The sequence below is a fragment of the Pseudophryne corroboree genome, chromosome 12, assembly GCF_028390025.1.
Source record: "Pseudophryne corroboree isolate aPseCor3 chromosome 12, aPseCor3.hap2, whole genome shotgun sequence".
Classification (NCBI taxonomy): domain Eukaryota; kingdom Metazoa; phylum Chordata; class Amphibia; order Anura; family Myobatrachidae; genus Pseudophryne; species Pseudophryne corroboree.
The window spans coordinates 41322705-41394793 of record NC_086455.1 but is presented as its reverse complement, the minus strand read 5'-3'; the positions used below and the strand labels follow the sequence as shown (position 1 = coordinate 41394793).

The 72089-nt window shown below is 44.3% G+C and overlaps 1 protein-coding gene across 1 annotated transcript; it reads right to left on the bottom strand.

Annotated features, from left to right (window-relative positions):
* Positions 1–27083: 27083 nt before the first annotated feature.
* LOC134979917 (uncharacterized) lies at positions 27084–61992 on the bottom strand. The gene is made up of 4 exons (XM_063946533.1): positions 61752–61992; positions 29064–29132; positions 28767–28988; positions 27084–27870 (listed from the first exon to the last, which is right to left on the bottom strand). Exons 1-4 carry the CDS (start codon positions 61990–61992, stop codon positions 27185–27187), a joined length of 1218 nt encoding a protein of 405 aa, XP_063802603.1. The 3' UTR covers positions 27084–27184.
* Positions 61993–72089: the final 10097 nt, after the last annotated feature.

Here is a 72089-nt window from a genome sequence, read left to right as displayed (position 1 = left end):
GAGCCCAGTCTCCCAAACCGGAGAACCAATTTCGCGGGTTCAACCATGACACCCAACCAGTCAGCTCATTACCTACAGCAGCAAGGGTGAGATTGTGTTTTCGACGAAATTCCCACTTCAATTGGAGAATATCATCCATCTTTTGGTCTATGACCTCTACCGGATCCTCGGTGCTATTTGTGATATACGTGCAACACTTTATGCCATACTGTGTTGCCAATGTAACACAATATCCGCCTGTTACTGCTGTAAGATAATTAAGAACCATCCTATGCTGAACTAGTTCTGTTTTGTAAGCTTGAAGTTCTCTTCCAGTGTATCTAAACGTGTCATCATACATTTCAGTGATATTATCTAACAAATTGGCGAGTGCGGAAATGTATCTATAATTCATCACTCCTCGAGCGGTACGAGTGAAATCTAACGCTACCAGAACCTGAATCCCGGTGGATTCATGGATAAGATCAGAGGCCGGATGCTCTAACCTTTCTGATAGTTGTCTTTTAACTCGGTGCTCGTAATGAGTGTGAGTATAAGGAGCTTGGGCACCACGGTGTATGTCCTTCATTTTGTCATGTGTAACAGTCATCACTTCAGGCAATACTTTTCCAATATAACACAATCCTTCAGAGTTTGGGGCAAGCCACTTGTACGCCTTTCTCCCGCATATGAAATATGCGTCATCGGGGAGAACATAAGGGACGGAGAAGGACATGACCATGTTACAAACCTTCCAGGTGAAATCTCCTGACCCTAATTCTTCCAACTGCTTAATGCACGTATCAGTTTGTACGATATGTGCACAGTATCCTGGTGATACCTCTCCAACTCTAGTAATCCTATTTCCTAAGGTATATCGATACCGAAAAGATTTTCCTCTACTGGCTATATGGCGTACGAGCTCTGTATCTGTAGGCATTCTATCTGCTCTGTGTGAAAAGGTCATGGTAAGGTTGCTCCATGACACTTCCCAATTTCCCGGTTTTCTGGGATTGGAGATGTTAAAACATAAGAGGGACCTATCCACATGGTATTGGTGGAGCTTCAAACTAGGAGGGCTGGAGATGTTAAACCTCCGGTCCACCGGTCTCCCACCACTTAGCTCAAGTACCTCCCCTAACGTTAAAGGAAATGGTACTAGCCCTGATTTACTGTGACCCTGAGGTACTTGAGAGCATACCCAACAATCGGTCTTGTTTAACACATTACCCACTAGAGAGTGATAGTCACTCAATGGATGCCGGTCCATATGGATATTAAAACTGGATTGGCATTTCTTTGTTACAGAGCCTACAGATACAACTTTCTTTTTGAACTAACATTCCTTCACAGTTGTTTACAAATAACATGGTTGTTAGATCGTGCTCGGTACTCGCCTTTGCTTGGTGATTGGGTTGCTATTGGAAATTTACACCTCCGTCTCAGTCATCAGGACCTTTCTGGATCCTTTCTCGACCTCACTGGTACTCTCACCGAAACAGACTGCTCTGGTCAACATCATGGTTAACGGGAAAAATCCATATCACAGTCTCTTGGGGCAAGTCCATCTTACAGGAGGAGAAAAGAAGAAATTTGTAAATGGGGTATAAGAAAATCAGTTTGAGGGGGAGAGAACTCGTTACGATAATAAGTTCTCTCGTCTTGTTGTTCTTCTCGTTCTGCTGTCCTCTCAAAGGTGTTGTCTCTCAGTCTTCAAAAACGATCATTCTGGTGATGCAACATTCCTTCCCAACCGACGATCTATCTGTAAGGAGCAAAAATCTGGCATTACCATTGGTCCAACTGAGGGGTGACATAGCATCTTTAAACCATGGAAACATGAGTGAGAAGAGAGAGAAAATAAAAAAAAACAAAAGAGATAGAGAACAATTCATGTGCATATATACATTACATAACTCGACAATAACCATCAATAAGAAAAGAGAAACAAAGCATTTTTAAACATTGTAAGAAAACATTGTTAGCATTAGAAAAACATTGTCAGACTTATTAGGCTGTCATATCTATGTGTCTACTGGTCTCCTTGAGCAGTCCCTCCCCACCAGCACCTGCATTACTCCACTGTCTGTATCTGGCCAGAAATACATTGTGGCGGAGGTCATGCTGGGGTTTGGTAGACTTCTGCAAGGACCAAGTGGGTATGCAATGTGTGAATTCTTACCACTACTAGTCAGAGATGGGGATAGAGAGAGGGAGAGAAAAACATTTTTCACAAATACATTTACAACTTTTCACCTGGTCATTCCTGTGTCTTTAGTGAATGACCTCCCACTTCATTAACCGTTACTTCAGGCTTGCCTCCATTCCTAATAATCACCTTTCCTGCCTATGTGATCCTTGATTATGATGGTGTGTATTGTAATTTTGCTCATTTCTTGGTCTAGGGGGTCTAACTTTATGTGGGTTATTACAGTTGCTAGCACAATGCCCTTCTCTTTTGCACAGATCACAAATCCTTAAGTTCCTCCATGTGCCAATGGCCTGGGGTTTTGGTTGATTTGATGCCTCCTCAAACGCTTGGATGCTCATCACCATCAACCGCTTTCCCTGTACCTACCTGATTCCTTGGATACCATGATTATGTCGTTGTCTAGGGAGTTGATATACCTTCTGTGAATCTTTGATCATACAGTTAGATCTTTCCTAGGATCTGGGTAATCAGACATGATTGATCTCAATTCTGTCCGGGACCAGGGATGGCGCATTGCACTGTCCTTGACGGGAATGGTTCCCTGATCGTCAGTCTTCCCATTGGGGACTGTGATCACCCTGACAGGACTAAACTCAATCACATCACCTTGTTTTGGTCTTACAATATGGGGTACATTTGTTTGTGCGTGATATAAAACATTGTACGTACCTGTGGACACGACCTCACCTGACCCTCCGTTAGGGGGTTTGATTATTGCCTTTACCAATTTGGTCGTGTCCACCTGGATGTCTTGTAGGATGGCTTCTGGAAGAGGTGCCGACATCGTTCTGGGCTCACTTTCTTGTTTGTATTCCTGAGGGAGGTTTGACATGGGGTGCAGCTTGCACAGGTTAATAGTTGTACATTCAACAGTATTACAATAATCATTGTTACATTTATTACACTTATTCTTATAATCTATATTACAGTTGCTAAGAGCGTTTTTATTGTTCACCCTTGTGTCTTTCTCTCCGCAATCAACCCCTCTCCTGATGCCACTGTCTCTCCTCTCAAGATAAGAGTCAGAAAAGTCAATAGACTCTTTTTGTAATTCACTTTCCTGTTGCCATAACTGTAAATATTCATAATGTTTATTTTGTCTCTTCGTTGGTTCAATGAGACTTATCCTCCTCCTTAAATTTTGTAACACTACTGGACTGAAGCTACCTATTCTTGGGAATTTGTCCCTGTCTTGTACAGTCATTCTCTCCCATTCATCACATAAAACCTCTGTGTGACTACCGTATTTTTCACACATTACATATCGTGCCGACCCAACTGGTCGGTTCTCTGAATCAACCCGAACCGAGGTTGATCGCCCCCTACCTGAACAAATGGCCCCCATAATCTGCAGGCGTTGCTTATTCCTCCTTGGATCTTTATCTCAAGGTTTTCAGCGAACCCTTACAAACAAACCAAGATGTCCTTGGGCAGGCCGGCGGTGGTGGTTTATCAAGTACCCCACTTACTTCTCGCCCACGTTGGCCAGTACTGCAATCACTGTAACCAGAGCTGCTGTACCCAACCTAGGGCCCCTGTGAACCTTTATTTACTGGGGCGCGTTCCCCAGCAAGTATCGGTTGTTGGATAGTTCCTGAGTGACCAGCGAACTTCCCTTCCAAAAATAAAAAATTACACAAATCACGTCAGAATGTACAAATAGCGTTTGTGACCACTTTACTCTAATGGTATTAGGTCAGATTACTAACTACTGCACACAATTACGTGCGGTCCAATCGTTCAGTACACGAGCACTACTTGTCATGTACTGAAAGATCAATGGAATCGATGTTTCCGGCCGCGATTCCTTCAGCAAGAGCTTGTATGGCCTATATGGGTTCTGCACCAACACCCCAGGCGTTGTGCCACTGGACTTTTATAGCGGACCTCTTTGTCTATTTTACCTGTTACCTTATGACCTCCTGGTCTTGTTACCTTATGACCTCCTGGTCTTGTTACCTTATGACCTCCTGGTCTTGTTACCTTATGACCTCCTGGTCTTGTTACCTTATGGTCCGCTATACTCTAATGCTCAAATATTATTTAACCAGGGATGCCTCCCTAGCCACCGTATATGTCACTTACACGTATGTCCCTTGACGAGTACCCGGCTTTCCTTTTGGTTCCACCTTAAAGTTATATAAACTTTTGTATACAAAACACACTCACTCAACACATGTACACTTTTGTTTCTATATCTATTTCTGCGCAGAAATTGTCTTTAGGCCAAAAGTGTTACCAATTAGGAGCAGGATCTGTTAAACTAAATTTCAGATTTTCCAAAAATAGATTTGCGTTATTTACCGCTTCGCGTTATCTACCGCTGTGCGTTAATTATCGCCTTTGCGTTACTTCACTTTATCACAACTTGAGCTACGTGGGCGTAACCGGACGCTACGTTGCGTAATGTACGCTGCGTGCGTCTGCCGTTTGGATTGCGTACGCAAGTCTTTTGTTAGGGACACGTGTACGCAAAACAAAGATCCACCGTAACACAATTTCTACCTTTATCAATGTAGATGATCCCTGATCATCTACCGCAATCCACACTGACTGCCTTGTATCTCAGACAAACCGTGTGTTTGTTCTATACTTTAACTATCACCTCTACTATGAAATAACAGCAAATCTCTTTTTAGCACTTTCTATCAACTATAAAATTTGGCAAACAGGAATAGTGATATACGAAAATGAAACAGAAAATGCAGATATATGTATGCGTGCGTGTATACGCAAGACAGAAGAGAAATAAAACAGTTTTAAAAGACACAAGCGTTTTGTTCTTACTTCTGGTTCCCGGATTCCTTCAGCACTCTTTATCTAAGCGAAGCAGACGCTTATCCCGTCAGCACTGTGAGACAACCTCCCACCCTTTGCTGGAGGGATAATGTCTGCTGATCTACCTAGTGCAGATATGAGAAGGATAGGACGAGTCCCCAATTGACAATGCTAAATTCCTTTGTCGTATAACAACCCTTTATGAAGCTAAGAACACTGTACGCTGTTTGCTTAAGAAGTACCGTAATGGTACGCTATTGGCGTAGCGATCGCTCAGCCGTAGGCGAGACGCTCAAGCGTCACGTTCGCTCACGGCCCAGTGATCACAGGACACGTTATTGGCTATGACTAGAGTAATGATTCGCTATGGCGTAGCGGACGCTCGAGACCACGAGGAGATCACCAGCGGCGCAGACGCTCACAACGCTATACCTTAATGTTTAAACCTTATACCAAAGAAATACAAAGAATACCTTAATGTGAGTACAGGGTGTAAGTGCAACCTTGTGTAACCTGACTAACTACAAAGCTGCTTGAGCGTCACCGACGCTCAAGTGAACACTTAACACTATAGAAAACACACAGATACTGGTTTAGGTTCCAAAGCCTATTAACTGTATTATATCTAATATACTTGTAAAAGGGGATAACAGTACAAATGATACACTACAATATAACAGAGACTTCCTAACCACAGAACTAAAATACAAAAAGACAATACTACTCTGACCTAAATGCAATACAATACAATGCTATAATACTATGAGAGATATAAGAGAAAAGAGGAGAGAGAGAGATAGAGAGAGAGAGATAGAGAGAGAGAGAGAGAGATTGGCTCACAGAAAGACAATGATTACGGAGAGAAACTTACGCACAAAGGGTATGATCGCCTGCGCCTCGATATCCAGCTCCCGGCTATCAGCAGATAACCGTTGATGAGAGAGTGAGAGCTGGATGTGGTCGGCCTGCCTATTTATGCCCCACACACAATGCAATCTCATGGTCCTACAATCCCATTGTCCATTGGCCGAAGGAATTCGGCCCTGCATCACAACAAAAGGTCATAGGGTGATTCATACAGGTGGGCTGTGACGATTTCCAACAGCTCAGGTGGGTGGGAAACTGGGTTTCCCGCCGCATACCTGAGTATGTGTAAATAATAGAAATGGACATAAACTTCTTATGTCCATAACTATTCGCACGAGCGATTAATACGCTCCAAACCAACACCGGAATATTGCTAATTAAATACTCTTCCGATGGGTACCAGACACTGCTGTATGATTCCTGTTAGACCCTTCGTACGATATAAAGAGGGATTCCTCAGCTCTGGGACATTGTATTTTAACCAAACTTTCAGAATCTATCAAAGGGACCATGATCTATAAACTACATTAATTGTGAACATTTGTAACGAATGAGTCGCACGCTACGACTACATAAACTCTACCGTAAATACGCATACCGCGCCTGCGAGTGCACGCTATTGCGGGTATGCGCCTCCACGGGAGAGCGTACGCACGCGCAGCGCGGACCAGTGTGCGGTGCAAATATGGCAACGTGCATTGAGACATTTTTCTGACTTTGACAGTAGACTCGCTGTCGCTGCTTCCCGCTGTCCACCGCGCTTGATCACTGACTTCCTCCCCTCATCCTCCGTGTTGCGGTTGCTTGGTTATGCCGCTAATTTCCGGGTTCCCAGGTCACGTGACTGTGTTGTTCTATTTTCCTTCGTAGTGAGCGCTCTACACATCAGTTATTGTATTTAGACGAATCAGTTGTATCCCCAACATGTTTCAGCCTCTGTTAGGCCTTCCTCTGCCAAGTAAATAGCTAGCTTTCCAAGTTCCACCTCTGTGTTATACTGTCAGCAAGCTGAGACGAGACCTCTGCTGCAATCGTTATTATTGTCTTTAATACTCGGGATGGGCATTATGAATACCTTGTAATGCCTTTTGGTCTTTGTAATGCTCCTGCAGTTTTCCAAAGCTATGTAACAAACTTTTTCCAGATCTTCTCTACAAGTGTTTAATAGTGTACTTGGATGATATCTTAATATTCTCCAAGGATCTGAAGTCTCACCGTCTCCAAGGTAAAGAGGTACTGACTGTGTGAGGAAAACTCAGCTATATTGTAAGTTGGTGAAGTGTACATTTGAAGTATCTATACCGTTCCTTGGTTATATAATTTCCGGATCAGAGCTACGTATGGATCCTGTTAAGGTACAAGCTATCCGAGACTGGTCCACTCCTACGACTCTTAAGGGGATTCAGCGATTCCTTGGCTTTGCCAATTTTTATAGGAAATTGTGTACCAGGGCTTCTGATCCAAATCCTGACATTTGCTCAGAGTAGGTGAAGTGAAATTCACGGTTAAATTATCGATGACAAATTATTGCTGCTAATTGAATAGGGGTCTTTCACGATTTGCAGTAAAATCGCAGTTTTTCGTGCAAAAATGGGTTATCGCAGCTAATTGAATGCTCCCCTATGTGTAATTAGAAATCTGCAAATACACATAGAAATATTCAAATAAAAATACTCCCGTGGCGGGCAAAATTATACCCAACAGTAATTTTCATTTTTAAAGTGAGAATTATAATTAAAGATTAAAATACTGATACAGGCAATCAAAATCCCATTATTTTTCTTTCATAGCCTTTCAAAGTATATTTTAAGGTTCAATTTAAACAAAAAATGGACATGATAACTCATCTATAGAATTAACCGAAGTTAGGATCAGGTGAAAAGAGGGCTGTTGTTCTAATAAAAGCTGCTACTATAAAAACAGGGTTAGTCAAACCTGTGTAAACTGAAAACCACAGACAAAATGCTAAATAGCAGCGCTTGACATAAACAACCAATAAAATTGTTATTAAACAAGGTTGTAACACATGGGGATGGATGGATTGAAAGGTAAAAAAACATTAATTTAAAAAACACATAAAATGTATTTTAACTATACATAAAAACATTCAGAGTCACCAATATGAACTGCTTAGATGCTAGTGTCCGGTCCTTAATTAGCATGGATTGCAGATGGGTGTGAAAATTGAAGTAAAAATACGGCTGATGGCACAGTCCAGATGTAACGTTACCACACAAAAATGCCCGCTGGAGGTGAAGGTACCCTGAGTGAAATCCCTGAATAGGGTGATGATTGCGGGGTCCTGAGTCCTCACTAGAATGCAGTATCCTCAATGCAGAGCAGCGGTAGCAAGTCCGTTCACCAGATTATTTTCTCCTCTGCACAATCGTATTTGAAGTCCAATAAAGGTCCGGGCACATGGAGAGCAGTTTCCAATAAAGAATGGGTGATCTGAAATGGCACTTGACGCGTTTCGCTGCAGATCCTGCAGCATTTTCACATAGAAATATACAAATAAAAATATTCCCGTGGCGGGCAAAACTATACCCAACAGAGAATTATAATTAAAGATTAAAATACTGATACAGGCAATCAAAATCCTATTATTTTTCTTTCATAGCCTTTCAAAGTATATATTAAGGTTCAATTTAAACAAAAAAGGGACATGATAACTCATCTGCCTGAGGTTGATAATGCTAATTGAACCCACTTTTTTTGCAGCAAAAAATTATTAAGTATGACATAAAGGAATGTATAATGAACTCTCGGAGTAAAACAAGATTGCTAAAACAATTGTTTCCAGAATCTCCATATTTCAATTGACAAAGGGTCAAAATGTCAAAGTGATACGTGGATCAGGCACTGAGATATGATTTTTTCCCCAGATACACCTCAGAAAAAAACGGAGCATCAGGAGCGGCATTTCCCAGCAATTTTTCAAAACTTTGACCCCCTATATCTCAAAAACTACAAGGCCGAGAGCAGAAAATATTGACATGGTTTAGTAGCTCTGTGGTAGTATCAAGTGTACAAAGTATCATGAAAATCTGAGTTGGTGGGTGTCATGCCTGGGTGACTGGCGTAGAATGACTCAGAGAGGGATCCGCCAGATCCTTTTCCATATGCCCCCAATGGCCCATGTGCAGACTGATGGCCATGCATGCCCGGTATGCTCGTTGTCCAAATTCGGAAAAAGAGTGATAGCATAAGCTGTGACTGTTCCCAGCTCTTCATCAGGATGGGCTCTTATCAAACCCTGTGTGTTCGAATTTAGCTTTTTACTAATTTTGCGTGGAAATTAAAATTTTCTCATCACAAATTTAGTTAGTATTACAGTCGGGATGTGATAAATCATTGTTAGATTTCCCCCTTGAAATGTCTATTTACTATTGTATTATTCGTAGATGTAATTGACAGTACCCTGTATAATTTATTTTTATTAACAGTTGCTTATATTTTATACTGTAGCACACCAAATTCTGTTGCGCTTTACAATTGGATAATGTATTTATACTAGATATGGACGCGGACCGTGTTTTGGTTTTGTTTGTTATTCAGCATTGTGTTTTGGTAAAAACGCCCTCAAGTGTTTTGGTTCAGATTTGGTTTTTGGTGTGGTTAAAATCGATAGTCATTGTTAAAAATCGATAAAAACAGCTAAAATTATGACATTTTTGCTACCCAATACCCTAAACTTTGGATTTAACATCCAAATTCCCAACCGCGGAATGATCTGTACCGGGACTTGGTTCAGATCGGATCTCCTCTAGTGATCCAGACCGGTCTTTGGTTTGGTTCGGATCCACAAAATTCACATGGATTCGGATTTCTGGAGAACCAAACCGCACCCCTCTTATTTATACATATACATCTAAATGTATAAAAATATGTGCGTATTATTGGAGCTATGAACTGTAAAGTAAAGAATTACCCTGATATGAAAGCTACAGTATATGAATCACTGTATAAAGATTGAAAATTAGAAACAGAGATACTATAGACTTTAATGCGCCATTTATATTTGCGAAAGCAGTGCATAACACTGGATGTGCAAACACTTTATATAAATGTTAAATAAAATACACTGCTCAAAAAAATAAAGGAAACACTTAAACAACACAATGTAACTCCAAGTCAATCACACTTCTGTGAAATCAAACTGTCCTCTTAGGAAGCAACACTGATTGACAATCAATTTCACATGCTATTGTGCAAATGGAATAGACAACAGGTGGGAATTATAGGCAATTAGCAAGACACTCCCAATAAAGGAGTTGTTCTGCAGGTGGTGACCACAGACCACTTCTCAGCTCCTATGCTTTCTGGCTGATGTTTTGGTCACTTTTGAAAGCTGGCGGTGCTTTCACTCTAGTGGTAGCATGAGACGGAGTCTACAACCCACACAAGTGGCTCAGGTAGTGCAGCTCATCCAGGATGGCACATCAATGCGAGCTGTGGCAAGAATGTTTGCTGTGTCTGTCAGCGTAGTGTCCAGAGCATGGAGGCGCTACCAGGAGACAGGCCAGTACATCAGGAGACGTGGAGGAGGCCGTAGGAGAGCAACAATCCAGCTGCAGGATCGCTACCTCCGCCTTTGTGCAAGGAGGAACAGGAGGAGCACTGCCAGAGCCCTGCAAAATTACCTGAATCCAATTTAGCACATCTGGGACATCATGTCTTGCTCCATCCACCAATGCCACGTTGCACCACAGACTGTCCAGGAGTTGGCGGATGCTTTAGTCCAGGTCTGGGAGGAGATCCCTCAGGAGACTATCCGCCACCTCATCAGGAGCATGCCCAGGCATTGTAGGGAGGTCATACAGGCACGTGGATGCCACACACACTACTGAGCCTCATTTTGACTTGTTTTAAGGACATTACATCAAAGTTGGATCATCCTGTAGTGTGTTTTTCCACTTTAATTTTGAGTGTGACTCCAAATCCAGACCTCCATGGGTTAATAAATTTGCTTTCCATTGATAATTTTTGTGTGATTTTGTTGTCAGCACATTCAGCTATGTAAAGAACAAAGAATATTTCATTCATTCAGATCTAGGATGTGTTATTTTAGTGTTCCCTTTATTTTTTTGAGCAGTGTATATGATTGACTCCCCTGAAATAAATTCAGCACTGAGCAGCTGTACAGTATATGTTGGCTCTGAAAGAGTCCCAAATAAGTAAACAAGGTGCCACGCCCAGCACTGTCCTCCCATAGCTCCATCATGGTTGAACTCCCCTCAAAGGAGTCTTTAACAGATCACTGGGTCCCAATTCCAACCCTTAAGTATCTTCAACAGGTCATGTGTTGAGCATTTCTGTCTGTGGAAGCAGATGGGATAATTACTGATCCAACAAAGTAGAGTAACTCACTTGTGCATGATTAAAGACATCCACAAAACATGACCTGCTTTGGGTTTAGGCCTGGAGTTGAGAATCCGTGCAATAGATGGCAGTTCAAATAAAAATTAACAAACTTAGAAGTTATAACACAAGTGAAGTATTAAACTCACTAACGGTTATCACAATTATGCCCCTTAAGGCTATACAACATACTTATCTAAAAAAAAAAACCTACACACTTGACAACAGGAAATGCCTGAAATATTAGTTAACTCTTAGTACACATAATTAAATTGAAATTACATTTTCATTGAAGTTAAACATTGGTGCTCCAATATTGGCCACACCCAACTGGCTGGTTCCAAATTCCTGGTCAGGATAATAATCCTTTATCACTGACGGAGGTGAGTGCATCCAACTAAGGAATAACATCTCAACTAACCAACTGTTATCACAGCAAAACATCAACATCAAAAAAGTAGAGGGAGGGAGGGTTCCAGTAGGCAAGGGGAAGACATACTGCCAGTGATCAATTATATAATCCCCTAAACACTCCACTAACTGTGATAGACTGACAGATTACTACCTCGTCAAACATTTCACATATAAAAGAGATACCACTAACAACTTAGAGGGGCCCGCTCTAACAACCTTGCGGTTTAATTTTGCTCTGGCTAATTCAGCCCTGTGTCTAATCTCTGACATTTTGCCATTTTCTTGCATTTACCTCAGAAACAGGTGAGAAGAACAAGGTTTAAGAGAATTTTTAAACTGAGGGAATTGACATTGTGCATGTTAATGTGTCTTCTATGAGTCACATTAATGATGTTTATTATGTAGGCACAATAATTGTAATGTTCTCCTTATGACCACAATCTGCTCCCATCTGTCCCTTATAGATACCTCAAATGTTCCAGGTTCCTCCCAAAAATAATGTGCAAGTCACAGTTCAACTCATCCGTTCTTGAAGGCCATGTCTTGTGGCCTTCTCCTTGTACTGTCAGCATTCATTGCAGAAGACCACGCCCCTGACCATGCCCCGTGGTCAATGGTGGTATAAAGGAGGCAGAACCACCAACCCCAGGGTGTGATGCCATCATGAAGGGAGTTTGGTCACTGTCGCCAGTAATTGCAGCATTGTCCTGAGAGTCTTCAGGAAGGGGGCTGCAGAGACTGCAGGGTGTTTGCCTGGAGCATCTACAAGATGCTGCAGCAGAGGTCCTGGTTGCAGGGTGAGGCCGCTGCTAGCCAAATGCAGGGACTTTGGGGCACCGCTAGACAGAGAGTTCCAGTAAACATTCCCAGACCACAGTAGAAGTATAAGATGCTTCAAAAGGAAAATCATTTATTATTGTGCTCGAATTGAATAATAATAAAAAATGTGTTAATGCTTGGATAAAAAATAAACATTGTGGTAAAATACCATATGGCGTGTGTTTACAACACAAATAACACAAAAATCTAGGAGGGTTAAACCTAAACAACCCTGGGGCCTAGGTAAGAACTGTCACTCACTGCGGAAGCGTCAGCTTTACCTCACACTGTTTTGTTCTTTAACGGAACATCTGGAAACCTCAGTCCTTGACAGGTTGGTCTCTCCAACGGTTGAGAACTGTTGATTTTGGACATAGCGTTCAAGTCATTTGCCAAGATCACTGGAGAAAAAGCCTGGACGATACTGAAGGATATTGTTTCACAGTATCTCCAGTGTTCCACATCTGGTTTCAATAGAAGTGCTCAGAGTAAGGGGGAGGGAGATGGAAACTCTCCCTGGACTCCATTTCCTGATTTTAGCATCAAACTCATGAGCAGCAGATTAGTCTGTAGCTGATCATTTTCACCAATTTGCATCTCATACTGAGAAAATGCAGTATTTACTATGCTGGAGGACAACAGAGAAAATAATACAGACTTATTAACTGCTGTGTTCTATTAGTCTTTGATCAAACCCTAAAGCGAACCTGAAAATCCATTATTCTCCTAAAAAATCGGATTAATACCCTCTCCCTGTATTGCTGTTTGGCAGTGACTAGTTTATAATTTACAGATCTGAGTGCTTACTGTTAGAGATGTGCAGTTCAGCTTTTAAAAAAATCCAAACCCACCCGAATTTAGGGGCTCCGAGTCGAACCGAGTCTCAGTTCGGATCTGTTGCGATTCCAAGTCGAACTAAGTCCAGGCTTTGGATCTTCCCATAGTGTTGGATCTTGGATTGCAAATCTGAAGTTTGTGTTGTGGATTGCATTATGGAAATTTTCCAGTGCCATTTCGGTTGGCAAAAATGACTGGAAATAAATGTTATTGATGTTAATAATACTATTGGAATCAAAATCAGGCCCAAATTACATGATTTTTTAATTAAAAAAAATGAAATCCAAATCAGATTCAAAACATTTGAGGGTAGCTTTGCCAAAACCAAAACATGAGGCTCCACACACATTTCTACATACTGTATGCTGCATTCAGAACACTTACCCCCAAATGCACCAATACTACCAGACTGACCTGCCCGGAGTATATACCACATTCCACCTCATTTGTATGCAGAGCTTGGTAAATTCTGCAGTTAAGCCCCCCTTTATATGGTGGCTGATTTTACAATAAAAAAAATAGGGGATTGGGGGGCGTGGCCTGACCTGCATCCTGAGTAGATGTGCCCTGCATGAGCTCCTGCCGGCCCTGCATTTAAAGTGCATATATCTCCGGCTTTCCCCTCTGATTTTTCCCCCTGACGAGTATTCATCGCGTCCGGGACCCGGGGAGACTGGAGAGGTGCCCCCTGGCACTGTTTTAAAGCTGAGGCCTACGCTTCGTCCCGAAGCCGGGACCTCGAGTTTGGGGCCTACCCGGGCGCGGGCTCCGGGACCGGAACGCGGCTGCACCGGGACCCCTGGCGGCTCCCCCATACCTCCAAATCGGCTCACTCAAGGCCCCTCTCCTGCCCCAGACCATCGGGGACGGCGGTGAGGATCAGGCTCCCGCTCCCTGCCCTCCAGAGCCGCGGCTGCGGCCTCCTTGTTCCCGCACCCATCCCGGTGGCGGCCATCTTGCTACACCCGGCCCGCCGGTCAACTGCACCCCCCCGCCCCCACGGGCCTGACCTGCTCCCCCTGAGACCTCCTGCCACATAAATACCCCCTCCGTGGGAAAACGAGGGGTCTGCTGCCCTTTTTGAAGCCCCCGGGAGTTGAGGCCTACACCAGCACCGGGATCCGGGGCCTAAATTAGCTGCACAAACCCGCCTGCTGAGCCCTGCCAGTGTGGAGGCCTGTTAATAGCCACTTATCCCCCTTGCAGCTGTGGATGGACTGGCTCCTTCTCTGTGCTCCCTCCTCATACTCCTCGACCCTGCACAGTACCGTGGGAATATCCCAGGAGGGGTGAGTGTTTGCCCAGGGGGGCACTGTCTGCCCGACCCCTGTGACGCTGCGCTGCTGGCTGTTGTCTGGGTACCTGGCTCCCCCTCTCCCTTGCTCGCTGGAGACCTGCCCCTTGGGCACTGCTGGAGGGTGATGACCGGATGCCGGGCCTCTGGTGATGCCGTTCTTCTGATGTAGTCCAGACCGTTTACACACCACCACCTGTGACCTCTATGCTTACCTAACCTTTCACCATATATTCTCCGGGATCCATCGCTTCAGAATGCCGCCGAAAAAGGTTAAAGAGGTGCTCCCTCCTAGAGTATCTTTTCCGTCTCAGAAAGCGTCTCCTGCCCCCTCTACTGCACGGAAGTCCCCTATAGCCACCTCTGCGACAGACCCTCCCTGCAGTCCTGCTTCTGTCCCGGGGTTTGACCCGGAATTCGACGCCCCTCTCACGGTCAAAACTCTGTATCAGGCTCTATCAGCGTTTAAAACAGAGCTGACTCAAGATCTCACAGCGGCTGTCCGAGAGGTTAAGACGGAATTGCATGCTATAGGGGAACGCACAGATCATCTGGAACGGAAAGTCGAGGAATTGGTCTCATCTCACAACGACCTCATAGCGGCTCGTGATCAAAAGCAGAATGACCTGGAGGCGTTTAAACTCAAGATTGCGGATATCGAGGACAGATCTCGGCGCAATAATATCAAGATCCGAGGCATTCCCGACTCCGTGCAAAATTCTGAGCTTGAAGATTATGCCACCGCGTTATTTAGGAAGCTTTTGCCCAGGGCTGACCCCAGGGAGCTGCTTATAGACAGGATCCATAGACTACCTAAACCACGCTCGGTTACCCCCTCGCTCCCGCGAGACACGCTCATGAGAGTGCACTTCTTCACGACGAAAGAACGCATCCTAAAGGTGGCAAGAGACTCTGATTCTGGCTTTGACTTTGGCTAAAAGACGATCGTTTATCCCTGTTACTCTGGCGCTTCGTGATCAAGAGATCACTTATCGATGGGGTTTTCCGGTAAAGCTCATCATCTCGTATGAAAATAAATCCTACACAGTTGCCTCATTGGAAGCTGGAGTCAAGCTGCTATCGGAGTGGGATATCCCTGTCACGGTGCCGCCTGGATCCAAGAAACAGTCAACCCTTCAATCGGAGTGGCTCGTCGCCTGAAGTTGTCACTGTAAACTTGGATTTTGAATATGGACGTTACGCTGTACCGTTCTAACGGATGGGTCTAAGCTATTCGTCTTGACGCGGTCACGTGAGTCACCCTGTTAGTAGTTGTACTGCTGGAGTCCCGGCTCCGTGCTCATGGTTTAGTTCATTAGTTCATGCGTATATGTTCTCTGTTGTCTTTACATGGTTGGTAGGCATATTTGTATCTGTACATGTCTCTTTTTTTTTTTCTCCTCATCTAGGTTCATAGGTGGTGGTGGCGTTAGGCCACATGTTCCCCCCCCCCCCCCCCGTTAATGTACTACTGCATTTTTTTGCTTTCCTTGCAGTAGTTATACCGACCCAATGCACGGGTCGTTTTGGTTTGTTCTTACCCTTTCTTCCCCCGTTATTCCCTCCCTCCCCCCCTCTCGCAACACTCTAACTAACTGTATGAGACAAAACCACTTCTTATATGTATACCGAAATATCTCACCACTCATGGCGTGCTTTAGACCGTCTCGATGCTCCAGGTTCTGTCCATGAACGTTAAGGGGTTAAATTCCCCTAATAAGCGAAGGTTAGCATTGGACTATTTTGCTAGGCACAAGGCAGATGTTATTGCGCTGCAGGAGACGCACTTTTCGTCCTTAGCGCCCCCTACGTTTAAAGACCACAGGTTCCCTATCGGTTATTTTGCAAATGGACCTTTTAAGAGGAATGGTGTAGCTATATTGTTTAAAAACTCTGTCTCCTTCACTTTACACTCCCAGGTTGCCGATAAAAATGGCCGCTATCTTATCTTGAGTGGCCTTTTAAATGACAAACCGGTTACCTTGGTTTCAGCTTATGCCCCTAACTCAAACCAAGTGGCCTTTTTACGTAAACTATGTTTAGTTATCCAGAGGAACCGTACAGGCTCGCTCCTACTCATGGGGGACTTCAATCTGGTCCTTGACCCTAGGTTGGACAGGTCTCCCAGGCCCTCCCCTTCCCCATTAGCCTCCTCTAACGCCCCATGCTTAGCCTTCCGCAATCTCCTGGCTGAATTTGACCTCTACGATATTTGGCGAGTGCAAAACTCTACGGGCCGTGAGTACACATACTATTCTCCCGTTCACAACTCCTATTCCCGCATTGATTTTTTGTTTTCTGATAAATGGACCCTCCAATTTACTAGATCCGCGGATATCCTTCCAATAACCTGGTCAGATCACGCCCCGCTGTTTCTTAAATGGGATCTTAATAGTCAGCATGCCCCGCCCCGACCTTGGAGACTCTCCCCTCACTTACTGGCCAACCCCGTATCTAAAAAAATTATAGTAGACAGCATCATGTCCTACTTGGAATTTAATTCTCCTTCGGACACGTCCACTCTGAACTTCTGGTGCGCGCTGAAAGCCGTTGCTAGAGGGGCGGCGATACAGGCAGGAGCCCACCTTAAGAAACTACATCAACAACGCTTGAATGATTTGGAGCGTAAATTAAAGGAACTGGAGGAGAAGAACCAAGCTCGACCCTCGAGATCCCTCCAGAAAGAGTTAGCTGATATTAGGTCCCAGCTTCAGACATTGCTTATGGTGCGTACCCAGGCCTCATTAAATAGGATGCGTCAGAAATTTTACCTGGCGGGGAATAGACCGGGAAAATTGCTTGCTCGTAAGCTTAGAGCGCAACAAGCTAGGAATAGAATTAAGCTTATTATGTCCCCAACAGGCGCCAAAATATCTAACCCTTTGGAGATATCAAATCAGTTTGCTGACTTCTATTCCCAACTTTATAATCTCTAGACTGATCCTTCTACCCCTCAGCCCACTCTCCCCTCTATCAACTCCTTCCTCGCTGATTTGAAACTTCCTTCCATTACTGACGACCAATTAGAAGTGCTGAATGCAGGGGGCCCACCACGGACACGTTAAGGGCGATTAAATCCCTCCCTAAAGATAAAGCGAAAGGTCCAGATGGCTTTATTAATGATTTTTATGTTTCACTCCAGGACCTCCTGGCTCCATCCCTGGTAACAGTTTATAATGAAATCACTTCTCAGGGCACTCTCCCAACGGAGATGCTGGAGGCTCGCATTGTCACGATCCCCAAACCAGGTAAGGACTTGACTTCTTGCCAGAACTACCGCCCCATCGCGCTATTAAACGGAGACATTAAAATATATGCTAAATTAATAGCTTACCGACTGAACACCCTCCTTCCCTCCTTGATACACCCCGATCAGGTCGGATTTATCCCTGGTCGACAAGCGTCTGATAATACTCGTAGGGTATTTAACCTCGTAGACTCCATAGCCCGTGAACAGGGCCTCCTCCTGTTATCCTTAGATGCGGAGAAGGCTTTCGACCGCATAAACTGGACCTACATACGGGAAGTATTATTGAAATTTGGCTTCCGCGACCGTATCCTGTCATCCATACTAGCCCTGTATAGCTCACCCTCGGCCCGGGTCTTTAGTAATGGTTTTCTGTCTTCCCCCTTCCCAATTTACAATGGCACGCGTCAGGGCTGCCCCCTCTCCCATCTCATTTTTGTCCTGGCGATTGAACCTTTGGCAGCTAAGATTCGGGCGGACCCACAGTTTCCAGGACTCCAACTCGGCACCGTCCCCCATAAACTATGTTTATTTGCAGATGATGTTCTTTTATTTGTAACCGACCCCTGCACCTCACTCCCTCATTTACACGATATTTTAGATAGGTACTCTGCAGCGTCCTATTACAAATTAAACACAACTTAAACTGACGCCCTGCCTATTAATCTCACTCATTTCATGGCCCCTTTGCGTACTAAATACCCCTACAATTGGCAAACAACCTCGATAAAGTATTTGGGTTTCCATATCCTCCCATCCTCCTCTTCTGTATTTGATGTTAACCTCCTCCCTTTACTGACTGCGCTACAATTGTCCACCAAATCGTGGCTCAATTATGAGATATCATGGCTGGAACGCCTGGCCGCCTTTAAAATGTTGTTGCTTCCCAAATTAATGTTTCTGTTTCGCACAATCCCCTTTGTCTTCCCCAAGAAATATTTAGATAAGGCTACTACTATCCTCACCAATTATGTCTGGTCTTTGCGACCGCCTAAATTGTCCCGCGCCAGGATGTCATTACCTAGGAGAGTTGGTGGCCTCGACATGCCTAACCTTTCTCTATACCAAGAAGCTTGCCTCTTGGCTCAGATTAAAGCTCTTACAAGCGATGCCCATTCGGAGTGGACGTGTTTGGAGGGACTAACCTGCCCCAGGTTCCCCTTGAGGGATCTTTTTTGGCTACCTAAATCTATGCGACCTTCGGATCTACGCCTTCTCCCCTCAACCCGAGCCACTTTACAGGTCTGGGATAAACTGACCATCGGCTCATCTTCTCCCTTTCATACCTTGCCTCGAATTTCCCTTCGCACAGTAACCGCCCTAATCCCTAATCTTAATTTGACAGGTTGGCGTTCTAGGGGGATCGGTCTACTGGGAGACCTGTTCAACGGGCCTGTGCTTAGCTCTTTCTCTACCATCCAAGAACGCTTTGCTTTACCTGAATCTGAGAGGCTCAGATACTATCAAACACAACATTGGTGGAACAGCCTCCACCTTACCCCCTCCCCATTGCACCCTACTGTGTCTCAGGTCCTGGGTCGTCTTTCTAAGGATGCTTCTGCAGGTGAGATCTCCTTTTGGTACAAGACACTACTAGCATTAGTTCCCGTTCTTAAAACTAGAGCCCAAATCAGGTGGGAGGTGGATATTGGCTGTACCCTTACCGAACCCCAATGGCAACACATTTTTATGTCATCCTTTACTATGTCTAAATGCCTAAATCATTCTGAGATGCACATCAAGTTATTGCATAGGTTATATCTCACACCCGATAGGTTGCACACGATTTGGCCTGCATGCTCGAAGTTTTGCTGGCGTCTCTGCGGCGAGGTGGGCCATCTTTTTCATATTTTTTGGACCTGCCCCTCTATTAAGTTGTACTGGGTCAAGGTGTTTGGGCTGATTAATAAAGTACTTGGACTCACTCTGTCCCCCACCCCATTCATTGCTTTACTAAATGTCTACGCGCGCACCGTAGGTGCTAATTTACATATTTGCCTTGCAGCCCGTGCGGCCTTAGCTCAGAATTGGAAACAATCCATACCCCCCCCCCCTTAATGAAAGTCATACATAAAATTCAGAAGCAATTCTTGATGGAGACTGAGTATATGCCTTGCTCCCTTTCTGCCAAGTCCCCTCTAGTGCACTGGAAGCCTTGGCTGCTTTTTACCACGGAGGGTGAGGGAGCCAACTTAGTACGGCGATCCTCCTCCCCGGACATTCACCCTCACACCCTTCCCCTAGATGGAGACACCTCCTATTCCTGAGCCTGGGGCGGCTCGGTGCTCTTGGTTGCAATTTGCATTATTGTGGACTCAGTGTTTCTTTTTCTTTTATTAAGTACCCCTCACTACATTACATCCATTGTACTCCTTCTGATACACATGTTTGATCGATTTTGAAATGTATGTATAAGTATACAAATTGTCTCTCCTATGTATTTACTGCTCCCCCTTCCCCCCCTCCCCTTTTCTTCTTTCTGTACCCATATTTTGCATAACAAAAAATCTGAATAAAAATTATTGATGTTAAAAAAAATAAAAAAAATAGGGGATTGCAGCAGATAGCCCAGGCTTCCAGTGCAGTTCTCCTGTGTCTTAGCGATGGGTTAAGCGTAGATGGTAGCGACCACAATTCGGCGGCAATGTGGGGAGTCTACACGTTGTATCGCTGGGAAACTGAGCAAAGCCACAATTGGCTTGTTATTAAATTGGCTTTGAAAAATATATTCTGCTGCCACCAGTAGCACAGCAAAAAATCATTTGCCGCTATTTGATAAATACACCACTTAGATATTAAACTACTGTACACACTCGTGTACAGGGAAAGTTATCATTTTTAATTAACATAATTAGTGATGTAATTAATCAATCCCCTACTACACCAGGTATATATAGGTGATATGTCTTACTCTCACATTACCCCTTGATGAAGTCCAGCTTCAGCGTTGGGTGATACCTGAGTTAACCCTTCTTCTCAAGTTAAGCAATTTTTGCACCTTTTTTTATTATTTATATACCTTTTTTTTATCTTGTTGCTTCTTATGTATTGTAAATGCTGATTAACATACAGGACAGAAAAAGCAATACCTTTTACACTGAAATTCGAGCAGCTGTGGCTGCTGGATGTAATCTTTAACCTATGTACTTTTTACACAGTTAGCGTACAAAGGTCCGTACCGTGTGCGCACTTTGCGTACACACGCCGCGACGGATGTACAAAGTACACGCAGTGCATACACACACACACCGACACACTGAGAGCGCAATGCAGCTACACGTGTGTCTGAAATACACTTTAAACCTTAGCAGGGAGGAGACACGACACCAATTGTATTTAAGATGTTGGGATCCAACCCACCAACATATAATTGCTGAAAGGGGGTTACAACAGATATACAATTACAATAAGAGAAAAGAGGCTACAATACAATGGTACATACGTTTGGTTTCGCCAGCGCCACATGGTCCGGTGCTCAGATCAATCAAGCAAGATGACCTTCAGAGAGAGAGAGTGACCGCCTAGGCAGATCTGGCTTTTATACAGTTGGTAAAAACACAATACAATGGAAACTGTAACCTCTTCATCCATAGGTCAAAGGGCTGGTCATTTACAGTACAGGAGGGGTCATAGGTTGGTTTGAATAGGTGGGCGATGTCTGTTCCAGGTGTGCTTGCAGTCGGTCTCCACTGGGTTCCCGCCAAATATCAGAGTACAGTAAATACAGTATAACAGTAATATTCTGTTCCTGCGCATAATTATGCGCAGGAGCGTGCTATCTTCTGCAAACTGTTACCGGAATGTTGCCCTTAAAATACCCTACAGCTGGATACCAAACACCACCTCATAACCTAATGCTGTCCCCTCATATCCTGTAAAGGTGAATCCCTTTGTTGTTGTACCATTTAAACAAGTATAAATTGCTGGTGTGGTGCATGTGGGCTATGTGTTCATTGTGCACTATGTGGATTAAATATGTGATATGTCTTTGTGGCTTTTCCATGTGAGTACAAATGCTACCGTAATTACTCATACTACGCGCTAATATGCAGGACCGCGTGAGCGGTCATACACAACTTGCGGATATGTGCATGCACGGCAGAACAAGTACGCGCACGGAGGCCATCTGTGTGGAGTTTGTACATGATGTGTGTACTGTAATATTTTCCGACTTCGATAGTATCATATGATTATAGTTCCTTGCTTCCTGAAAAAGCCGCCTTGTAGTGCGGGGAAATGCGTCGAAGATACAAGGTTCTGCAAAACCTCCTACATCCCACAACATTATCTGCATTCCTATCGGCACCAACAGTCTCTGCTGAATGATCATTGGACACCCCGGTACAGTCGCAGCACTTTCACTCCGGCTACAGCAGCGGATCTCGGGCGCCAGCAGCTCGATCCCACTGGTCCGGCTTCATCCAGCCTAATTGTTCATCCAACGGTGTGTATAGTGGTGTGGGCTCCGACAATTACAACGGACAGAGACATCAGCCCAGTCGGAAGCCCCTGCATGCCACGGCTGTGAGCTCCCTGGGATAGAGTTTGGGGATGTACCATCTGCACATCATTTGGAGACATCTACGTCCAGCCGGTAAGCCACGGCATTGACTTTTGCCGTGGGCGGATTCCGGTACAATCTCGGACCTCTCCCGGTACAGTCTTCATCTATTGCTACCCACATTGGAGCTTGTCATACATACACTGGGAAGCCGCAGCCGCAGCACACAGCTGTATGCGGATCACAGTGCCCAAGTCCATTTATCACAGGACATTGTCCATATATTCCTGGACATTTCATCATTAATATCATTCTTATTCAGCAGACAGCGTACCGGAGTCCTGTGAACTAATTATTTTTCACCTATAACACGGGACACCCTACAGGTACCAATTCATGGTTACCATTTTTTAAATGTCTGGTCAGGCTATATGATCATTGATAGCCCTTTCCAACCTGGATATTATTCAGCTGGTAACACAGCATTATTATTATTCATTGATAACAATTAAGTTTTATGCAGATCGTTGTGAATACATATGAAAAAACAACACCAGTTAGCAAAAAAATTGGTCCATAAAACCTATGGTGTGCTGGTGGGGTTTTTTCAATTGTTGCTGATTATTTTACAAATTTCTATATACTCTATCTAATATATTGTTTAACCCCCGGGAGGTTTTGTGTATTTATATGTGAATAAATTGCATTTTATCTTTATCATTGGTTACATATGTATTATTAAGCGCCAATTGGGATTATTTGCATCTTTTATCATATGATCATAGACATGGTTTTTGGCTCTGTATAATTTTAGTGCTGCATGTTTTGTGAATTAAAAATTTTGTATAAATTTTTTTTTATAAAACACGTTGGGGTATATTTACTAAGCTCCCGATTTTGACCGAGATGCCGTTTTTTCATCAAAGTGTCATCTCGGTCAATCTCGGTCATTTACTAAACACTAATCACGGCAGTGATGAGGTCATTCGTATTTTTTGTGAAGTTCATGTAAAAAATTACGAATGAATACACCATCGGTCAAATTACGCCTGTTTAGAGACGAATCTCGGTCATTTACTAACCATTCGTAATTGTATTTGCTGCCGTGAAAATGCTATTGCGGCCGCATAAAATTACGAGTCGCATTTTTTTGCTAAAAAAAAACGCGCCAGCCTTTGAAAATCGCGTTTACATGTGAACTTAATTATCCATTACTCCCACCTGATTTTTTGGGCCTATAAAAGTGTTTCAGGCACATTCTGAACTACTCTCACTCTGAAATGGCTGCTGTGGTGTGTGGCAATGGTTTTTTGTTGGCTGTGGGATACGTTAGACTGCTCCATGAGGCTTCCAGGAATCAGGACCAGGTAAGTGAACATGGCCAACAGGTTGTCCAGGTACCGCGGAGGCTGCGCCAGCCTCGTTTATTTAGAGGGCGTTTAAACTTAAATGCATTGTCCGATGATAGGGTCATACAGATGTTCCGCCTAAATAGAAACAACATTTTCCACCTGTATGACCTTGTCAAACTGGGCATAGACCCTGAGACAGCACGCTCTCGCTCTGTCTCAGGCCTACACAAACTCCTGGCTGTGTTACACTTTATGGCTACTGGGAGCTTCCAGGCTGTGGCAGGCGACGTCATTGGGATCTCACAGCCCACCTTTTCAAGATATTTGATGCAGGTGAGTCTAAAAATACCTATGCGGTTATGGCTAAGTGTTGCTTGTGTAAGTTGAAACACCACAGTATTGTAGAGAATACCTAACATGACACTCACCTTAGCTTCTTTAATGTCCACTCAGGTTTTGGATGTGTTGGAGCCACACATTAAAGCCTCAATCTGCTTCCCTACTGAGGAGTCGGAGTGGAGTGCTGTCAGGGTAGCTTTCTATGAGCTTGCAGGCATGCCCAATGTGCTTGGGGCCATAGATTGCACACACGTTCAGCTGAGATCACCTAAGGGCCGCCAGTATATCTATACTAATAGGCATCTTGATCAATCAACTAATGTCCAGGTGGTCTGTGATGCAAAATTAAAAATTATGAGTGTTGTTGCAGGTTACCCTGGTGCCTGCCATGACTCCTTCATCCTCAGTCAGTCATCGCTCTTCGATAAATTTGAGGAGGGACAAATGCCTGATGGCTGGCTGTTGGGTATGTTGAAAATGTTATGTGTGTATGTCTTTTAACCACAGGCTAGATTTTGGAGGAGGTGTTTGAATAATCTAACATATGTCCTAATGTTGACTATATCTGTTTTTCAGGTGATGGGGGTTACGGCTGCTACTCTTGGCTCCTTACTCCATTGTCCCAACCTGATTCTCCTGCTGAACACAGTTATAATCATGCACATAAGGCTACGCGGAATGTGATAGAAAGATGTTTTGGGGTGCTGAAGTCACGTTTTCGGTGTCTTGATAAATCTGCTGGCCTTTTGTTGTATAGTCCCTCAAAGGTGACTAGGATTGTGTTCTGCTGCTGTTTTCTCCATAATCTGTGTTTAAGTCAAGATCTTGCACATGGTGAGGGAGAAATCAGTCAGCAAGCAGAGGAGTTAGAACCATCTGGTGACAGTGTGAGTACAAATGTAGGGAGGCAGGTACGGCAACAAGTGATCCTGCGTTTTTTTTCTGGTAAGTTTTATTAGGCTGTAATTATCCTTCACTAAACACTTTGCTCTACTTTCTAGTGTGTGTTTTGTTACTTACTGTTTGTTGTTTATAGTGGTGTGTCCATTGTGCTTAGTTGATGCTAAAAAAACATTTACAGTCATTACCCTTGAAAAACATAACTCCATACATACATACCAGCTTCATACATTTTGGAGACGGACACAGGAATGTGTTTTGTATTCTAATTATTTTATTTTTGGGTTCAAAAAGTTTACATTTATTTTTTTCTCGTGTGTGTGCTTAATGTATCCTCAATTCATATATTTTCAGACAACTAGGTTGTCTAGACCATCCACTAAGACCTTATTTTTTTTAAGTAAAGCACCTTGAGCAATTGAAGACGTAACATAACATTGATTGTTGGGGAAAACATGTAAACTCCAAACAAACTAACATCATCCAAAGTCGACTGTGTATATTCTTGCTTATGTGTTTTGTTTCAAAATTTAATCACCAGATAACTGAGGTGATCTGGGCTCATCACTCAGCGAACTCGCCAGTAGTGCCAGTGGTGGCTGGGGTGACACTGCCGATAGCCTTCGCCTGGGTGGGGATGATGGAGGTGCTGAATCAGAGCCAAGACGCCGGCTCTTAGTTGGCCTCCTGGGTAAGTGGGCCGAGACCTGTGATGGCCGCCTTACACGAGGTCGGCTTCCAGAAGCAGAACCTAGGTGCCAAATTTGTAAATAATATTTTGTACTTCTATGTGTTTACAGAATATGTGACTACAGTGAAGACTTACCTGCAATACCGGCATCATCATGACTGGTCTGAGGCCTGTCTGGCCGGCTGGTCTGTGTGACTGTGTAAAAAGTCACACCAACATTATTACCCTGTTTTTTTTTAAAGTACCCAGTGAAAACCATTAATGTACTGTAAGCATATATTTTGTTTGGTTGCCACAACAAAATTAAGCTTAAGAGCTTCTATATTTGTGATTTAGAGTTGAATATCAAAATGTACTTCATGTGGCACACAATAAATTTATAAGCTGAACAATTTGTGACTCACATATTGCAGAGATTCAGTCCTTTCCAGTTTAAAAATAGTGTAAAGTTTTTAATTTTGGGAAGCTTTTTTTGTGTAAATTTAAAAAAAAGCTGTTTGTTTTTTAAAAACAAACACACATGTTCCAGCATTAACGGCAATAATATTTTTTTTTGTTTATTTTTTTTGATGAAAAAAAACACTGCACATGTTTATTTCAAACAAATACTGCAAGGAGAAAAATCAAACCAAAAAAACAGTGTCCCGACCACGAACTGAAAGGGGAACCATGTTTGCCCATGGGTCACCTTTACCCGAATGCCAGAAACCCACTTAGAGTTATGCCTAAGTGGGTTTCTTCAGCCAATCAGGTAGTGCCACGTTGTAGCACTCTCCTGATCAGCTGTGTGCTCCTGTCCTCACTGACAGGCAGCACACGGCACTGTTACAATGTTGCGCCTATGCGCTACCTTGTAACCAATGATGGTAACTTTCTTCCCTGCGGTGGACCTAAAGTGACGTCACCGCAGAGCAGAATGTTCACCGCATTGGTTAAAATGTAGCGCATATGCGCTACATTGTAACAGTGCCGTGTGCTGCCTGTCAGTGAGGACAGGACCACACAGCTGATCAGGAGAGTGCTACAACGTGGCACTCCATGATCCCTTAACATGTGTTGGCAATTGTTCATTACTCACACCTGACGTTTGGTACTTTTAAAAGGGGAGACAACACATTTCTACACACTCTAAATCTGAAATGGCTGCTACTGTGTGTGGGTCTGCTGTATTGTTTGCTGTAGGATACTTGTCACTGCTTCCTGATGCTACAATAAAACCAAGGCAGGAAAAACAACTGGGTCTGCAGGTTGTATATGTTCCGAGTAGGCTGGCCATGCTTTTTAGTTTATATTGTCCAATGTAACTGCAAAAAACTTGATGTTGACCATGTTATACAGATGGTCACACTAAATGTTCTAAGTGTTTTTCCACGGTATGATTTGGGCAAACGGACCCTACACCCTGACACAGCACACTCTCGCCCTGTCACAATATTCATCTTGGACTATACATTACTGATTTTTGTGTTTGTGTGTTGCAAATTAACCAATACACATATTTTGATTAGATAATTTATTGAAAAATACTGAACAATATATTCAGAACACATATATTTTACTTGCAACTGGCCAGCATATGATGTGCAGTACAGATTATCTTTTCTTTTTTTGGGTGCTGGGTGCAGAGGCTTGTGGTTGTTCGTGGGTGCGGCTTCGACTTGATCGTCGAACTGGTGATTGTACTGGTGTTTGGCTAGGGGTTGTTGTGCTTGAGCTTGTGGCCACATGTTGTTGTGCCATTGCACTAAAATTTTGGCTCAAAATATTTAAACTGGCCGTTAGCTGGGTATAAGCAGCTGTATTGTTGGCAAGGGTTCGCGACAAATTGTCATTTATGACTTGATTATGCTGGATAATCTGTATGAGGGTTTGGTGTTGGCGCAGTTGCTCATCCATGATGCGCTGATGGGTTGCCTGCATTTGAGAATTGTCTGCCCTCATCTGCTCCATTGTGTTTGCTATCCGCCCTACCTGCACGATGAGTCTGGCAGAGTTGCGGCTAACTTTAGGCAAATGATGGGGCAAACTAGACAGGTGTTGTGTTTGGGTGTTGAGACACGCAGAGTGGTGTGCCTGTTGTGCGGCCCAACTTGACCAAAACTCAGGCGGAATTTGGCTTGTCCCTGGTGTTGAGGTCATTTGTTGAGTCTGAGAAGCTTGCGGTTGGACTGGATTGTCCTCAGTCATGTTTGCCTGTGTTTGGTCGATGGGCTGCAGGTGTAGAGTATACGTCTCCTGGCCATGGGACTGCTGGCCCTCGTCACTCATGATGGCCGGATCTGTATGGGGTGGGACACAGGAAATATTTTAGACATATGTAGCATTGGTCTTACAATATTTGTCATGCAACATGCATTACTTCATAATATACATTTAAAAGCTAAATGGTTAACTTCTTAAACGTTACTATGTTGGTTACCTCTTAGTGAATTGATGTGGCTATAAACAGATACTACTAATTTGTGAATTTATGGAGACAATTGTATGTTTCACATTCTAAATTATTGTATACACTCCATGTACTCTTTTTTTATGTCTCAAAGTTAGTTTAAACAACATTCTGAAGGTTCCTTTGGCACAACACAAAAAAATATAACCATGTTTGCCACATTAGAATCAGACATTGGGCATGTCAGTCAGTGGATTTAGTAAAGAAGTACACTAAGATTGTGGTCAAAAAATGACAACTTAACCAGGTTATTTAATGTTGGATTTTGCCGTATGTATTGATTTGGTTTGTTTGGAATTATTTTGATCAAATTTAGTTTCACATTTTTTTGGAAGTTTTGAGTGTTGTTGAGCATATTTTTCAAAATAAATTTGTGTTTCAGGACACTGTAATTTCACACATATCATCATAACAATACGCTAACAGCATCTGCTTGCAGTCGATTATTAAAGCAAAGTTGCTTACAATTTTTTTTCAATTTTTAACAAAACTAACACTGGGGCAGATGTCAATACCTGGAGAAGGTATAAGTCATTTCTAAAGCAGTGATAGGTTCAAGGTGATAATGACACAAGGCAAGCATGTCCAAAATGTGGAGTCTAAAATTACTTTTAATTTTTGTACTGCTGCCTTTATCATCTTCGACCTAACAGTGTTTTGTCAGTTCCTTATGCCTTCACCTTGTTTTTACTCAAACAAAATAAAAACATTACAAACATTACTCACCAGACAACTGTGGGGAATGTGGATCTACACTTAGGGGGCTTGCCAAAAGTGCCAGTGGTGGCACCGCAGCCACTGCAGAGATGCGCCTTTGGGGGGGTGATGCTGGTGCAGGAGCAGCAGCAGCAGTAGGAGCCTGGATACGGGGCCTCTTGGGTGGCCTTGTAGCCACAGTAAGGCTGGCCTGTGATTGTGGCCTTTGTGTGCGTGGAGCAGACGAAGAACCTGTGTGATAGTATTGACATTACATTTCTTGTGTTTTATGTTAATGGCTAAGATGTGGGTACAGAAATAACTTACCTGCATTACCACCATCATCAGCTCTAGGCAGGGTTGGCTGTGGCCTGGATGTGCTGCTTCTCTGGCGTACTGTACAAATAAGAATAATGGCGATATGAACATAATTAGACTACTTAAAACACATATGTCGTAGCTTTTCAAAAACACAATATTGCATGATTTTAAAAACTGTTTTTAAATTTTGATAAAAAATTACAAACACAAATAGTTGGTTTTGTTAAATATATAATCTTAAATTTTACAACCTACAAAAACCGCACAAAACAAGGCAAATTGTTTGTGTTTCCAGAAAAAGCACAACAAATATTTGAGTCTAATTAGTACAAAAACATAACTAACACACACAATACACCAAGCAACCACAACCTGTGTCTGACAATATGTAGTGCAACTACACTTCCCAGCATGTCCACCAACACATTTGACATTCCCTAAGTTTAAACATTATAACAGGCATGATGGGACTTGTAGTTGGACAACAGATGGAAAAACACAGGGTGGATTGGCCTGCACTACATCACCAACCCATTTGTGGACCAACACACAGGAAACATTTTACAACAAAAGTACAAAGCACAGATGTGAAAAATTATAAATATAAAATAAACTCACCATCCGCACTTGGCCGGTCCGAATCTTGGACATGAAGTGCAGAAACCACCTCTGGCGGAATCAGCGGACGTATTGGCTCCTCCCAATCTTTATAAGACGCTCGGAAGGGGGGTCCTCCCCCGGTTTGCCAAGCAGATTTTGCCTCCTTAGCCATCTTGGCCTTCACACGGCGTTTTATGTCATAGAAACGTTTCCTACAGGTGTCCTCGGTCCGCCTCACCACACCCTCACTGTTCACAGCAGCAATAACCTTCCCCCACAGGACACTCTTCCTGCGGGTCGACACCTTTGATGCATCTGAACCAAACAACTGGCGCTGATGCTTCATCAGCTCCCGCACCAGAGCCATGTTTTCTGCGTAACTAAACTTTACATTGCGGCCCGTCCTTGTACTGGTGCGTGGCTGCGGAGCCACAACACCATCACTATCAGTATCACTAGAAAACGCAGCCGCAACCTCACCCTCCTCCTCACTAACCTCCTCCCTCTCACTCACCTCCTCCCTCTCACTCACCTCCTCCACCTCACTCACCTCCTCCCTCTCACTCACCTCCTCCACCACACTCACCTCTGACTGTGACATAATCTTAAGACAACACAAAAAACACAGAGAAAAAAAAACAAATAACACACTCCTCCACTACCACTACACACCACACACACGCAAACAAACACTCACTCACTCACTCACTCACTCACTCACTCACTCACTCACAAACAAGGACTATAGACGAAAAGAAAAGACAAAATACAAAAAAGTTAACAGACTTTTAAATAACAGAACAACAAGTATGACAAAACAACTTACACACACAGTACAGCACTCACCAATCACAAAACTCCGCCTCCAAACCACAAAAAACTCCACAGAAATCTCCAACACCAACAACACCTTCCTCTCTCCTCTCCACTAGCTAAACCCACGAGGTGCGGTCGGTTTGGGGCGTATTTATAGTCAAGTACACAGACACTCCTCCACCACGAATACAACCAATCACGGACAAGTGACAAAAACGAAACTTAGGAAAAAAACGCGGCAGTAATGGAAAAACACTGCCGTAACAGACATGTGACGCATTCGTAAAAAAACACATTAAACTCGGCCGCAAAATAACAAAATCGGCCGCATTATACACCAGAAAACCACGAATGACATCGACATCGGACAACACCAAAAATACGAATACGACAGCTTAGTAAATCCATCGTAATCAATTCAAAAAGTTGCAGGTTTACACTGTCGATGTCATTCGTGAATGAACTTTAACCATTTTTCGGAAAATACGAATGTTAGTAAATGTACCCCGTTGAGTCTTCCGATATCAACATGACACCAGTGATCACTTAAACACCTGATCCATATCTCTAATTACTGTACACACTCTGAAGTGTTTTACAATCAGAATTGTACACTGCCCTAGTGGTTCTTACATTATTTTTCCTACAGATACACGATTTTACTGTAAGGCCATTTAATGGTGCCACCACAACATGATGGGGTTGTTGAACTAGTGTTTAGAGTGAAGAATGGGAGAAACCGAAGGCACTGAAAAACAATTAGACACATTGGATGGATGTCCTTATACAACAGCTTACAAAAGCTTGGAATAATACCCTGGTATACATAAGTACCCTTGCACACCCACTTCAACATCATCAGCAGAAGTACTGATACAGTATATAAGAAATAATAAGTATATGTGAAAAGGGCAATCTCTGGATTCTGCCATCCGAGCTTTGCATATAGACTTTGTAAAGCAACCACCTACTGGAGCCATGTACAGAAATGTGCTATATTAGTTATATAATCTTGTGATACACCCACGTCCATACGCTTTGTGGCTAAAATCATAAATTTGCCTACAGATTAGGGGTACGATTATGGTAAGCCCTTGATAAATCAGATATATTGTACATAATGTGTAGTAATAGCAGGTCAGGGACCCATCTGATGATCTTCACCTTGACGTGGCGGATGGGCATTTTTTGGCAATTATACTCCACGGGGTAAATTTACTAAGATGGAAGTTCTATTTGAGATGGGATGTTGCCCATAGCAAACAATCAAATTCCAGGTATTATCTTCTAGAAGGTGCTAGATAATGAGAAGTAGAATCTGATTGGTTGCTATGGGCAACATCCGATCTTAAATAAAACTCCCATTTTAGTAAATTTACCCTCAGGTTATTGTGGAATTTATCATAATTGTTTTGGCTGTCAGTATTCATAGGGGTATGTTTATCACAACCCACAATTTTAATGCAGATGTGATAAATATTTTACATGTAAATTTGCAAAGTTAAAATGAACGTTGTCACGCAAATTTACTAAAAAGCTCTTGCCAGGAGATGGGCTCTGAGCTGGCCAAGAGCTGGAAGCAGTGTGATAATGTACAGCTATCACACTGCTCCCTGGTTCAGGTCCCCGGCAGCCAATGTGCATCCGTTGGCCGCCGCATGCATCACTGAGTGCTGATGGAGAGGGAGCCAGAGGCTTCCTCTCCAGAAGCATTTGCAATATAGTAGCCTATAGGTTACTATAGGGTAATGCCATCTGGAGAAGTGTCGTTATCCTACCAGATAACGCTTCTCATTCCAGAGCTTGGTAAGTGTGACAGCTTCACAAACCGCGGCTGCTGTTGGAAACAGAGACCAGTGGTGGATTTCCCACTAGGCACGTGAGGAATGTGCCTAGGGGTGGCACTTGCTGGGGGCGGCACACCACGCTGATGAGGTCAGGTGATTGTTTTTTTCCCCGTCATTCTGACTTTTTTATTTTGTTTTGCAAATGACGGAGTGGGACAATAGGCAGCAAATTGAAGTCCAGGAGGTGATAGGAGGGTGAGGTTGGGGCTACATTGGCGTTCGAGGCATCCAGACTGTTCCTGAAATGAAAGGGGAAATTATGTTATGGTGGGGGGGCATTGGCCAATAATGACCCCTAAATCCACCCAAGGGAGAGACCACAGCCGATAACGGAGATATCTGCTATGATCTAGCCATAATACATTTGGGGGAACCTTAATATTATTTGATAAATAGGCCCCTAATGCTTACAGTGTATTTACTCTTATATATAACTCTGCATAGCCTATAGTTTGGAGTGGAGATTGAAATGTATTGCCTGTATTTGCGTACCGTGGTTCCCAGAACATGCACAATGTGAAAACACAAGGGGGGTAAATCATATCTGATCGCAGCAGCAAATTTGTTAGCTAATGGGCAAAACCATGTGCACTGCAGGTGTGGCAGATATAACATGTGCAGAGAGAGTTAGATTTGGTGGGTTATTTTGTTTCTGTGCAGGGTAAATACTGTCTGCTTTATTTTTACACTGCAATTTAGATTCCAGTTTGAACACACCCCACCTAAATCTAACTCTCTCTGCACATGTTACATCTCCCCCCCCCCCCCGCACTGCACATGGGCCCTCATTCCGAGTTTTTCGCTCGTTAACTGGTTTTAGCAGCATTGCACACGTTAAGCCGCCGCCTACTGGGAGTGAATCTTAGCTTAGCAAAATTGCGAACGAAAGATTCTCTAAATTGCGATTAGAAATTTCTTTGCAGTTTCTGAGTAGCTCGAGACTTACTCTGCCACTGCGATCAGTTCAGTCAGTTTCGTTCCTGGTTTGACGTCACAAACACACCCAGCGTTCGCCCAGACACTCCCCCGTTTCTCCAGCCACTCCCGCGTTTTTCCCAGAAACGGCAGCGTTTTTTCACACACTCCCATAAAACGGCCAGTTTCTGCACAGAAACACCCACTTCCTGTCAATCACATTACGATCACCAGAACGAACAAAAAAACCTCGTAATGCCGTGAGTAAAATACCACACTTTTTAGCAAATTTACTTGGCGCAGTCGCAGTGCGGAAAATCGCTGCGATGCGAAGAAAATTACAGAGCGAACAACTCGGAATGACCACCATGGTTTTGCCCATTAGCTAACAAATTTGCTGCTGCGATCAGATCTGAATTAGGGGCCCAAGATGCGTTCCTCAAGCAGCCGTACAGTCAACTCCGTTTCACCCTCACACGATATAAAAAATACCTTGAAATAAAATGAGTTTCTAAATTCCCCCCCCCATTTATGGTAATAAAATGAGTTGAATACCTGCCTGCACTGACCACAGTCATATATTAGGGAATAGCCTAACTGGTAACATTCCTAATAAATAACAGAAGACTGTGATTATATGTGAAAGAAGCAGGGTAAGAGAGAACAGGGGTGATTAGGGATTATTATTTGGGTATAATGTTATCCCGCCAAGAATCTCTGCTGTGGCACACTGACATCTGTTTAGGTAATTGTGCAGAATAATCCAAGCGTCATTTTGGAAATCCCGTACTTACTATATACATCTCCAATCTCCTACTAATATGACTTAAATCTCACCCACTGGACCTTTCACATGTTTTGAGCTCACAGTGATCTGCAAAATGTAAGTTACAACACAGAGCTCAGTAATAACAGTTAATCGTTTGTACATGGGAGCATTTGAGCTGGTTTCGTTTTAATGATTATGTTTTAATGCACAAAACAGCTGCTTCGGAAAGGTCACGCTACTTGTTTAGAGTTAAGGGTACAAACACACAACTTTAATGCACAATTATACATATTGGTGGTCATTCCGAGTTGATCGCTCGCTAGCAGTTTTTAGCAGCCGTGCAAACGCTTTGCAGCCTCCCACTGGGAGTGTGTTTTAGCTTAGCAGAAGTACGAACGAAAGGATCGCAGAGCGGCTACAAAGTTTTTTTGTGCAGTTTTAGAGTAGCTCAAAACCTACTCAGCGCTTGCGATCACTTCAGACTGTTCAGTTCCTGCTTTGACGTCACTAAAACGCCCTGCGTTCACCCAGCCACGCCTGCGTTTTTTCGAACACTCCCTGAAAACGGTCAGTTGCCACCCAGAAACGCCCTCTTCCTGTCAATCACTCTGCGGCCAGCAGTGCGACTGAAAAGCTTCGCTAGACCCTGTGTGAAACGACATAGTTCGTTGTAATAGTACATCGCGCATGCGCATTGCGCCGCATGCGCAGAAGTGCCGTTTTTTGCCTCATCGCTGCACAGCGACCGAATGCAGCTAGCGAACAATTCGGAATGACCACCATTATACACTATGTCAGGGTGAAGATCTTCCACATGTGAAGAAAGGGTTAACGTCTGTGGCTCAGGAAAGAATCACACCCTTTCTTCAGTGAGATAAGGTATATTGGCCCCGATTCAGATCTGATTGCTGCTGTGCACGATCGTACAGAGGCTGATTATGGAATGACTGTGCATGCAAATGCACCGCAATGCGCAGGCGCGACACCAATTGGCGAAAGGATGGTGCGAAAATTTTGATCGCAAAGCGTTCGCAAGGTGATTGACAGGAAGGAGACGTTTGTGGGGGGGAGGGGGGGCGGTAACTGGCCGTTTTCTGGGAGTGTCAGGAAAAACTCAGGCGTTCCCAAACGTTTTCAGGGTGTGTGTGTGACATCAGCTCCGACCTCGGTCAGCCTGTTTGTATCGCACTGTAGAAGAAGCAGAGTTCATCAGCAATAATCGTAGAAGAAGCTGAGGGCATCAGCAATAATCGTAGAGGAAGCTGAGGGCATCAGCAATAATTGTAGAAGCTGAGGGCATCAGCAATAATCATAGAGGAAGCTGAGGGCATCAGCAAGAATTGTAGAAGCTGAGGGCATCAGCAATAATCATAGAGGAAGCTGAGGGCATCAGCAATGCAAACAGTTCACTGAAGGCTGGGTGGAACCAGCACAATAATTGTAGAAGAAGCTGAGGGCATCAACAATGCAGGTAGTTCACTGAAGGCTGGGTGGAACCAGCACAATAATTGTAGAAGAAGCTGAGGACATCAGCAATGCAGACAGTTCACTGAAGGCTGGGTGGCACCAGCACAATAATTGTAGAAGAAGCTGAGGGCATCAGCAATAACTGTAGAAGAAGCTGAGCGCATGAGCAATAATTGTAGAGGAAGTTGAGGACATCAGCAATGCAGATTTCCATACGCTGAGCAAACTGTGGCAGCACAGTGTGGATTCCAAACGCTGTGTCATGCAGTGTCAGCACTACTAATGCCGCTAGGGAAATAGGACAGTCCCTCTGAATCACTGGAGGACTTCCAGTGAATCTGGAGATGCCAGGATGTAGTGGCAGCGATGGCCCTTTAAATCATCCAGGGAGTCAGAGAGTGCGAGAGATGACAACTGCACTGAGTCTATTACCAGCAGGAGATTCTGGAGCTCACTCCAGGCTGAGAGTCATCAAAGCACTGACAGCTTGCTAGTGCTGAGACCTGGAACTTATACCCAGTGCTTACAGCTGAGTGGATGAGTGGCTCACATGATGCGAAAGTGAATCCAGATTGGCTCCTGGAAAATCAGCTGACTGGAGACTGTCATGATGACGTCCATAGCTGGTTTTGGAGGGAACTCCGGCGTGGTGTGTGCATAGACAGACAGTAATGGCCACAGGTCCTGAGAGCAAAGGGAGGTGTATCTGGGGACCATTGGACTTGTGGATGCTGGCACGGAAGTATAGGACAGCATGAAGAATCCTCAATGATTGCTGTGTAAGCACAGCATGCAGAGACTTGCTGAGTTCAGTATTCACACAAAAGGTTAATCAATACAGATGCAGCTCGCTAGCAGAGAGTGAACTCAGCACACAGGGAATTCATGGTACTGGTGAATAGTGTATGTTCCCCACTCACCCTCACTGCTCTCTACTCCTACCCTCCTTTACTGCGCTCTTCACCGACCGTCCCTTACTATTCCCTACACTCACCCTCACTGCTCCCTAAATTAAACATGGATTTTGGAATAAACAATAATTTATTGTTCTTTAATGTAATAGTTAAATTCTAATCCCCTCCTTTACCCCCTCTGCCTAAGTCTGATCTAGCAGCAGGACTAGTGCTTTTTATTGTCCGTAATACTGAGTGGCATATTCTAAGGAGTACTTCTGTGTGGCATACTGTGTATAAGGAGTACTGCTGGGTGGCATACTGTGTATAAGGGTGGCATACTGTGCATATAGGGTACTACTGTGGCATACTGAGTAGCACGTGTACTATTGTTTGGTGTACTGTGTATAAGGCTACTATTGTGGCATTAAATGTATAAGGGGTATAACTGTGGCATAACGTGAATAAGTGGCAGTACTGTGTGATGTAATGTGAATAAGGGTCACAAATGTGTGGCCTGACCAAGCCCCATTACATGTAAGACCCGCCCTTTTTGGATGCGCACTGTCCCTATTTAAAATACTAGGGAATAGAGAGGCTGACCCTGGACCCCAATGACTGATTGCATTGCCCGTCAGAGAATAATGGGATGCAATGTGTGGAGCTGTTTCAGTAGAGTCCAATGAGTGAAAACCAATAGGTAGTGAGGGTCATGTATATAGTGAGTCGATAGACCACGGATGCAGACCACGGGTGGATTTCAGTTAGCTGCTATAGATTACTGCAGGCCAATTGATCCCCCAGGGTTATTCAATTAGCCCCAAAACCAGGAGAAATCAGGGATTTTTTTTCACCTGCCTTAGATTTTCATGGATTCTGTGCATTAACGCCTGTTAACCCAGATTAAATCCTGTTAACAAGCTACTTTAACAGCCATTAAAGAGGCTATCAGGGGAAATTGGAAGTGCAATTGAATAGCCTTGGATGATAAAGCACGAGACTACCTTCTGATTTCAACCGCGGTGATTTACCATGGGTAATTGTATTTTCCCCCATGTGCTCAAGAAGTTTGAAGGCATTGACGAAGTTAGAGGCAAAGGAGTAGATCAGTGAGGCATAAATGGTCCATAAATTTAGTTTATAAGTTGATTTAGAACAGATGTGATTAGTGCATTGATGCAAAATATAGGATAATGTAAAATAAAGGAGGGAGAAGTTCAAGGTTTTAGTAAGGTGAAGAACAGGTACCAGGAAGAGAAGAATACTAGACAAATGGATGGACTCCAGGAAGAGAAAAATACTAGACAAATGGATGGACTCCAGAGGACTCTCTGGTGGGCAGGTGGAGGAAAGGAGAACGGAGACTTCATTCTCCGTTACAGTAAGAATTACATAGAGCATAAGATGGGGACCGTGGGAAGAAGATTGGAAATGCCACATTGCTTAGTGTCTATGTGTTCCTTAAAGGTCTTGTGCTGTGCAAACTGTGGCAAGTGTCCTCACCGTTGGCTTAACAGAGGAATGAATAGGTGTTAATTGGAGATCTGGGGTTAGTGGGTAAAAAGGATAAGAGGTGTGAGATAGGATCGATAAGCCATGGCTTTAGGTGTGAATAATAATTTTGTAGTGTGAAACAAAATCTGTATTAGAGCAAGGTTACCTTCAGCAGCATCCAGCTGTGTGCAAACACTTTATACATAGAGATTTGTTTGGTACGGCAGAGTTGTAGTGGATGGCAGAATGAATTGGTATCTGCAGGAGTTACATGCTTGAGATCAGATGTATGAGTCTGGCTGTAGTGTGACATAGCCAGATGAGGACACAAAGAGAACAAAGCTCTGAATAAAACTTATTATACAATAGCCTTCTTTTTTTCTCTAGTTTCCTTCTATAGGATAGTTTAAGGAACAAGAGATGAAAGAGATGGATTAAAAGATGACATGATAATAAGATGACATTCTTTATGTGTGGGTGAGTCCATTATTAAAGGCTGACATAGAAGGTTAAATAGGAAAATTGAGACAGTAGAGAAAGACGGGCACAGCCACACAGAGAGCGTCTACCTGAGAAACAGATGTGACGCGCTAAGATGATAGTAGATGACTGCATCATGGGGGTCATTCCGAGTTGTTCGCTCTGTACATTTCTTCGCATCGCAGCGATTTTCCGCTTAGTGCGCATGCGCAATGTCCGCACTGCGACTGCGCCAAGTAAATTTGCTATGCAGTTAGGTATTTTACTCACGGCTTTTTCTTCGTTCTGGTGATCGGAGTGTGATTGACAGGAAGTGGGTGTTTCTGGGCAAAAACTGGCCGTTTTATGGGCGTGTGGGAAAAAACGCTACCGTTTCTGGGAAAAACGCGGGAGTGGCTGGAGAAACGGAGGAGTGTCTGGGCGAACGCTGGGTGTGTTTGTGACGTCAAACCAGGAACGACAAGCACTGAACTGATCGCAGATGCCGAGTAAGTCTCGAGCTACTCAGAAACTGCACAGAGATGTCTTTTCGCAATATTGCGAATCTTTCGTTCGCAATTTTAAGAAGCTAAGATTCACTCCCAGTAGGCGGCGGCTTAGCGTGTGCAATGCTGCTAAAAGCAGCTTGCGAGCGAACAACTCGGAATGAGGGCCCATGTACTGAAAAGGCTGGAAGATTATGAGATGCCACTGTGGTATTTTCACCATTGGTTTCTTTCTAACACCCAACATGGCAAAGAAAATCCAAAATGACCATAAAAAGAGTTCTCTCTTAAAAGTGCAAGAAATTAAACTGTAAATAAAAGCATGTTTTTCTTTGCTAAACTACACCAACACTTTGTGGTTACAGTTTTGTATTAAGTTACGGCATCAGATTAGGTGTACTTGTATTTAAAACCCAAGACTAGAATACATCTTTTCCATAAGGTGGAACAATAGCAAGTAAAAAGTTGGAAAATGGGCCAGTAGTTACTGTGCCTTGCTGCATACTGTACCTGAAGGTCTCCTGTAAATCACACTACTGCATTTATATGGATTGGCTTGGTACATATTTGTCTTCCCGATGCCTTCTAAGTATGTTTTCTGCAATTTTGGATTATTATTGCAGTTTCATCATCCATACAGAATTATAATGTCTGGAAAAATATTACTGTAGTCTGAAGAGGGGATGCCTATTTTTGAAACTGTATTTTCTCTGCATGTAAGAGCCATGATTTAGCGCAGTGGTTCTCAAACTCGGTCCTCAGGACCCCACACAGTGCATGTTTTGCAGGTAACCCAGCAGGTGCACAGGTGTATTAATTACTCACTGACACATTTTAAAAGGTCCACAGGTGGAGCCAACTATTTCATGTGTGATTTTGTGAGCAGACCTGCAAAACATGCACCATCTGGGGTCCTGAGGACCGAGTCTGAGAACCTGTGATTTAGAGTAATGAGTGTATTGTCGATAGATTACAAGTGATCAACAGGCAAATCACCTACTAAGGTGCACAGCAATTTGAAAGTAGGGACTAACAAATTAGAGTGTTAGCTCACTAGGACAAGGCTCGCTGGCCTGATTCAGATGTATTTGGAGGGTGCATCGCAGCTGCTGTTTCTTCCAAGGAAGCGATGCACAGATACAGTATGGTAATGCAGCAGGAGGCATCTGGTATCAGTAGATGCCTCCTGCATGCATTAGTGATCCAGTGCCAACATCAGGTCACCTGCGACACCATCGGCCAGCTGCGTGCAAGCCGGCCGCCACAGCTCCTACAAATAGGCCAGGAAATCGCCATCTGAAGATTTCTTGGGAAGCGGAGGCCATCGCCTCTCCCAAATGTCTGCAGACTGTCATTCAACTGATGTCTGCCGCTGTTCTGCCACCGACGTCGCAGGACCTGTACGGCACATGCGCAAAGCACTGAACATCGGTACTTTACAACATGGGTAGCAAGTTTGCTGGGATCTATTGCTTAGAAATACCCCTCCCTTTCAATTGAGCATCTGCCACACTATATATATCTGAATCAGACCCCCTGATTCACTAAGCTAATTGAGCTTCTGCCACACTATATATATCTGAATCAGACCCCTGATTCACTAAGCTAATTGAGCATCTGCCACACTATATATATCTGAATCAGACCCCCTGATTCACTAAGCTAATTGAGCATCTGCCACACTATATATATCTGAATCAGACCCCCTGATTCACTAAGCTAATTGAGCATCTGCCACACTATATATATCTGAATCAGACCCCCTGATTCACTAAGCTAATTGAGCATCTGCCACACTATATATATCTGAATCACACCCCCTGATTCACTAAGCTAATTGAGCATCTGCCACACTATATATATCTGAATCAGACCCCTGATTCACTAAGCTAATTGAGCATCTGCCACACTATATATATCTGAATCAGACCCCTGATTCACTAAGCTAATTGAGCATCTGCCACACTATATACATCTGAATCAGACCCCCTGATTCACTAAGCTAATTGAGCATCTGCCACACTATATATATCTGAATCACACCCCCTGATTCACTAAGCTAATTGAGCATCTGCCACACTATATATATCTGAATCAGACCCCTGATTCACTAAGCTAATTGAGCATCTGCCACACTATATATATCTGAATCAGACCCCTGATTCACTAAGCTAATTGAGCATCTGCCACACTATATACATCTGAATCAGACCCCCTGATTCACTAAGCTAATTGAGCATCTGCCACACTATATATATCTGAATCAGACCCCTGATTCACTAAGCTAATTGAGCATCTGTCACACTATATATATCTGAATCACACCCCCTGATTCACTAAGCTAATTGAGCATCTGCCACACTATATATATCTGAATCAGACCCCCTGATTCACTAAGCTAATTGAGCATCTGCCACACTATATATATCTGAATCAGACCCCTGATTCACTAAGCTAATTGAGCATCTGCCACACTATATATATCTGAATCAGACCCCTGATTCACTAAGCTAATTGAGCATCTGCCACACTATATATATCTGAATCAGACCCCTGATTGTGCCGTTTAGTGGAGTGTCTCTGCTCCAGTGTTTTTACCCCTCCTATAAATTCTTTCCCGTTACATTCATAATCAACAATAATGCATACCTTCCTTTCAGAGTTTTGGAATTGTCCAGAATAAACAAATGCAGCTCCAAATTAATTGTAAAACCTTATATCACTAAAGTGATTTTTTATTATTATTATTATTATTATTATTATTATTATTATTGTTATTAGTATTACTACTACTACTATGTTATACTTTTATATTGAGTACTGTAACTCAGAGAGCAATATAATAAAAATATCTATTGCTTTCATTATAAGATACCCTTAGGTTATCCAGGCTGAATGGCAGATGCAACAATTAATTGATTGGCAGGTGACAACTGAGGTGTTGAAACGTATACTCAGTTGGTATCTATGTAGAGTGAGTATTCCAATTGAGGGGATATAATTAGATCAGTAAGATTGCAAGTATAGTGAATAAGGTGTCTCTAGGACAGAGCCTACGGCACACAAGAAAGACAGGTCAACAGAAGCAATATAAGGGTCAGCACAGTCACTAATGCTCCATTTAGAGAGAATGGAGAATCATGAGAATATATAACGGAGGGCTTTGAAGGGCTAGAGAGTGATCCCCAGTGCAAACAGCAGCAGAAAGATGTGTCCTCTCAGTTTAGTTTTAGCAGCTTTAGTAAATATAAAGTATGTGAACCATATCTCATTTTAAACAGTTAATATAGAATTTGACGGCAGATAAGAACTACTTGGCCAATCTAGTCTGCCTTTTTATATATACTTTAGGTGATCTCAACCCTTTTTGATCGTTTGTTCTTTGTAAGGATAATAATATGCCTATCTCAAGCATGTTTAAATCTCTCTACTGTCATAGTACTGTATGGTTATAGCTCGTCACTAATAACACCAGGACAGCCAGGCTTCTAGTACAGCATAGCTACTATAGCTTGGATGCACGTCGCTTAGTACCGGGGGAGCTGCTGGGAGTTGTAGTCTAGCTCTGTGATTTGCACTCTGCAAGTAGCAGAAATGTGTATCCGTTGGAAACTACAATTCCTGACAGCCTGCAGAACTTCTCTGTGTGGCATTCCCAGGAATGGCAGAGTCTAAGAGGGTCCATCCTAGGAAGGAGGCTGGGAGCAATAAAAAACACTGAGAAGGAGCCCGGGACAAGGAGGCATCTTGTAAGGGGCTGGATGTACTAATGTACATCGCTGCCCATCGCCGCCCTGCGCCACGATGCTGATCGCATATGTACTAACATATGTGATCAGCATTGCGGAGGACAGCTCTTCCGATAAGAGCTGTCCTCCGCGATGCGCAGTGGCAGCCTGACTTCCGGGATTCGGCCCCAGAAGTCAGTCTGCGCATGCGCGGGGTGACGGGAGGGCGGCCGCAGGGCATGCTGGGAGGGATCCAATCGGATCCCTCACACAGCGCCGCGGAGAGAAGCCCATACCACCGCGGCACTGTCCTGCCGGCCGGGGGTTAGTACATCCGGAAAATGCGGTAAACAAGGAGTTTACCACATTTTCCGCTTAGTACATCCCGCCCAAGGTCATTTTACTGGTGCTGAGCGGTGTGTGCTGTCAGGTGTTTCTTGAGGTGGGGGAGGGGGGGGGGGGGAGAGGAGTGCTGTGAGGTGATTAAAGAAGTGGGAGCTCAATGAGGTGATTATTGAAAGGGGGTTGCCTGTGATTACTGAAGTGGGGTGCTGTTGGGTGAGTATTGAAGGGGAGGAGTGCTTTGAGAGGTAGACATTAAAATGGACTGGAGTGGAGGGGAAGGGGGTGTGGGGGTGCTGTAGCCAGACTTGCCCACAGACCCTCACCCCTTCTCCACCACATTATGCAATAGATAACGCCTATCACTATATAGCAATGCCCTATAAATTGTAAACTTGAGAGCAGGGCCTTCCTACCTCTGTGTCCTTCTGTTATTACTCAGTTTTGTTCTATCCCTGTTGTTTCCAATTGTAAACTGCAATGGAATTTGCTGTGCTATATAAGAAACTGTTAATAAATAAATATATCTGCCCTGCAAACCCTCTCACCATGCTAAATACCTGACCTGTCCCCGCAGACGTAGGCTGGTGGGAAGGGGATCACTGTATGTCCCATTTGGGCCTCGAGTTTTTTACAAGGGCATCAAGACCAATTGGACCTTGTAGGGTATCCCTATTGTTGCTGGTTGTGAAGGTGCACCCATAACAGTTCAAGCTTCAGGGCCTAAAATTTGTAGGTCCACCACTGCTGGCACTCCACTGGTGCAGGTCACACACAAAGAAAAGGCATTTTCCCAATTGACCAAGCCCTAGATTAGCAGTTGTAGAGGATTAGATAGTGCTCACTGTAGGAATTTTTTGGGACAGGTGTGCTGAACACAGAGGATTACATATCTGTACACACCAAAGCAGAGCCGAAATTACATATTTTGGTGCCCTCTGTACATAAATATCCATAATTGAAGCAGAAGGATTCAATTATGGTGTAGTCTCACTGGGAAGGGGCGTGAGCACACAATAATACCCCCCAATTCAAATTATGCCACATGGTAGTGCCCCTTAGTCACATTACACCACACTGTAGTGCCCCTTGTTTACATTACATCACACAGTAATACCCCTGATTCACATTATGTGACAGTAGTGCCCTTTAATCCTATTATGCCACACAGTAGTGGCACATATTCAAGTTGCACCACACAATAGAGCCTATTGACATTATGCCACTTAGTAGAGCCTATTCACATTATGGCACACAGTAGTACCCCTTATACACATTATGCCACACAGTAGTTAGTGCTGTTATAACACATTATTAGACCACACAAAGTACTGCCCCTTACACATTATGCCACACAGTAATGCCCCTTACACATTATGCAACACACAGTTATGCCCCTACAAATGATGCCACACAATAATGCCCTTTACAAATGTTGAAACCTAGTAGTAGTGCCCCTTATAACACATTATGCAACACAATGGTAGTGCCCCTTACACATTATGCCACACAGTGATGCTTCTTATAACATTGTGCCACACAGTAGTGCCCCTTTTACATTATGACTCCCGCACCCCCACAGCATCTCCTCTCCCCCTGTGTCCCTCCGGCAGCCTCTTACCTCCTGAACAGTTGTGGCATTCCCGATTGGCTGGTGGTCTTGGAGCTCCAATTGGCTTGTGAACAACACCAGATTCGATATTATGGTGGCACTATCTCTTCATGGGTGCCCACCGGTGCACCACCTGTAATCAACTGGCAGCCTTGGTGGCCCTGGTTGGACCTACCCATCTGGCAATCAGCCATTTTGGTATTTGTCAGAACTGCCAGATGGCCAGTCTAGCCCTGGGATTCTATTATCACACAGAATTGACCCTTAGTGCATACTTTCAGCTAGTAGTTGACTCCAATGTTGCCACACAGCAAGACGTCAATTACAAATATTCAATTTTAGTTGGCAGACCTAACATCAGGGCTCTGGAATAGCCAAATAACTCAGTGCCCCATGACATAATTTGTCAATGTCACTAGTGTATAGGCCACACAATCTTGGGAGATGTCTTGTTTATACTGTTTGTAATTCCCTTAGTGTAAACATGATTTAACTGAACACAAATGTATACTGTAAGCTTACCATCTATGGGAAGTCTTTCAAAATAAGCTTCAGTAACTGTTTTGAAGTAAAATATTTATTTTTAAATAACACGTTCTCTAAATTTTATATATTCCTAAAATATGTTTTTTCTCCGAAAAGTAAACTCAGCAAAATGTTTTTAATCTCCCCAGTTATCTAGCCCCCACACTATATAAGCCCGTTTCATCAAAATTATCTTCTGGTTAAAAGGACATCTTATCAATAGACCATTAGATATTGAGAAAGACTCTATCGTATGATAATGATCAATGGTTATCTGAGGAATATAGTCTTTGAACACTAAAAAAAGCAATCTATTATGTGAAGTCTACTAGTGACTTACACACAAGGCTTTGTACTCCAAATCAGTGGATAGTTAGCTGCCTGTTTCTCGTCATGTTCCACCAAGGCACTGGCGTGAGTATTTAAAACCAATGTAATCTTACCACAAGTTTATGTAAGTGTTTGCTATGTACTTTACTGTGATGTTTTATGTGTTGGTTTTGTATGTTTAAGAAAAGGCCAAATTTGGTTTTCCTCCTACATGTGTGTAATATTTGTCTGTCATTGTCGGGCATTGTTTACAAGATCCCAAACTTGTGTCAGGTTACTGCCTTTCCAATTTCATCCTTTAAATGGAAGAGCTAAACAAACCGCTGCGCCTGTTGCTAATTAATTTTGGGTGGCTCAGAAGCTTTTGGGAAGATTGCTGTTTTCAGTAGTTCAGCTATTAATGCATTTTAAATGACTCTCTTTCATCTCGCAGTCCTTTCACTATTGCTTATTTTCCTGCTCTATGCTTAACCCTTTGAGTACCAAAGACAGGAACCATAGAGGAAAAAAAAATAGGACTGATCAAAGGGGAAGTTAATAATAATAATAATAATAATTTTATTTATATAGCGCTCTTTCTCCAACAGGACTCAAGGCGCTTTACAGACATCAAAAACAATGCACATGATACAGAGGATTTGAGTAATACAACAATAGACAAGCAACACAGACATAAAAGAAAACCTTAAGCACACAGAAAGCATAATGCAGGATTGGTGTAGGCATTTTGGGTAATAACTTCCAAGGGTTGTGTATACCACCCTCACAGGTACCAAGTGCAGCAGCCATCTTGGGCGCTCAGCGTAGGATTACCCAGGGTGGAATAGTCTACCCCTAGAAGAGATGACAAAAAATGGGGGTGATTTCAGAGTCCTACAGTTTAGAGTAGGGTTCCAACAAAACCACAAGGTCCATGTATTTTTCATCCCATCCACAAGTGTACCATATGGGGCCGCCATGTTGGGCGCACTTTGAAGGTTACACTGTGGGAGGTGAGCCATACAAGGGCCAAGTTCATATATGGGAAAACTGATGCTTATGTAGTAGTATGATGTACCCTGCATGTAGGGCACAATGGCAGGGTGTGCAATCAGTGGAGGTTAACATTACAGGAAAAACACATGGTGGGGTGGAAGCGAGCTATTGAAGGAAAAAAAAAGTTGTAGCAATTACAATTTTTTCTTTTCCTTGGAAGCAGACATACAGCGGAACAGTATTCTGTGCCTGTTTGTACACTTTTTAGACTAAACTCGTCAACAATTTTCTGGCAGATAATGAATGAATGACCCATTTAGCACACCAGAGGTCTAGTGCCTTACTATAGCAATTTGGTTTCTATACGCATCACTTAAAGTGGCTAATTATTCCTATCTTAATGCATATTTGGCTGTAGGGGTGTAGTGTGTCATCCCGACCGCCGGCATGCCGGTATCTGGGCGAGCGCAAAATCTCTCTCCAAAGCTTGATACATCTTCCCCTAAGCGGTCTATTTACTAAGCATCGATGGAGATAAAGTGGGTGAAGATAAAGTCCCAACCACCCAGCTCCTGTTTTTTTTTTCAAACAGAGCCTGTGAGCTGGTTGGCTGGCACTTTATCTCTGTCCACTTTATTTCCATCCAAGGGTTAGTAAATAGACCCCTCAGTGTTTTGCACTTTTTTCTTGTTTGGTTTGCATTGTTTCCGCTTCTGTACTTTGCTAGGCACTGTGGACCCTATTTGGCACCTTATAAATAAAGGATAACAATGATTATAATATTGGGCAAGGGTTCAAAAACACAAGTACCCTGACAGGAAGAACTTACACTTTAAGCTTGTAGAAAGTATTGTGTTAATGTGACAACACACAGTAAACAGTGGCACATACATTCATTGGGAAAAGTACTTTAATGAACTTTAACCAACATTGGGGGTCATTCCGAGTTGATGGCTCGCTAGCAATTTTTAGCAGCCGTGCAAACGCTATGCTGCCGCCCACTGGGAGTGTATTTTAGCTTAGCAGAAGTGCGAACGAATGGATCGCAGAGCGGCTACAAAGTTTTTTTGTGCGGTTTCAGGGTAGCTCAAAACCTACTCAGCGCTTGCGATCACTTCAGACTGTTCAGTTCCTGTTTTGACGTCACAAACCCGCCCAGCATTCGCCCAGCCAGGCCTGTGTTTTTGCTGGCACGCCTGCGTTTTTCCAAACACTCCCTGAAAACCCAGAAACGCCCACTTCATGTCAATCACACTGCGGCCACCAGTGCGACTGAAATGCTTCCCTAGACCCTGTGCAAAACCACATTGTTTTTTGTGCTCGTACGACGCGCATGCGCCGCATACGCATGCACAGAACAGACGTTTTTTAGCCTGATCGCTGCGCTGCGAACAACTGCAGCTAGCGATCAACTCGGAATGACCACCCTTGAGTCCAGCTGTCTGAGTATATTTAACTTGCACCTGGAACCTTGCGTCTTTTCTTTTCAATTATAGTAACTGTAAGGTGGAGAATACCTGGGATAAAAGATGAAACCCCTTGTGAAAAGAACTAATAAGGTCAACTACTAAACAATAGGTGCAGGTGGGAGTGGAGAGGATTAGCAATGAAACGTAACCTTGGTGTATCTACTTTCATTGACTACACACAGAGGCTATGATGTGTTACAGGTGTTTCATGGTGGTGTAAATGTGAAGTGGTTCTGCAGCTTCAGGTGAGGCTGGAGAGCAGCAGACAGACACAAGAGGTGTGAGAATGTATTTTTGTATTGCTAGGAGATTGTTGTATTAAATAATGAATTGTTCTTCACAATGATGAATGACGCAAACCGCTTAAATCTTTTCCGTCTGTACATTATCCTGTATCTTAAGTGTAAGCTTGTTTCTTGTTTGTAGACAGTGGTAGAATAATACTAGTCTCCATTTATTTATTGTTGGGGTTTTTCTTTTTTTCATTTTGTTTAAGCAAATATCTCAATATTTAAATGTGAAATAATGGAATAATGTAAAATAAATGTTTATATATGTATGTTAAAATAGTTTTTATTAATAAATGAACAATTACATTTTTTAGATAATGGATCCCGGCTAAATGTATTAGTCTGTGAGTTGTGGCAAGTGCTGAGATTTTGGCAATGTAGCTGCAAGACATAGGGGGATATGTACTAAGCCTTGGAGACTGTTAAAGTGAATGGAGACGGATGGTTAGCAGTAATGCCTCACAGCACTGAGGTCCTGGGTTCAATTCCCACCACGGCCATAACTGTGTGGAGTTTGTATATTCTCCCCGTGCTTGCGTGGGTTTCCTCCAGGTACTCCGGTTTCCTCCCACAATTCAAAAATATACTGGTGGGTTTACTGGCTCCCAAGAAAAAAATGAAGCCTAGTGTGTGCGTGTACATGTGCTTAAGGCAGAATAGTTGGGCCAAGTGGTTCTTATCTGCCATCAAATTCTCTGTTTCTGTGAGACAAACTACCAGCCAATCAGCTCCTTTGGCTATTATATCTGACTCTACATCTGTAAATCTTAGACTTTGTTTCTGGAATGACATCACAAGATGATAATCTAAGCATTTTACCAAACTGTTTCTGAAGACTAAAAATACAGAATTTGTTCTGTAACACAAGGGTCACGATGTAGAGTTTTGCTCCACCCACAGTACACATGACACTTCCCCAAAAACGAATTCATGCTCTCATCGTTTCCAGGTTAGACCACTGTAACCTTCTCCTTTGTGGCCTCCCACCAGTGGTGTATCTATAATTGGCGTAGGGTGTGCCTACACTGCACCCATATATTATACTCTCCTCTCCGGAGTTGTGCATCAGCGCTGCACAAATCACAGGGAAAATGGCACTGAGGCCATTTTCCTGGAGACTTGCACATGCACAATAGAGTCTCCTCACCTGCGCCAGCTGCAAGAGAGGAGGAGGCCCAAACGGAACTGTACATGAGCCCATTCCTCTGTTAAGCCCTGTCTGTCAATCACTTTGCAAATAAATCATTACTGCTAGTGGCTTCACTAAGGTACCATGGTGCATGTTCAGTGTGACCGTGATGCATATCAGGGCCGAAACCAGAATTTTTGTCACCCGGGGCAAGAGAGTAATTTTGCGCACCCCCTTCCCCCATCTTTAACACACATCTTCTCCCTGTGTCTTTCCCAATCTAAATTCACCAATTGACCATCCTAATCTCTGTCTCCTTCCTGTGTCTTCCCCCATCTCCCCAGTGTCTCTATAACCTTACCCCCCCTAACTGCTCTGTGTCACCCCAATCCCAGCCCACCATCTACTTCCTGTGCTTATCCCCCAATCTCGGGCCTCTTCAACCATTTCCCACCTGTGTCTCCCCAACCTCAGCCCCGGTTCTCTGTTCTCACCCAGTTAGACAGGTGGTGGTGGTGGAGGTGGGGTGGCGGTGATGTAGACCGACGTGCTCTCCAGCTCATCATCCATCCTACATTTATTCTGAGCCACTAGACTGGTGATAGCTGGTGGAAACACTCACCTAGGTCCTGGTGACACTGCGGTGCACCTCTCAGCCTATCCATGCATGGCCCAATGGTGTATCAGTTGGTTGTGACTGCATACACACAAAGTGGACGTCACAGCCCACGCACACTTGTATACCATGAAAAGGCTGTTACAAGCATTAGCATAAAGTCTCAGGCGTAAGTACATCAAAGTACGCTAAACTGGTCGCAGCAATAAGCCCCATAGTGTTTTGAAATATAGACCAGGTAACAAAAAGACCTTTGGAAGATCTAACAAGGGTCTCACCCTCTCTGGTATTATGACAGCGCATCACACTCTTTATATTCATTATTTTCCTCATGTGCCAAATGTCTATGGTGAAGTTAACACTCAAGTCTTTTATTTTAGCTGACATGAAGTTTAATTATCTGTGCATCTTGATGGAAAACATTTCAAATCCAAAATGGCAACTTTAATTGGCAATTCATTTTACTTCCAAGAACAAAATCCCTATACTGCATGCATGGCTGGTGCCTGACTGGAGGGGCAGACTGTTACTAAGAGTATTCCAGCAGTAGAGAATTTCAATTCTGAAAACAGATATAATATATACATTATATTCTTAAGGGCTGTATGGAGATCCCTAAAATTGGAACCATAGTACAATTTAGTTTTTGCATATTTCATACAATGTTACCATATCTATTTTTGAAATGTTATTATATGATATCAGCCATAGAATATATACGAATATGTAAATACGTAATATAGAAGAATATATCTATGGTACATCACAGTAAATGCCACATCTTGCTTACTCTAGCAAGAAAAATGAAACACAATTGACATCGAGTTTATGTAAATTCCAAGAGAACATGTTTTGTTCATGAATACTTTATAGCTTATTTTCTTTTTAAATTATCCTTATGCAGCTGCTACATGTATTCTAATCTATAGCACTTGTCTGAGCAAGATAATAATTTCCTCTTAAATTATTAAATTATAAAAATTTTCCTTTGGAAATCTGTTGTCAAAAATAAAAAAAATTGTAAAAAAACAAACAAACAAACAAACTGTTTTTTGTTTTAACAATTCAAATATTCTTCCACATCATTTAAATTTTCAATTGGGCGGCTCGCTATGCGTCAGGTGTCCCCACAAGAGCTGCTCCACTGCAGCAGATCATTAACAGTGTAATTCCCAGAACTTGTAGTTATAAGTTGCTGCAATGCCACACAACAATAAGACCGCCGGGGACATAACGTTCTGATCTGGGGTTAGGTAACTTTCTGGCACTGGAGACATTTTTTGAATCCTTGTTTTAAAAAGAACAGCATTCCAGTGTTTGCAGCATTCTGCTGAAAAATAACCCTGTATCTGGGGTATAAATAGACTCGTATATACATAGCAACATTTTATAAGGGGGAACCATATACACATAAAAAGGATAATTTCTGTCCTCAAATTTACTGAAGTTCCCTCTACTGATCAGCAACTCTTCTTCTCCTTCTCCTTCTCCTCCTCCTCCTCCTTTATTTATATGGCGCCACAAGGGTTCCGCAGCCATTGGGTATCAGGTTATACTCTTAAGCGGGATGTACTAAAGCAAAAATGCGGTAAAACCCCCGAAAACGGGGGTTTTACCGCATTTTCATATTTACTAAGACCCTACCGCAGCGTTTTCGGCGTCCAGGGTTTCGCCATCTCTGGATGGCGAAACCCTATAGAAGCCTATGGGCTTCTTTTCGCCGACCGCCGCAACCCGCCGACACCGTCGACCCCCGCCGCAGACGCCGACCCCCCTTCCCCCTGGCTTACCTTCCTCCAGGCTGCCCTGGACCCGGAAGGTAGTGTCCTCCTCCCCCTAGCAACGCAGCCGGACGTCCTTCCGGCTGCAGGGGGGAGGAGGAGGTGCCGGGGGCAGCCTGCTGCTGCTTCCCGGCATCTAGCCAGTGTGGGGACCCCGGGGAGGTGACGGAGACCCCCCGCAGACCACCTAACAGGTATCGCGGGGGGCCTCCGTCACCGCATCGCGATGTTGATCGCATATGTTAGTACATATGCGATCAACATCGCTGCGGTAACCGGCGAGGGGCGGCGATGTATGTTAATACATCCCGCCCAAAGAATCACAGGCTTCCTTTTAGTAACTATGATAGTAGCCACGATCTCATCACTAGAGGGAGCTTCAGTAAATCAAAGAAGATGAGAAATTGCATCCGAACATCTGCTGCATGGGGCTTTTACAAGGTAGACAGGCTCGATAGCAGCTATATACACTACACTACAAAAAGATGCATATGTGCATAAAAATTAAATGTAAATTAATACCAAAAAAATAAAAAACGAGATTTGCATTTATGTCCAACTCTGTATGAGGTCCTATATATCTTTGGGGCACATTTCTTAGCTTTTTTTTTTTTTGACGGAAAAAACATCTGTTTTCAAATGAATAGGCTACTGCAAAAATTAAGTATTCCCTGTAGGTATTACATGTATGATATTTGCTGCAGACCCTTTATTTATGTTTCTATGGGGGCTGCTACTGTAAATTGGGAAATGCACCAGGTTCCGAAATGCAAAACTTTCCAGATATCTCTGCATCTTTTTCAGGGGGAGGGATCCCATCTTCCCCCCTCTTCAATAACGGCCACTTGCACAGTCTGGAGCGGATGGGCCAGATGTTATGAAGTCCAAGTTGGCCGGAGGTGCGGGTTCCCAGACGAACTCAGACTTTGTTTTAAAGGGGCAATCACGTTCAAGGCAAAAGCCATGCTTTGTAAATGATTGCCGCTTTAAACAATGTCTCTAAGACATTTTAAATGCATTCCGCCAATAATTAAATTCTGGTGCAATGTGCGGTGATAGGAAATTATAATGATATAAAATGCAGATAAAGACAAATATGCCTTTCTATGCAAATACGTATGTTCTACCTATACCATGAGGCTAAATAAATAACATATTCTAAAAAGCTTTTCATTACAAAATAAATATTATCTCATGTAAAATATATTTTTTCACAATACAATCTATAAAGACAGAAGAAAATGGAGGTACAGTATTCTTTCATGCAGCATGTATGTCCCTTCCTGGGAGCAGGGCAATTCTTATGTTTCTTTGTTCTGTTATCTCCCAGCCACGTAGGGCTGATCTGAATGTTAAGCGGCTGCTCTGTAATGTGTGATTTGCCAGAGACCGTCCTCTGCATTGAAGCATGATGCACTGAGTACAAATCATTAATAAAGACTGATTTATACAAGAGTACAAGCACAAACTGGGATGATGCTCACATTTGCGCTGAGCCATCTATATTTTCAATTACATCATCTCCATACAAATTAGTCAATTAAAAATAGATGTGTTGAGCAGATTAAATGTCTTGGACTTTCTGAGTCATACCTCTCTCCAGGCCAACAATTCTAATCACATACCGCTAACTTACTGTCAGTATTACATGAAAAAGGACACAAATCCCTGAGTATAATAAACCACAGCGTTTTTATTTCCAAATGACTGAAATTATATTTATATTATCTTGAAGAGTTGCTATAAATGGGGTTTTCCCCAAAAGGAAGTCCTCTGCCTTGAGACTTTCTGGAGTGGCCACAGAGGAATGCGGTCAAAACCTTTAGTCAGAAGACAGTGGGATCCCGATGGTCAGAATCCAGACATATCCTGGAGGTAAGTACAAGGGTTAGGGTTAGGCACTAGGGGGAGGGATAGGGTTAGGCTGCCGGGGGAGGGATGTTAGGCTGCAGGAGGAGGAGGTTAGGCTGAGGGGTGGGGGATGTTAGGGTTAGGCTATGGGAGGGGTTAGGGCTAAACACAAGAGGGTCAGGGCTGCTGGAGGGGTTGGTTAGGGTTAGGACAAGGCCGGTTTTTGCCCTTGTGGCGCCCCGGGCAAAAAATATAGGGGCGTGGCTTCATATGGAGGTGTGGTCAGTTACGCCCCCATTTTTCCCCCTTGAAGCGCCGCTGAAAGAAAAAAAAAAAGAAAAATTTATACTTACGATCCCCGCTCCTGATTCCAGGCTGCTGCAGACCTCTACAGACCTCTGCCGGCGCCGCTCTTCTCCTCTCCTCTGATCTATGGGAGAGACGTCAGTCATGACGTCTCTCCCATAGCACAGCATAGACACTAGAGGTCAATTATGACCCCTAGCGTCTGTGCCACAATGCTGTGCGGTGCGCGATGACGTCATTGTGCACACTGCACAGCAAAGGTCCTCTCCACAAAGGGAAACTAGACACGTAGCGTCTGGTTCCCTTCGCAGCGGGGGACCAGTGGGGGGCACAGCGGGGGGCACTGTGGCGGATCTTGCCATGGTGCGGCGTCCTCCGGATGGCGCCGGCACCCTCCGGAAGGCGGCGCCCCGGGCAAAAGTCCTGCTTGCCCGTGGCAAGATCCGCTACTGGGTTAGGATTAGGGGTATGGTAAAAATTCTTACCAGGATGTGTCGGGATTCCACTGTCAGTCTTCTAACTGTCAGGATCCTGACTACCGAGATTTAGGGGTCTATTTACTAAGCCTTGGATGGAGATCAAGTCGCTGGAAATAAAGTACCAGCCAATCAGCTCCTAACTGCCATGTCACAGTGTTTGAAAAATGACAGTTAGGAGCCGATTAGCTGGTACTTTATCTCCAGTGACTATCTCCATCCAAGGCTTAGTACCATACCCGTCACAGTAATACTATGAGGGGCTTTCAGTGGATGCTCAGAGCTTCATGCTGACATATTTGTGGAGCATATCTTATGGCAGTTTGTACAGTGCATATTTCAGAACCAGGTGTGGCCAATAGGAAGTCCTACATGTTTCATTATCATGTGACTGATGAAGTCAAATTGGGCTGTAATGAGGCATTCTCATGGAGGCAAAGTTCAGAGAGGGCATGTTGATGGAATTGCAGGCTATGTAGAGTCGCACCAGGGCTGTAACTAGGTGTGGGTGAGCGGTACCACTGCTAAGGGCGCAGAGCTAGCGGGTGGGATTGCTGCTTACCTGTGGAACCTGTATTTGGTTTGCAGCTGGAACAGTATCCTGCAACTTAGAAAACCACTGCAGAGCCACTGCGGAGCGTCCTAAGGATACATCTGGTGCTCAGGTTCATTGTCCTGACAGCCCCGCCCCTCCACCTTTTCTTTTGTGCATTCAATACAGGAGCAATTGCAGACAATTTGCTCCATGTTTAAACCCTAAACAAGTGGTTCCCAAACTGTGTGCTGTGGCACTCTAGGGTGCTGTGAGGTACTTGCAGGGGTGCCCTGGGTTAGTGGTCCAGAACCAATTCAAATTATTTATGGTCAATGTAACGTAGGCAAAACCAGTGCTTGTGGCTTCCAATCATAACATTTGCGGACAAACATAAGCGAATCCTGCAGTGCCGTAACTAGGCATTTTAGCGCTGTGTGCAAGAAACGACATTGGCGCCCCCCCATGGAAGATAGGGGCAGTGCGCGCCGTAGGCGTGCGCAAAATATATAGGGGCGTGGCTTCATGGGGAAGGGGCGTGGCCACAAAATAATAGCAATTCATACTACGGTGCACAGTAGTCTCCATTATTCAAATTACGCTCCACAGTAGCGCCACTGCACCAGGTAGAGCCACTTTTATACATTACAGCAGACAGCGTCCCCCTTTTTACACATTACAGCAGACAGTCCCCCTTTTTACACATTACGGCAGACAGCGTCCCCTTTTTACACATTACGGCAGACAGCGTCCCTTTTTTTACACATTACGGCAGACAGCGTCCCCTTTTTTACACATTACGGCACACAGCGTCCCCCTTTTTTACACATTACAGCAGACATCGTCCCCTTTTTTAACAATACGGCAGGCAGCCTCCCCTTTTTACACATTATAGCAGACAGCGTCCCCGTTTTTACACATTACGGCAGACGGTGTCCCCCTTTATACACATTGCGGCAGCCAGTCCCCCTTTTTACATATTACGGCAGACGGTGTCCCCCTTTTTACACATTGCGGCAGCCAGTCCCCCTTTTTACACATTATGGCAGCCAGTCCCCCTTTTTACACATTACGGCAGCCAGTCTTCCTTTTTACACATTGCGGCAGTCCGTCCCCCTTTTTACACATTGCGGAAGCCAGTCCCCCTTTTTACACATTGCGGCAGGCAGTCCCCCTTTTTACACATTGCGGCAGGCAGTCCCCCTTTTTACACATTGCGGCAGCCAGTCCCCATTTTTTAAACATTGCGGCAGCCAAGCCCCCTTTTTACACATTACGGCAGCCAGTTCCCCTTTTTACACATTACGGCAGCCAGTCCCCCTTTTTACACATTGCGGCAGCAGTCCCCCTTTTTACACATTGCGGCAGCCAGTCCCCCTTTTTACACATTGCGGCAGCCAGGCCCACTTTTTACACATTGCGGCAGCCAGGCCCCCTTTTTACACATTGCGGCAGCCAGGCCCCCTTTTTACACATTATGGCAGACGGTGTCCCAGAGAGAGAGAGAGAAAGAAAGAGAGATACTTACCATCTCCCCGCTGGCAGTCAGGCTCCTCATGCAGCTCCCTCGGTGCAGGCAGGGGAGAAGGAGGAGGAGGGAGGGGCGCTGCTGTGGATGCTGGGATGGAGGAACCGCATCCCAGCATCCACAGCCTCGCCGGGCAGCCAATACGGAAGGAGAGGGGGCTGCTGCAGCGGCGCTTACTACCAATGAAATAGCGCTGCTGCGGCTCCAGTCCCCCTCCCTCCTCCTCCTTCTCCGCTGCCCGGCGCTGCAGCTCTCCTCCCCAGTGCGGCGGCGGCGCACGGCGCAGACTTCAGAGGCGGCATGTAATGAGTCAATTTGACTCATTACGTGCCGCTGGCCGTGCGCCCTCAGGGCAACTGCGCTGTGTGCCAGGCCCACTTGGCACACACGTAGTTACGGCCCTGGAATCCTGTTCCCCACCATATAACTAAACTGAAGGATGACCTATAAACACAATTTTCTTGATTTGTTCCTGAATTTATCAAAAATAAATTTTTGCCCTCGAGATGCCATTAAAATAAAATCTGATTCTCCATGACGCTCGGATTAAAAAAAGTTTGGGGACCACTGCCCTAAACAGTGACTCTGCCAGGGGTGTTTTAAGAGAGGAGGAGGCCCTGGTGTAGTGGCGCTACTGTGGAGCGTAATTTGAATAATGGAGACTACTGTGCACCGTAGTATGAATTGCTATTATTTTGTGGCCACGCCCCTTCCCCATGAAGCCATTTGGGCCCCCTCCTCTCTGCCGGCAGCGCTGAGAGTCTGAGCACTAGAACACTTAGACTCTACTGCGCATGTGTAGATCTCCAGGAAAATGGCGCGGTGGCCATTTTCCCTGAGAATTCTCTACTGCGCATGCGCAGAACTCCGTGAAAATGAGTTTTAACACTGCCGTGGACGTCGCCGCGGGATTCCGGAGGGGTGAGTATTCAGAAAATGGGTGCAGCGTGTACGGTGGGGGTTCCCTATGGACTCAGGGGCCCGTGTGCACCACACACACTGCACCCATTATAGAAACGCCAGTGGACTCTGCACCTTCCATGCTTGCATGACTCAGGAAATGGTAGCTCCTAAATAATTTGGGTCCCATGGTAACGTTGATAAAAGGGACAAGGTTATGGAGGGGCATGACCTTTATCCGTGGAAGTGTCCTGAGTGGATGTTGTTAGTGGGTTTCCCTACCTTCACGTGCCTTTCGCTTTTTGGCTTGTAAGATCTTCCATTTTAGCTACATATTTTAGCATTGTTTTGTTGCCATTCCCTAACATACAATACAAAACTGCTATTGTTTTGAGGGGACAGCTTTGTGTGGTGACACAGGAGAAGATCATCCACTTTATCAGATAAAGTTGTCACAAACATAAATGCATAGAAGGCATGTAGAGAGTAAAGACATGCACATAGTAAAGTTGCATGACTTCAGTCAAGTCATATGAGAAAACCCTTTAGCACAAAATGAGGAGGCAGATATTATGATCAGACATGTATTAAAGAGAGGATAAATAAATTGTGATGTTACTTGCAGGCATGATATGACACCTCGGGCTCTCCAACCTTAACCCAAACTGGTGGGATTAGGAACAGAGCCAACAGAGCAACATGAGAGTGCATAATGCCAAAATAGATGGTGTCACCATCCTGTTACAGATGGACCAGTTTCTGTAAATATTCAATATAATATATTCAATATATATCAACTTACTATGTGTATGCTTATGTTTAGTCCTTTGAATGGGACAATAATGTAATTAAGAATTATGGATATCATCAATTAATAGAAACATGTGGAGAACCACAGTAGACAATCCGCTCCACCATGACAACTGTAAGGAAAGGCTAAGATTCTAGAGATTATTTACAAGTGGAAAACACAGCATTAAATGTAGCAAGTGTTAAAGCTGGTTTCCTTCTGGTGTGATGTAATGTCATCTTTTCTTCTGATATGATGTAATATGTTCTCTTTTCTTCTGATGTGATGTCACATCTCAGCTTTTCTGCAGGTGTGATGTCATGTGTCAGCTTTTCTTCTCATGTGATGTCATGCATCATGTTTTCTTCTCTTGTGATGTCATACATTGTCTTTCCTGTCTGGTCTTATGCAATGGTAGAGAGCTTTGAGTGGAAAGGAGTTTTCTTTTTCAGAGGCAGAAAATGTTGGGTCATTCTGTGCACATTAACAATCTAATGACATGTGATTTGCAAAATAAAAAAAAACAGACAAACCACAGATATTTGAAATGTGAGCAACATATTTAAATGAGCTTCAAGAGGTGGAGATATGGAAAACGTGAAGGTGCTCACTGTTTATATAGTGAAAAACTAGCTAGTTAATTGGCCTTATGCTTATGTATATGTCTGTGTATTTGACATTTAGATAGCTAATAAATAAATATGCTCGGACTGTACAGTGCTACACAATGGGTTGTGTTATATAAATAGAACCACTATATTCACTGGGTAGTATTTACACAACCTAGATTCACGAGCTAAGACCAAATATCACCTTACAGGATCTTCACAAGGCTCAGTAAAAAGGTCAAACTTCAATACATTTACATAAAATAGTGGTACTTAAATCTAATACTATACTAGTACTATATAAGTCTAAATAGAGAAGCAGGAAAGCACTTTGGTTGCTATGGGCAATATGGGAAAACACAACGAGCCTGCAAGGGGCTTTCTTGTGCTCGCCCCGCTGCCGGCAAGAGCCTTTCCTTGTCACTACGTGTGGCGTATGGCATGTTGGCAATTTTGTGGGGTTTTGTTACAGAAATTTTTCCCATTAACAGTGTTTTCTTTAACATTGTGAAATATTTTTTAGCTATCAGGTTTTATTTTCATTTTTTTACATGGTGCTTGAAGCGATAACAGTGCCTCACAGAAGCCCACAGTCCCACACCTCCTCCCTCTGGTCTCTGCCACTGGTGTGTCCTGTGCGTTTTTAGTGCCTCAGAAGCCACAGTCATCCACCCACTCCCTCCTGCATCTTGTATGAAATGGCGCCCAAATATCACGAGGGAGGGACTTTATGCAATACAAAACAACTGTGAACCCGGCGCTGGGAAGATGACTTTTTGCCTAGTTTTTGGATCTGAGTCTGGTGGGAAGACCTGAGCCGGGACCCGGATCTACTCGTAATGTGGAAGTTTCAGGTGGTTTCACTCTCTAGGAATAGAGGGGAGGAGCCAGCACAGAATACAGAAAATACAGTGATACAGAAAATAAATAAATAGGTGGTGCGTCATAGCAAAAATAGGAATTTAATACCTACCAGTAATTCCTTTTTTTCATAGTCCGTAGGGGATACTGGGAATTGAAGGGTACCATGGGGTATAGATCAGGTCCATTGGAGCCTGGCACTTTAAGAAATTAATAGTGTGTGCTGGCTCCTCCCCTCTATGCCACTCCTGCACACTCAGGGGCAGATGTATTAACCTGGAGAAGGCATAAGGAAGTGATAAACCAGTGATATGTGCAAGGTGATAAAGGCAGCAGTCAATCAGATCCTAAATGTTAATTTACATCTTGGAGCTGATTGGCTGGTGTCTTTATCACCTTGCACATATCACTGGTTTATCACTTACTTATGCCTTCTCCAGGTTAATACATCTGCCCCTCAGTCTAGGAAAACTGTGCCCAAGGAGACGGACATACTTTGAGACAAGGATTTAACACAAAACAACGGTGAGGTAACGAACCAACACACAACAATAACAAAGATAGCAGAGCTAACCTAACAGAGGAAAGCAATGCTAACTAGAAGGATAGCAACGCTAACCAAACATGGAACAGGGAAAGCAACAGTAAACTCAACCAAGAACACTTACAACCAGGTTAGCAGGAAACGAAACACTGAGGCAGGCGCCCAGTATCCACTACGGACTACGAGAAAAGGAATTACCGGTAGGTATTAAATTCCTATTTTCTCTAATGTCCTAGTGGATACTGGAAATTGAAGATTACCATGGGGGCGTCCCAAAGCTTCCAGAACAGGTGCGAGAGTGCTGAGACCCCTGCAAAACCGCCTGACCAAACTGAAGGTCATCCTTGACCAAGGTGTCAAACCTGTAGAACTTTACGAACGTGTTCGAACCAGACCAAGTAGCTGCCAGGCACAACTGTAAGGCTGAGATACCCCAGGCAGCCACCCAGGAAGAACCCACCCACCTTGTGGAGTGGGCCTGAATAGAACACGGCAGCAGCAGAGCTGCTGAAGTATAGGCTTGTTGAATAGTTAAGTTGAGCCAACGAGCAATGGACTGCTTGAAGGCAGGGCGACCAATTTTTGTAGCATCATAAAGGACGAAAAATGAGTCACACTTCCTGTGGTGAGCAGTCCTTTTGATGTAAATCCTCAAAGCCCTCACTACATCCAGGGGCTTTGGAGCAACGGAAGTGTTGGATAATACTGGAACAATGAGGGTAATTCCAAGTTGATCGCAGCAGGAATTTTGTTAGCAGTTGGGCAAAACCATGTGCACTGCAGGGGAGGCAGATATAACATGTGCAGAAAGAGTTAGATTTGGGTGGGTTATTTTATTTTTGTGCAGGGTAAATACTGGCTGCTTTATTTTTACACTGCAAATTAGATTGCAGATTGAACACACCCCACCCAAATCTAACTCTCTCTGCACATGTTATATCTGCCTCCCCTACAGTGCACATGGTTTTGCTCAACTGCAAACAAAATTCCTGCTGCGATCAACTCAGAATTACTCCCAATAATTGGTTGATTTACGTGAAAGGCCGACACTACTTTCTGCAAAAACTGTGGGCGAGTTCTGAGCTCCGCCCTATCCTCATGAAATATCAAGTATGGGCTCTTACAGGACAAGGCCCCCAATTCCAACACATGTCGAGCAGAAGCTAAGGCCAGTAACATAACAGGCTTCCACGTTCGGTATTTTAAGTCTACTCCTATATAAGGGTTCAAACCAATTCGACTGGAGAAAACTCCCACGGAGCCAAAGGGTGGTTGAATGTGCATAACCCCATTTAGAAAGGTCTGTACTTCAGGAAGTACCTCCAGTTGTTTCTGGAAGATAGAGAGAGACGAAATCTAAACTTTGATGGAGCCTAAACGTAGGCCCTTATCCACGCCTGCTTGCAGGAACAGTAGAAAAAGGCCCAGACGAAATTCTACAGGGGAATATTTTCTACCCTCGCACCAAGAAACATATTTTTTCCAAATACGGTGGTAATGTTTGTATGTAACCACCTTACGGGCCGGGATCATAGTTGGAAATAACCTTGGATGGGAGACCCTTTCTAGTTAAAATCTCCCTCTCGACTTCCAAGCCGTCAAACGTAGCTGCTGTAAACGGTCCTTGTTGAAGAAGGTCCTTGAGTAGCGGCAGAGGCCAAAGTTCCTCCAGAGACAAGGTCAGGAGGTCCGCATACCAGGCCTGTCGAGGCCAATCTGGGACAATTAGAATTGCCTGAACTCTTTCCTTTTTGAGTCTTTTTAGAACTCTTGGAATGAGAGGAATTGGAGGCAACAAGTACACGAACTGTTAAGTCCACTGTGTCGTCAGAGCGTTCACCACTATTGCCTGCGTGTCCCTCGTTCTGGAACAGTAACAACGGAGCTTCTTGTTGAGATGAAAAACCATCAGGTCTATTTGCGGACAGCCCCATCGGTGAATCAGTTGTTGAAACACCTGAGAGTGAAGGCCCCATTCCCCCGGACGGAGGTCGTGCCTGCTTTGGAAGTCCGCTTCGCAGTTGTCCACTTCTGAAATGTATATGGCCGAGATGGCCCTTGCACTGGCTTCCACCCAGAGGAGTATTCTTGACACCTCTCGCATTGCGGCCCTGCTTCATGTTCCTCCCTGGTTGATGTATGCCACTGCCGTGGCATTGACCGACTGCACCTGGATGGCCTGAATCCGAAGGAGGTATGAGGCTTGTAGGAGAGCATTATAAATTGCCCTGAGTTTCAGGATGTTGATTGGAAGTGCAGATTCCTGACACGACCATTTCCCCTGGAACTGTGCCCCTTGGGTCACAGCCCCCCAACCCCGGAGGCTGGCATCCGTTGTTAAGAGTCCAAGACTGGGTATTGAAACTCCGACCCACCACAAGATGGGAGACTTGTAGCCACCATAGTAGGGAAATCCTTGCTTTTGGCGACAGGGTTATATTCAGATGCATGTGCAGTTGAGATCCTGACCATTTGTCCAACAAATCCAGTTGAAATGGTCGTGCATGGAGCCTGCCATACTGTATTGCCTCATAGGAGGCTAACATCTTGCCCAGCAAGCAAATGCAAAGGTGGATTGAGATCCTGCGTGGTTTTAGTACCGAACGGACCATAGACTGAATAGTGAAGGCCTTGTCCATTGGAAGGTAAACCTTCTGAGACACCGTATACAGGATCATTCCCAGGAACTGAATTCTCTGAGATGGTTCCAGGTGAGATTTCTGGAAATTGAGGCTCCATCCGTGGTCCGTAAGCAGACAAGTAGTCAAGTTGATGCTGTGCAGCAGCTGTTCCCAGGATACTGCCTTTATCAGGAGATCGTCCAGGTACAGGATTATGTTGACACCCATCATGCGCAATTGCAGCATCATTTCTGCCATGACTTTCGTAAATACCCTTGGGGCTGTGGAGAGACCAAAGGGTAAAGCCTGAAACTGGAAATGTTGGTCGAGTACAGCGAACCAGAGGAACGCCTGATGATGAGGTGGCCATATTGGGATATGCAGGTATGCATCCTTGATATCCAGGGATATTAGAAACTCCTCCTCCTCCAGACTTGATATTACCGCTCTTAGTGATTCCATCTTGAATTTGAATACTCGAAGATAAGGGTTCAGGGATTTGAGGTTCCAGATCGGCCGTACAGAGCCATCCGGCTTCGGGACTACAAAGAGGTTTGAATAAAACCCCTTTGTGTGGAGCGGAGGAGGTACTGGAACAATAAATCCTGTTGACAGTAGTTTTTTAACTGCCTCTTGCAAAGTAACTCTTGCTATAGGTGAAGTTGGTAAGCCTGACCTGAAGAATCTGAGAGGAGGGAGTTCCTGGAATTCCAGCCGGCATCCTTGGGATAGGAGATCCCTCACCCAAGGATCTCGGCAGGACTCTGCCCATATAAGGGCAAAGTGCTGAAGGCAAGCACCTACCTGAAAGTCACCTTGCTACTGGGGCCAACCGTCACCCGGTGGGCTTCATGGAAGAGGATCCTGAGGCCTGGTCCGAACTTCCAGCAGCTGCTGGTTTATGGGACTTACCGCGAGTTCCTCTAGCAGCACTGGAAGCACCTCTGGCTTTGCCTCTGAATCTGGCCACCCAAAAGGACTGCAGAGAGGGCCCAGGATAGGGACATCTAGCAGGTGGCACAGCAGATGGCAGATATGTAGATTTACCTGCAGTTGCCTGAGATATCCACTTGTTCAGTTTTTCCCCAAACAAGGCATCACCTGTAAATGGAAGGTTCTCTACCCCTTTCTTAGAATCAGCATCTGTTGACCATTGTCAAAGCCAAAGGGCTCTACGAGCCGATACTGCCATCGCAGTGGTACGGCCGTTAATGATACTCAGTTCCTTAACAGCCTCACTCATGAAGTTTGCAGCATCTTGGATATGTTGCAGTAATGTAACTATCTCATCCTGAGGTAGTGTAAGCAACCCTTTCAAAATATCATCAGACCATTTAACCATGGCTCTAGAAATCCAGCTACACACTATGGTAGGGCGTTGGGCTACGCCTGCTGCAATATAAATTGATTTCAGAGTGGTCTCAATTTTGCGATCAGCTGGGTCTTTGAGAGAAATTACCCCAGGTACAGGTAGTACAATTTTACATGACTGCCTGGACACAGACGTATTCACTGTTGGAGGGTTTTCCCAGATTTTCCTATCCTCTGTATGGAAAGGAAAGGAATTTAGTTCTTGATTAGGAGTAATACATTTTTTGTCAGGATTTATCCATGCTGCCTTTGCAAGGGAATCTAATTACTTAGAAACCGGGAAGGTTGCAGAGGACTTTGGTTTCATGTTAAAAAAACAATTCCTCTGCTGGTTCTGCTTCCTTATCTGAAATATTGAGGACCTCTCTAATAGCATAAATTAGGGCCTCAACTCCCGGGGACCGAGAATTATCCTTGTCCACCTCTAAATCTCCCTCATCTAACTCTAGTAATTCAGAATCAGAGTCAGACCGCAATATCTGTGGGAGAGTGCGTTTATGAGAGACCAACAGGGGGGGCTGAGGAGCCTGTCTGTGGGCGGCAGCAGCTAACATGAAAGTGCTCCATAGACTGTTTCAGGGTTTGCGTTTCTTGCTTAGCCATAGCTAACTCTGTTAGCAATCATTGTTCTAAATGATTCCATCCACTCAGGTTCCTGCATATGACTACCCTGTGAAGGTAGTTAGCATTGGGTACACTGCAGAGACCCCTGTGAGGAAGGTGTAAACCTAGACTTATATGAAGTACACACAGACTTATTTGCAGACATGCTTTAGCAGAAAACACAAAGTTAAGTAGGAAACTCAGGGGGTCATTCCGACCCGTTCGCCCGCAGCGGTTTGTCGCTGCGGTGCAAACGGGTCTGGAATACACATGCGCGGCGGCCGCACTGCGCACATGCGTCGTTGCCCGGCGACAAGGGTCGCCGGGTTACATCGCGGACAACTAAGAAAGCGGTCGCAGAGACGACCGCAAGAAGATTGACAGAAAGAAGGCATTCCTGGGCATCTCCGGACCATTGGCAGCCGTTTTCGGGGAGTGGAGAAGAAAACGCAGGCGTGTTCAGGAGAACGGAGGGTGGATGTCTGACTTCAAAGCCGGCTCCAGCATCGCAGAGATCATCGCACAGGGTAAGTATGTCCAGGGCTAGTCTTGATCGGCTTTACATTTTTATAGCTTAGCAGGGCTGCACAAGCGATCGCAGCCCTGCTAAGCTAAAATACACTCCCCCATAGGCGTGGACTAGTTGATCGCAGCAGCAGCAAAAAGTTACCGGCTGCGATCAACTCGGAATGACCACCTCAGTGAAGTGTTAGTGAGGCAGCACACTTATTCCAGACAACCCTGAATGGAGTGACACAGAGAGGAATGGGACCAGCACACAATACCACAGTCACAGCAGTGCCCCGCTGGGTATCTCTTATGTGTAATTTATCTCACAGAGGTGTAACCGCTGACTATGTGCTCCCCCCTTCTCTATAGCCCCCTGGTACCAGTACAATTGGTGATTCAGTGGGTCTTGTGGAGGAGCAGTCTCCGCATGCAGCCTGTACACAGCAGCAGGAAATGGCGCCTTTGAGCTTCTGGTCCCGCTCCCTGGGAAGCCCCGCCCCCGTAATGGTGCACGGTCCGTCTAATTTATTTATACTGACTTCTCCATTTTGTGTAAAAAGAGAGTGCGCAGCCCCCTTTATAAATGTATAATGCCAGTGTGGGTACATAGCGGGCACCTCAGTCCGTAACTGGGTGATTGCTGTCCCTTCATGCCGCCATTTGCACCGGGGACCCGAAAACCGGGATCCCGGTGAATTACTCATCACACCGCGTCTGCTTCGGCATCTGTTAGGGGTGGCGGCATGCTGCCAGCTTTGGCTCACACCCGAGGGGTATGAGAAACTTCACCTCAGGAGCTCAGTGTCCTGTCGGTGGGGATACGAACCATTAACTCTGAGGAAGTTGGTTCGTTCCCCCTACCTAAGTCCCACGACGCAGGCAGACTGGTTGCCAACCAGTGCTGCCTGAAAATAATAAACAAAATTTCTGAAGAAAACTCTCTGGAGAGCAACAGAATGCACCCGGCTCCTTGGGTACATTTTCTAAACTGAGTCTGCAGGAGGGGCATAGAGGGGAGGAGCCAGCACACACTATTGCTCCAATGGACCCGATCTATACCTCATGGTAATCTTCAATTCCCAGTATCCACTAGGACGTTAGAGAAATAAGAATTAACTCAAAATAAAATAAATAACAGCGTCAAATTGTTGTCTTTTACGTATCATATAGAAAAATAACAACAAGCGGGAGGTGTGTCAGAGCTTGACCGCAGGTCTTTTTGGCGTAGAATAAGTTGTGTGGCTGTTGGGTGGGTGTTAGAAATAAGTGTATGTGCAAAGTTTAGGTTCATAGAGATTTTTGTTTTTGGTGTGTTTACAGAGATCTTGTGCAGAGAGTTAAGTGTTTTGAGAGAATGGCTTACTTATTCTAGGCCGAGAATGGTCTTGTTGCCGATGATGGGGGTAATTCCAAGTTGATCGCAGCATGAATTTTTTTAGCAGTTGGGCAAAACCATGTGCACTGCAGGGGAGGCAGATATAACATGTGCAGAAAGAGTTAGATTTGGGTGTTTTATTTTGTTTCTGTGCAGGGTAAATACTGGCTGCTTTATTTTTACACTGCAAATTAGATTGCAGATTGAACTCACCACACCCAAATCTAACTCTCTCTGCACATGTTATATCTGCCTCCCCTACAGTGCACGTGGTTTTGCCCAATTGCTAACAAACTTGAGGCTGCGATCAACTCAGAATTACCCTTGATATGAGAAGTAGCTCACGTATGGCATGAGATCAACACTGATGTTTCTTGTAAAAGTCAAGATAATTTACGTGTTACTACTTAATTCGTTTCTATATCTATCGCCTCAGGCTCGACGGGAGCAGTAGACTTAGTCGGATGCGGCTCGCGGTGCTCGGCCGCCGTAGCTTGCTTACATTGTCTAGAGGCTCTCTTACGCTCAGCCTTGGACGTTTTGGGCTTGTTTTATTCCTTTTCACTTATTCTTTCTTCTTGTTTGCATTTGCAGTAGTCTTGAACCTTCCTTAAATTAAGATATTCAGACATTACGTCAATTTTTGCAAAGTTTTCCACGATTTCACAATTTTTCACACGTCTAATGAAGTTTTCTCACAAATATTATTACAGATATCAAAAAATCTCGCGTAGATGAAATGAATGATGCGCTCTCACGTGGCGATCCCGAGTTCTACTAAGTGTTGATTGCACCACAAAATGGAGGAACCCGGGCACCGCCCACCATTGCGTCCTCTAACCTTGACTGCTATTTCAGTAGACACTTTGGACCTTCCTCTCTTCAACTCCGTTATATTTTTGCTAGCTTTTATGGTTTTTAAATTATTGAAGGAAGTCTGGTGTACACTTTTTTGGGGGACACAGATTTGACAGAGGGAACCAGCACTGTAAAAAACTATAGTAGACATATTCTACGTAAAAAAAATAATAATTATATATATATATATATATATATATATTTACAGTAGCAGAACATTTATTTACTTTTTTTTTTTTTTACCTTTAGACGCTTTGGCACCACATTGAAATGACGCCTAGGTTTTTTTGCTATAATGGAACACTTGTCGTGTATATTTGCTTAGGTGAATTTCATTAACAATTTGGCGACACTCAATACACCTTGGAAATCAGAACATCTGTTAAAGGATCATTCTGAAATTTTGTCTTAGGAAAAGCAAACACCTTTTATTTACCTTGTTGGTTCCTGGCAACAAAGATATCCGGAGGTAAAAGACATTATCACAACCCCACATATTTATGCTTTCTGTGTCTCTAAGCTTAACCTTGTGTTCCGTTGTTAAAGCCTGCAACGTTTTCCTGAGAAATGTGTTCTAACTCCCTGAGCACATAATGTATGGATTAAACAGCTTGTAAAACTGGCACCTTGCAGACATGAGTGTTTCAGGTAGATAGTAACACATTTATATTTGATAAGCCATCTGTTCATCTTCCTGTTTAATATCCTCAATTAGAAACATACGCATGTTGCCAATATAAATATAGGTAAGCTAGATGGTTGCTTAGAGCACAGTGAGAGTGAGGCACAGTCTTTCAGTGGCTGGGACCTCAAATATCAGCATGACGTTGTTGGACCCCAAAAGAGTTAGAATATACGATACCCACAGCATACACTCATTTATAGCATACTTCCTCCTGCAGTACATTGTGTTCCTGCTATGTTCACCGCAGGGTGAACAGATCATAACCAGGTAGTGTAACAGGGATAAATCGCTAGGAATGAACCAGGCACCAAGAATGCCCTGATAGGCCAATGTGCCCACTGTATATGCTGCTGCCAGGGCCGGTTCTAGCCCTTGTGGCGCCCCGGGCAAAAATAGGTGTGTGGCTTCATAAAGGGGCATGGCCCCTGTAGAGTTGTGCCCCCGTTTGTGCCCCCAGCAGAGTTGTGCCTCCGTTTGTGCCCCCAGCAGAGTTGTGCCTCCGTTTGTGCCCCCAGTAGAGTTGTGCCCCCGTTTGTGCCCCCAGCAGAGTTGTGCCTCCGTTTGTGACCCCAGTAGAGTTGTGGCGCTTACAAAAATAAAATAAATAATAAAAATTAATTAATACTTACCATCCCCGCTCCTGATTCCCAACCGCTGCTGCCCTCCATCTCCGGCCGCCGGCGCCACTTCTCCTCTGATCTATGGGAGAGACGTCATGACGTATCTCCCATAGCACCACATAGACACTAGATGTCAATCATGACCCCTAGTGTCTATGTGCCACTACCAAAATGCTGTGCGGTGCACGATGACTTCATCGCGCACCGCACGGCATCACCGCACTGCACAGCATCTACCGAGGACCGGGGACACCAGTAGCGGATCTTGCTACGGCGGCTGCTCCCTCCGGACGGCGGCGGCGCCCTCCAGAAGGCGGCGTACCTGGCAAAAATCCTGCGTGCCCGTAGCAAGATCCGCTACTGGCTGCTGCACACCACCTAAAAGGATTACCAATACTCTTAATAAAAGAAGACAACTAAAAAGGGGATTGTGGGGTGGCACTGCAAACACAGGCTATACCAATGATGTACAATCAAATAGCAAGTGGGCCTTTAACAAAGCCGTGTGCAGTGAAACGCGTTAAGTTTACGGAGCTGGACACTGGAGTAGCATTTCCCTATTATACGGAATCTGTGGGATACCTAACAGGGTGCCCGTTGTGGGTTAGCCATTCCCTCCTACGTGAGTACCGCCTTGATGACATCAGGTTGTTGGTTCTTGCATGTTACTTGGTGCTGATTACACGCTGGACCATACACTCAACCACCAGAGTCTCTGTGTGAGTGAGCTTGATGCACCATTGCGGTGCAGATCTACAGCGGGTTCTCCCTCCAGGTGGGTCGTGGACCCCCAAGAGGAAGAAAAGATGTCGGTATGCCGGCGCCGGGATGCTGGACGTCGGGAGCCCGGTCGGCAGCATACAGAACACCACCCTCTACAGCAGCCCTGTTTGGTACGATACACTGTACCCAACAGTTCTGACTTTTCTGATACGAGGAACTTTTTTTATATTATCTGCTGTGCGGGCTGGAATCTCTCACACATTATACGGTGAACAAAGGTATATGAGAGTTTTCTGCAACTGCATTTGTATTGTTATTGTCAGTAGTTAATAATTCCCTCTGATTAAGATTTATTGAGTGTATTTTTGCATGTATTGTACTCCCGGGAGTTATAGTTATGACACAATAAATAATTTTCTAATTGATTGTACATCATTGGTATAGTCTGTGTACACAGCGCCAACCCACAATCCCCTTTTTAGTGTAATAGGGATCACTAATCCCTAACAAGAATGAACACATTATAAATTTGTGCTCTTGCCAAATCTATAATGGAACATTGATGTAGTATTTATTATTTTCTTCCTTTCATGGTCCATTATTATTTGTGTGTAATGTGTCCTATTCATAATGAAGATCTATGACTCTATTACACAGCAGGCCAAAGTGCTTGCTCACTGTCTACTGGATGATCATAGGAAATGGAACACTGAAGTGCATTTGTTATTGCCGTTTTATACCACTCTGGTGGCATGGGTGCATATTGACCTTGTTTATTGGACAAATCTTTCCACACTTTCCCTGTAAGGCTTTTCTTAGGGGTATATTCAATTAGGGTCGGATCCATTCCGACATGCATTTGTCGGAATGGATCCAACAACCCCTATTCAATCTCATCTCAATTCGACTTTTAAAAAGTCGAATTGAGATGAGGGACCCAGAGGAGGAGAAGGATGGGGGTAGTCGCGGGGACAGCCGCGGGCAGACGGAGGAGAGCAGCGCTACAGTAGCGCTGCAGGAGGATGTCACACAGCCGCCAGACCTCACGACAGTGTCCACCCGGCTCCAGCAAGCGTGAACTCACTTGCTGGAGCCGGGTGGACGCTGCCGTGAGACATCCTGCTGCAGCGCTGCGCTGTGGCGCTGCTCTTCCCTGTATGCCCGCGGCTGTCCCCCGTCTCCCCGCGGCTCTCCCCTCCTCTCCTCCTCTGGGTCCCACATCTCAGTCCGCCATTTTTTTATGTCGGACTGAGATGGTAGGAAACGGGGCCAAATCCTGTCGATTTTGGCCCCGTTTCACTCAAAAGTACGTGAATCGGCAGCTATACCGCCGATTCGCGTACCATTCGACAAGTCAAATTCCACGACTTGTCGAATAAAAACTGATTGGATTGAATAGGTCGAATCACTATTCAACCTTAAAAAGTCGAGAACTGCCGTCTTTTCGACAGACGGCTGTTTTCGACCCTAATTGAATATACCCCTAATATTAGACTTGGGTCTTAAAATAAGATCTGGACCAAACTCAGAGAAACTAAAAACGAACCACTTCCATACGTGGGAGACAAAGATTTATTTCTCCCCCCTGTCTAATTCCTATGTCTCGTCTAGATTTCAAATGCAGCTCTTCCCAGGAAAGGTGATGGCCAGAGACATTTGAAAACTATTTCCAAAAACTGTAAGAGTTGTTTTGCAGCTAACAGTGAATCATGGACTAGACAAGTTAAAGAACTGATGACACAGCTTACTGGCCGGTGAATGGTTTTTACAAACTCCAGCAGAAAATCAAAGACTGCAGCAATTTTATCATTTGGATGAACAGCATACTTGTAGAACATCACCGAACATATTTCCAGGATGGTGAAATGTCCATAGTTGCAGCAGAAAATAAAAGCAATAAAATCTGAACTAGTTTCCGCTATTAAGGATTCTGAGCTCTGCAGAAACACTGTCACATGCCGCTGTGAGGTCATGGCCGAGCATTCGTTTGCATAATGAAGAAAAGATGTGGGTGGGTGTTTTTGTTTTCTTTCTATTGTAGAGGATGAGTTGATGCATATTATAGACACATCACAGCTTTGCACGTTTAGAATGATGTTTCTCAAAATCTTAAAGGGTAAAACTAAGATTGCAATATTTTTGATAATAAACAAAGGTTTCCAGGATTTCATTAAAAAGATGCGCATATGTCCAGGGCCGGTGCAAGGTCTCTCTGCACCCTAGGCAAAGCTTCAGCCTAGCGCCCTCTAACCTGCAAACCCCACCACAACCACCACCGGAGGGGAGATGCAGGTGGCCACTAGGTGGGCTGGGGTGAATTGCATCATTACACATATAGGGCGAGATTTACTAAAGGGAAAATGCTGTAAAACCCCCAGTTTAACCGCATTTTCATATGTACTAACTCCCGATCGCCGCGTTTTCGCACCATAGGGTATCGCCATCTTTTTATGGCGATACCCTATAGAAGTCTATGGGATTCTTACCGCCGCCGCCGGATCCCGCCGCATCCCTCCGCCGCCCCGCACCACTCACGACGACCCCCCCTTCATACCTGAGCCGCTGCTGGTGTGGCCCCCCTCCTCCTTCTCCCCCGCATCACAGCCTTGTCTCCTTCCGGCTGCAGGGGGGAGGAGGAGGAGCCCGGGGACTCCCTGCACACGTCACCTCCCGAGTCTGGGAGGTGACGGAGACCCCCGCTGACCCC

What these genes read in the sequence shown, in the direction of transcription:
- LOC134979917 (XM_063946533.1), bottom strand. Translation starts at nt 61,992, where the DNA reads ATGGGGCCTTCACTCTCAGGTGTTTCAACAACTGATTCACCGATGGGG. An exon ending in TGATGATGGTGGTAATGCAG is followed by an intron (nt 28,989 to 29,063) that starts GTAAGTTATTTC and finishes ACTATCACACAG; the next exon opens with GTTCTTCGTCTGCTCCACGC. An exon ending in ACATTCCCCACAGTTGTCTG is followed by an intron (nt 27,871 to 28,766) that starts GTGAGTAATGTT and finishes CACCCCATACAG; the next exon opens with ATCCGGCCATCATGAGTGAC.